The 62,575-nt window shown below is 38.0% G+C and overlaps 1 protein-coding gene across 2 annotated transcripts; it reads left to right on the forward strand.

The window, feature by feature from the left end:
* The first annotated feature begins 9,082 nt into the window (after positions 1–9,082).
* Tmem168 (transmembrane protein 168) lies at positions 9,083–36,462 on the forward strand. Of its 2 annotated transcripts, none has more exons than XM_050145857.1 (5): positions 9,083–9,487; positions 15,243–16,492; positions 25,067–25,209; positions 27,500–27,774; positions 34,508–36,462. In XM_050145857.1, exons 2-5 carry the CDS (start codon positions 15,365–15,367, stop codon positions 35,053–35,055), a joined length of 2,094 nt encoding a protein of 697 aa, XP_050001814.1. In that variant the 5' UTR covers positions 9,083–9,487; positions 15,243–15,364; the 3' UTR covers positions 35,056–36,462. The 2 variants fall into 2 exon arrangements, with proteins under 2 accessions (XP_050001814.1, XP_050001816.1); XM_050145859.1 differs by lacking the exon at positions 9,083–9,487 and adding an exon at positions 9,595–9,795.
* Positions 36,463–62,575: the final 26,113 nt, after the last annotated feature.

Here is a 62,575-nt window from a genome sequence, read left to right on the forward strand (position 1 = left end):
GTCCCAGACAACAGCCATCTGCACAACCAGGAAGGGAGTCTAGTCTCCGGCGGAGCAGGAAGTGAAGAGAGCGAGCAGAGGAAATAGCCGCTTTTTTAAAGGGAGAGAGACCACGCCCCAATGGGCTGGTATCACAGCAGCTATTGGTTGGAGGGGCGGAAGGACCTCCCGCAACAAAGGTTTGCTAGTTGCTTTGTGTCCTTGTACAGCCTGAATGGCTGGTGACCTTTGTGTATAGTACCTTATAATATCTTTCCCAAAATTATGAGTTTCTGGGACTGCAGGAATGCTAATCTGGGTATTCCATTGCTGCAGCAGGTCATGACCCCCATAAATTCACTGCAATATTAGCTACATATGGCCTGGTTAAATACTAACAAATATTCTTTGTTTGACAAATTTAGAGAAATTAAATAAATTCTATTCACAGAGCAAAGAGCCCAGAGCTTGTGAGCAGGAATCACCAACTGAAAGCTGCACAAATTGCTGCACAGCAGGTAAAGTGGCAGGCAGGGGGATGCATGCACGAGCCTGGAAAATTGCCAAGTCATTGCACAGCAGCTCCAGTGTGGCTGTGGTGTGGTTTGGCAAAAAGCTGCCAATAAGAGGCTGGAACTAATGGGCCAAGCAGTGTTTAAAAGAATACAGTTTCCGTGTAATTATTTTGGGGCATAAGCTAGCCATGTGGGCGGCCCGGTGCTGGGGACACAGCCCCGCCGCTCCTATTACAACAGTAAGGAGAGAGAGACAGACACACAGAGAGAGAGAAAGAGAGAGAGAGAAAGAGAGAGAGAGAGAGAGAGAGAGAGAGAGAGAGAGAGAGAGAGAGAGAGAGAGAAGGACTGAGAGAATTTAAGACCTTTTGAGGAGCACTGATTTATACATATGCCTTTGTAATTCCCAAAAGTAAGAAGAGAAAACACATTCAACAGAAGTAATAGTAGAAAACTTTCCTAGGCTTTGGAAAGATATGGACAATCACACACAGAGGCCCCAAGTAAAAATGAAGACCAGCAAAAAAAAAGTTCACCATAGTGTATTACAGTCAATCTGTCCAAAGTGTGAGACTAATAAAGGACCATATAATCTGCAGGGGTGGGGGTGGGGGAGTAACAAGTTACTGTTAAGGAGATCTCTGTTAAACTAACAATATTTCTCTGCAGAAAATCTACAAGCCAGTGTATGGTTAATATCTATAGTCTCCTTCCCTTACTTTGCTGAGTTCTAGGTATTACAGTGCTGATCTGAAAAGTATGGGAAGGGAAAGATGGATGGAAGTTAAAGCTGCTCAGTTGGTCTCTATAGAACACAAATATGAGAGGCTGGAGTAGTAGCCATTGGTAAGCATGCATAAAAGTCCTGGGTTTGATGCCCTGCCCTGCAGAAACTCTCTAAGGTGCAACTTGCCTGTAATCCTGGTATTCAGGGTGGAGGCCAAAGGCTCAGAAAATCAAGGTCATTCTTAGCTAGTACAGAGTTTGAGGAAAGCCTGGTGTACATTAGACCCTATCTCAAAGACCAAACAAACCAACAAAACAACTATAATACCAGACCTTTTCTCAAGCACTTACCCTCATCCCCATCTCTCCTACCTTCTAGTATCCATGCTTAAATGGAAGCATGAAGCCAGTTTTTTACAAACCTCCATGCCTTATTTAATAAAGCCCAACTTTGCTTTATAAAAGAACACAACAACAACAAAAAGTGACAAATGATTGAGAACTCTCAGGCACTGTTCTGGAGTCCTCACATCCATCGCTTCATTTTATCCTCACAACTCTGTGAGTAAATAGTATTTTCACTCTACAGACATCATAAGTGTTAGGAAATGCCCTTTTTAGTACCCAGAGAACAATGAGATAAAATTAATAATTTTAAGTGATATGAATCGTATACATCTGAATTTAATCCTTAAATCCAGGATCTATCCTCAGAAGCTCTTGGGTCAGTAGATCTGAGGTTAGTGGATGGTACTTTCTGTTTCTAACTGATTCTGAGATGGGCTGCTGCAGCTCTTTTGGGGTCCATGCTTGAACCACCACTGCACTGATAAAGGTAAAGGTCCCAAGGTCTCAGGGATTTCGAGACTGTGCTTACTAGGATAACATCAGAATATCTAGGACTTACTACAAAGTAGACCCAGCGTGGGTATGTAGGCTCTTCCAGATGGTTCTAAGATGTTTCCAAGAGTAGCACCACAGTCCTTTTTCCTATTTACTGTGAACACCATTGATAAGATTGTTCCCCAGTGGGGATCCAAAACTGAAACCATAGAATAGATTGAAGTTCCTGCTCTGTGATGGTTAATTATAAAGGACCTGAACCCATGTAGTTTCATCAGATCTGGAGTACGTTATATTTGTAAGCCAGTGAAACTATTTATAGCATTGGAATTTTATAAAGTTTATTTAATACAGACGGAAGTACTTTGCAACTAAAATCATACATTGCAACCATCCCATGAGAAACCAGATGTTAGCCTCAGGTCCACACTGAAGAATTAAAAGGAAGGAAAACAACAGAGGCTGTAGAGGAGAAATTACACAAGACTCACTGCTGGCTTCTTGCCATACAGGATTGGAATACATGATGGAAAACAGCCATTCTTCCTGTGACCCAGGTACTATTCTCTCTGCCCTTCCTTGCTTTTCTGTTAACATGGTTCTATTTTAACAAATGTTGCTCCTCTGAACTTACTGCTCTGGTGAACCTTTTGGCATGTAGCACATAGACTTGGCCTGCAAAGAAGCTTGCAGTGGAGAACATCTGTTCCAGGGGTTAGGACCATAAGACTATCATCAATAACCATAACCTGAAATGTCATGACTGTAATTTGATTCCTAGGTGACTGTCTTATGTCCAGATGTTTGGTTGTGGAAGTGCCAGGTGTCAGGGATTGGGTACTGTCATGTGTTTAGAGGTCAGAGGAAAACTTGCAGGGCTCAGTCCTCTCCTTCTACTATGTGGGTTTGGGGTGCAGAACTGTCATCAGGCTTGGAGGCAGACACCTTTACTAGCTGAAGCATCTCATTGCCCTCCCAACTTAAGAAAAAAGGAGACAGACAGACAGACAGAAAGACAGAGAATGAATAAATAAATTTGGTCCTTCACAATTTTAGATCCTTTTGATAACTTTCCTAAGATTAATATAGGTGAGCTTCAAGAGAAGAAGATTAGGAAGACAATACGTCAAACACTAGAGTCATATGCTAACTTAGAAAAAGGAAAGATTAAAATATCAATGGACAGGGTCACCTCCCTCACTACTATGTGGTACCCTATAACGAAAGCAAGCCTCAGACAGAAAGCTATTACTCAATTAGTATCATCAGGGAGACATGTAACAGTGCTCAAACAGGACTTTGTGGAGGTACTAAGAATAGATGTATGCATTCATTCTGAAAGTTTTCATGCAGCTAGCAGATTAAAATTTTGTTTAAATCAATTCACTTTAAGTGTCTAGTTCTGTTTTTTAATTAATTTTTTCATTCAATATATTTTAATCATGTTTCCCCTCCCCCAACTCATCCCAGATTCTCCCTACCCATGCAACCCCATGTTGGTTCTCTCTCTCTCTCTCTCTCTCTCTCTCTCTCTCTCTCTCTCCCCATCTCAACAGAAGAACAGCAACAGGAACAACAACAAAAATCCAAGAAACCCCACCCTCCAAAAAAAAAAAAAAGGAAAGAAAAAGAAAGGAAAGCCACATAACAAAAATCAAAACAAACAGCCCAAAATGCCAAAACAAAAGGAAAGGAAATAGCCCTTCGGTTTTGTGTTGGGGCTTACCCTGGAGTGTGGTTATATATCCAGTGACACTCCACTGGAGAACACTCACCTTCCCTTTGCCAGCAGGTATCAAATGCAAATAGTGTCTTTGTTAGGGGTGGGACTTTGTATCCACTTCCCCATCTCAGTTCTGAGACTCTGCCTGTCTGGTACCTGTGCAGGTCTTCTGTGTGCTGACACAATCTCTGAGTTCATCAGTGCATCAGTAATTCCGGGTCTGGAAGACACTGTTTCTTTGGGATCATCTATCACCTCTTCCTCATAGGTACCCAACACTTGAATGAGGGGGTTGATTCTCGGGAAAGAAAAATCGACTGAGTGATATATTATAGCCAGGCACTTACCGTGAGCACTTCCCATTTCCACAAGAAAAAAAATCCGTTCTAACCCTTCATGCTAATTAATATAAGTGCAGTCTGTTGGGGGATATTATTTTCAGGTGTGTCACTTTTATTTACGCTGTATTTATCTCTGAGAAGCTGTGTTACTGTGCGTGTGTAAAAATACCTGATGGTCCTAATAAAGAGATGAGAGGGCAATAGCAAGGCAGGAGCTAGGTGGGGCTGGCAGGCAGAGAGTTTAAATAGAAGGAGAAATCTGGGAGGAGAAAGAGGACCAAGGGATCAAGGAGAGGAAAATATCAGGGGCCAGCCACTCAGCCACACACCCAACCATGGAGTAAGAAGGAAAGTAAGGGGGCTGAAGAGATGGCTCAGAAATTAAGAGCTATGGTTGCTCTTCCAGAAGTCCTGAATTCAATTCCCACTACCCACATGGTGGCTCACAACCATCTGTAATGGAATCTGATTCCTTCTTCTGGTGTGCAGGCATACATGAAGGCAGAATGTTGTATACATATTAATAAATAAATTCTTCTTAAAAAAAGAAGAAAATTAAGATATACAGAACTGAGAAAGATAAAAGCCCAGAGGCAAAAGGTAGTCAGGATAATTTAAGATAAGAAAAGCTGGCAAGGAACAATCCAAGCTAAGGCCAGGCATTCATAACTAAGAATAGCCTTCTGTGTGCGATTTATTTGGAAGCTGGGGGGTGGACCCCTCCAAAATTCAAAAGAGTAAAAGATCATACAACAGTAATCAGATTTTGTATAGTGGCAAGGAAAGAGTACTTGCACATCCAACCATGCAAATTAACAACCCTGGATTGTACAGATTAAAGATTTATCTACTTTCAAACACAAAATATTCTAAAGTATACAAAAATGATAATTAACATCAAGAATAGCTTCAAGGTCACAAGGCCAAAGGTCATCTCTGAGGAAGAAGAAGAAGTTCTGTTTTAGAGAGAGTCTTAGTATTGAGCAGCACAAAACAGCTAGTGCTCTTTAACTAGAAATACCTGATTGAAGTAGGAAATAAACCTACAGGATATTTGGTAGCTCAAAGGGCTCCTGAGGATCTAGGTCTGGAAATCCATGGATAGAAACTACAAATGGATAATTAGTACATGAGGTCTATAATTGGCCATGAAACTATTCACAAATGATTTAATAGCCCATAAAATTGATTGAAAGCAAGTACCAGGGTTTTACTTGTCAAGGATGGGCATCTTGCATTGTGACATAACTAATAATGAATGCCAGCTGCCATAACAGTCAACTTGCCCACTGCTGTCCACTCCACCGCTGCAGCTGAAACTTTTCTAAGTCATCGGCCTCCAGTTGGTGGTACTCATGATTGGATGAACAATTTCGTGGGGGACAAAGTCCTGAGTGAATGTGTATTTGTTAAAATGGGCATGATCATGTCAAGAATCCCAGTGCTTCAGACCCATGGGAAAGGATGGACATTCAGCAAATCAGGCTCAGAGGAATGACCAAGTCTTTCTCCAGTTCAAGTACAGATGACTAAGAACTATTGACCTTTAACTAAAACAAATGTATACAAAAATTACCAGCCACAGCTTCCTCTTCTTGGATGACTATAACATGAAACTTTTCATCTACAGACACCACCTACCTAGATTAGTTAACTCCTCCATTGTTTGTAAGGAGGCCACTTGTTTGTTTCCTGGCTGCCCAGACTCTGGAAATAATCACTCAGAAACTGTATTAATTAAATCACTGCATGGCCTATAAGCTCTAGCTTCTTATTAGCTAGCTCTTACATCTTACTTTAGCCAATTTCAATTATTTTATATTTTACCTCAAGGTTCGTGGCCTACCAGCAAGGTTTCAGCATGTTTGTCTCTGGCGGTGGCTCCATGGCTTCTCCTTGACTCTGCTTCCTTTCTCACAGCATTCAGTTTAGTCTTCCCTGCCTATCAACCCTATCAGGCCAAACCAGTTTCTTTATTAACCAATGGTATTCACAGCATACAGAGGGGAATCCCACATCACTCCAGCATACAGTAAGTATACAATAAGTCTACCCCCTTGTTCAGAGGTATAAAAGCCCTGAGTTTCCAGGCTGACATGTGTTTCCATAAGAATGTATGCCCTACCTGATCCCAGCTTTTCTATAAGTGTATCTGTGTGTCTGTCCTTTCTTTACTCTGTGATCACCCACATAGGGTCAAGTCTGAAACCCAGGTTGAAGCACAAGTATTTGTCATTTCAGCTTCTGGTGGGAGTTTCTCGAAAGTGGTTTCAGATGGTGGGTATAAAGCAAATAAATGATAAACATTTGATGCATCCACAAAAGGCATGCAGAATTGGAAGTAAAGAATGTCTCTGAGGAGCAGGGTCAAAAGTTATGGATTTGGTAGTCCAGTTAGGAGGTAGAATTAGAGTCTAAAGGGATTCTAAGTCAATCTTTTTATTTCCATGTGTGAAATATGAATCAGAATGTGGTTCAGCTCTATAGATGTAGTGACTGTCACAAGCTCCTAGACTTATTAAATGAAAACAATGAAATTTACACTTTATTAGTGTTGTTAGACATTTTGGAGGACTTCATGTAGGGTGCCATTTGTTACCAGGGAAATTGGGGTTCCATTTTTGGTTCTTAGTCTTGTCAAGAAAAGGGTGGGAAAGTGGATTCAGGATCTCAAGGACAATTTTGTTAGCATTTGAGAGAAAACAACAGGCAGGCAGTCCGTGCATCTTGGTGGTTACTAGGAGGAAGGGTATGGGCAAGACGAAGAGAGAAAGTCATGTCATTTAAGTTAGGAGGACATGCTCAGGAATGGAGGTCAGCATGCAGCCACGAGTGCAAACAGTTCCATGGCCATAGGAGGATGGCTTCAGAGAAAGAGTGAAAAACCCCAAATGTCAGAGAGAACATGCTTAGGCTTTTGCCAGGATCAAAAAGAAAAGGTAGAAAAAAGAGGAAAACTCTTAACTCAGAAGAGCAGGCAAGCTACGTGGCAGAGGCTGTGCAAGCAGCTGAGATTTCTGGAAGGGAAAAATGCATTATCTCACTAAAAGGATAGTTAGTTATTCCTCCTCTCTCCTTAGCATGGCAGCTTTCCTGAGGGATGGATTTTGGCCAGATAATAATAGACAGGCCTAGCTCTGCTGAATCCAAAGTGAGAAGACGTGGTATGGAATCCTCCAACCTTTGAAGGAGATCAGAATCTTAAGTCTCCAACCAGGGCCAGATGTAGATTTTATTCTTTTGACCAGGAGGAAATAGCGTTCCCTTAATGTGTCTCAACAGAGCCCCAATGTCCTCAATGGTCTCAAGGCGACTATAACTTTAAGAAACAGAGGGAAAAATATACACAGATAACACTAATATAGATTAAGTGGTGAGAACTAGTGAGGGGCAATAGTATTTGATTGATTTGTTTTAAAAACATTACAATGCTAACTCTGTATCAGGAACTAGGCTGATGTAATAGTGAGCAAAACTGGACTTGGCCCTACATTGAGGAGATGAGAGAAAGCAGGCTAGAGTGCAGAGCAGGAGAGTGCGTGGGAGTTTAAGATGACGGTGAAGAGTACACAATTTGTCGGCATTGATTTAACAACCCCCTTTCCTGGCAGTGCTTCCTCCAGGCCAGAACACCAGGCAAGCAAGGCAAGCACTCTACTGCTCAGATAACACCCACATGCCCTATTTAAGGATTTTGAGCTTTATCTGAAAGGCTAAGCCATCTAAAGGTTGTAAGGTATTTTTAAAGCGTACATTCTCCCTAAATCCGTAGCAGAACGTGTAGGCTAGATGTTATCAGTATTTGTTTACCTTTGAGAAGGCTGGGGCTTTGAAATGGTTTGACCTCACTGAGGGATGCAAGCCAGAGGAAATGGAAACAGAAGGCAGGGGGAAAGGAGGAGCTCTTGGAAAGGAAAGGAGGCTTCGTGCTTTTTAGCTTGGCCCGGCTTTATTCGTGCTTCGCTTTATTCGTGCTTCATTCAGAACCTGGTCTTCAGGGCCAACTGTGCATTCCCTTGTAAAATCTAGTTTTTAGCCAAGAATGCTTTGAAGTCAATTTCGCTAGAGCATTCTTTCTCATCTTCCCATCTTCTAGGTAACCCTTGCTCTTTCAGCAAGAATGCTGTTAGACCTTAGTCACTGAGTTGTTCCCTAACGCCGTTTTCTCTTTGGGATTCTCTATCCACCCACCCTTCCTATACTCTGCTTCTCATCTTTAAATTCTCACTTTTACAAGCTGGATTTTGATTAGAAACCATTATCTCCCTTTCCACTTCAAGATGGAGTTATATTGGTCACTGTACTTAATGGCCATTGTTTTAAATAAAGCCCTCCTAACCAGGTGTTCTTACAGATCCTGGATATATTTTTAAAAAACTCCAACGTGGTCTACAAGAGCTAGTTCCAGGACAGGCACCAAAACTACAAAGAAACCTTGTCTCGAAAAACCAAAAAAGAAAAAAGAAAAGAAAGAAAAAAAAAACCTCATTATATGAACACATTGTTTCCCTGAATATTTACAATCTTGCGAGGAAGGTTTTGTTACCATTTTATAGACGGAGAGACCAAAATTGTAAGCAGATTTCAACCCCTAAGATTACTTGTCACCACAGCAACTGTGTGTGAAATGTGGCTCCCAACAGCACGACCATGTGAATTCAAGGACATCAGAGTGCAAATTAAAATCATCAGTGGAGTTTGAAAGTCCTTCAGAGCCTGGGAGAGAGAGGGCTGTAGAACAAAGATGTTCAGGATGTGGATCAACGGGGCGGGCTTAATTTAAAAGGCAGGTTGGTTATCATATGCAAAGCCATAAATTATACCATCTATATGAAAGAGCAGCAACGCCTTCTGTATATATTTGCAGTCACCTTGCAACTGTCCCACCCAAGCTGGTCCACTCTCGGTCTACTCCAGGCGGTAACCTAGCGGCTTTAGGGGCCTGTTCTCTGGTGGTCTTCTAGTTTCCTACTCTTGCTGCTAACCCCCGATGGTAGGTAAAGCAGGACCCAGGCTGGGGCCGCTGGCTTCCGCGTAGCGCTGGGCGCACCTGCCTGGCTGAGGCTCGCGGCGGGGCGTGGAGAGCCGCTGGGAGGCCGGGCCAGGGAAAGGAAGCGCGCGACGCGGCTTGACCCTGGTGGCGATCCGTACCGCCCGGAGTCGTCGGCGGCAACATGGCGGTCGCCCTCGTACTAGAGAAAGTTTCTCCCGAGGCCGTGCAGTGCGAGTGAGGGCGGTCTCGGTCTCTCGTCCCCACCGCTTACCCCCGCCGGGTGCCGATTCGCAGTCAGACCCCTACGCCCTTTTGCTTTGCAAGCTTCGCCGCGGACGGAGCGAGGGTCGGGGCGATCGCCGGTCAGGTAAGTGGCTTCGGAGCGAGGGCTTGGGCGCCGCCCCGGGCCCCGCCGCCCCGGCCAGGCCCCGCCCCGCCGACCTCCGGGCGGGAGCGCTGTGAGCAGGCGGTCGCCAGGGAGGGTGACCCTGGGTGTCCCTCGTCACCCCACCCGGGCCACGCGTTGTGTCGTCTCTCGGAGCCGAGGGGCGAAGAGCCAGCGTCCCGGCCCCATCTCTCCCCGTCTCGCTCGGTCGAGGCCTAAGGAGCCAAGTTACTCTTTCTGCTCCGAAGGGAGAAAGTTAGACTCTGAGTTGCCTTTCTTCTGGTTAAGAGGTCGGTCTAAAGAGTTGTTGGCAGGAACTCAGAAAAGCAAGATCGTAGTTCTCCAACCCTGACTTCTCAGCGTGGTTCTTTCAGGTTTTGATACTTCCTCTTGATGGCACGGAAATAGATTTCCACTGAAAGCTCATGAAAGGGATACAATGTGTCTTGAAGCCCAGTGCCTTAGAGATGGCACCGGGAGGGCACTGTTTTGGAAGAAATGTGAATTAAGTGAAGGCAGGAGTAAAGCTGAAACCAGTAGTGGCGTATTAGTAAACTTGATTTTATCCGCATTAGTTAAGTAGTGATTTCTGTATTAGTCCTTTTTATTTATATATACAAATGGAATGAATGTAACTTGATTACAGACTTGTAATCACTGAGCGTGCATTGTGGAAGTCGAATCTCACCGGACACCTTGTGACCTAGTGAGGAATGCAGACATTAAACAAAATTTTTTTTTCTATTTCAGAGGACATGCAGGAACCATCTGACTAGTGAGAGGTGATTCTTCTAAGAAAATTATTTAAGCCCAGACCTGAAGAGTTTGACAGATGAAGGCAGTTAGTACTAGGAGGAGGAAAAAGAATTGTGTCCAGAGAGGGCATGGGTATTTATTTCGTTCATAATCGAAATATCATTTGTTTGGAATACAAAGTAAGAGGAAGAGCAGTAACAGAGGGTGTGGGAACATTATTCTTACCCTATGTAGAGTACTTTTCAAAGTCACTGAAGGAGTCTAGGCTACAGTACTATGAGGGATGAAAAGCCATTGGAGAATTTTACATAGCGTAGTAACATGGTAAAATTTAGTTCTAAAAACACGCTTTCCAGCTGGGTCATGGAAGTGAATGCCTATGATCCCAGTAGGAATCTGGGGTTCTCTGTAAGTTCAAGGCCAGCCTGGTCTACAAATTGAGTTCCAGGACAGCCTGGGCTGTTACACAGAGAAACCCTTTCTCGTAAAACCAAAACCCAAGTCAAACAAAAAATACACTTTCTATAAGAAGGGCAAGAGTAGATTGAAAACCAAAGAAGGAAGACATTCAAGCATGAGAGCATGGTGGCCAAAATTGAGGTGGTGATTTTGGGGATAAGAAGTAAAAGAAGCGTGAGAGAGATGCTAAGGAGAAAGAAGAATCAAGAGCCCCTGAAGATTAAATAGTGGGTGAGGGAGTGTGAAATAAGGTGAAAGTAGTATACAAGATTGAAGGTTGGGGTTCAAACCCAGGCCTCCCAATTACTAAGCCTGCTTCCTGAGCTGTATCCCGAGCTTGAGAATTCTTAAAAATGAACTTTAGCAGTGACTTACTAATTGACTCCATTGTGTTTTGTTTTTATTTGCTTCTGGAATATTCCGTGAAATCAATTGGAAAGGCAGCTCAACTGAAAAGAATTATGTTGTTGTTGTTTTAATTTCTAGTTCCGGCTATCATTTAAAGAAAGTCAGAAAGGGCAAAGACTTTTAAAAATAAGTGCCATAAGAATGTGATTACATAATATTCTGTGATGCAGCCGTATTTTATTTAATTATATAATTAAGATATGGAAGTAATTGAGATTGCTCAAAGCCTAGGGTTGGGATTTGAGTATCCAAAAGATGGGTTGAAAATGAAGAACTTAGATGACAACCAAGGAGAAACCACTGACTTAGGAAGAAAATTTGGATCCTTGGACTTTAGAAGCCAAGGAAAGGAGGTTTTCAGATGATAGTACTCAACACTGTCAAGGTTTTAAACTTGCAAAGGTTCTATTGTATTCAGGAATTTGCTAATCATTCCAGAAGTTGGCAGAGCAGTTACACTGAGAAAATTATACTGTTCAGCGTTATGAAATGAGTGTATTAAACATCCAAACGTAACTGTTAAGAAGGAAGAAAATTGAATATGGCAGAAGAGATGGGGAGAACAAAGATTATTTTTTCCTCTTTACCCCCTTGTGTAGTAGTTTTTAAAAAGCTGACCTACAAATGCTTTAGTACTAATGAATAAAGGATAAGCGAGAGTTTGGAGAAAATGAAATTCTGTGGCAGGAAAGATACACAAAGGAGAGGTTCTCGTTTTGACTGGCATTCAGATATACAGATAGAGGTGGATTTATTTGAAACTTAAGTTCTCATTTGATGACCCTGTAAGAAGCAGTCGTGTAGTAAAAATCCAGTGAGATGTTGTTGTACGAGGCTGCTTGGGCGCTTGTTCATTTCCCAGCCACTCAGACTCCTGAAATATCCACACAGAAACTGTATTAATTAAATCACTGCTTGGCGCATTAGCTCCGTCTAGCTTCTTACTGGCTAACTTTTACATCTTAATTTAACCCATTTCTATTAATCTGTGTATCCCCATGAGGCTGTGGCTTACCAGGTAAAGCTCGGGGTATCTGTCTCCTGTGATGCTACATGGCTTCTCTCTAACTCCACCTTCTTTCTTCCAGCATTCAGTTTGGTTTTCTCTGCCTACCTTTATTCTCCTTTGTGCAAGCCCAAGACAGTTTTTTTATTAACCAATGGTAGTCACAGCATACAGAGGAGAATCTCACATCACCTCCCCTTTTGTTTAAGTAAAAAGGAAGGTTTTAACTTTTAACATAGTAAAATTGCATGTAACAAGGAAGATATCAAGCAAGAATTACAATTATAATATTTATAACTACTTTATCATTTAGCATAACTAAGGAAAACTATAATTATAACTATGTATTCTTCAACTCCATCAAAGACTCTAGAAGGATATATTACCTAAGTAAACAAAAAGTGCATTGTAAGCAACTTCCAACACTCAGAGTCCATCTTACACCTGTAAGAATGGCCAGTATCAAAAACAGTGATGACAACTTATGCTGGAGAGGTTGTGGGGTAAAGGAACACTCCTGCATTGCTGATGGGAATGCAAACTGGTACACCTCTTGAATATCAGTGTGGTGATTTCTCAGAAAATTAGGAAACAACCTTTTTCAAGACCCAGTAATACCACTTTTGGGTATATATTCAAAGGATGCTCAACCGTACCACAAGGACATGTGCTCAACTATGTTCATAGCAGCATTGTTTGTCATAGCCAGAAACTGGAAACAACTTAAATGCTCCTCAACCAAAGAATGGATAAGGAAAGTATGGAGTACCCTGTTCTCTGTTCCATTTACACAATAGTGTACTGCACAGCAGAAAAAAAGGACATCTTGAAATTTGTTGTGGGAGGCTGCTTGGCCTCTTGTTTGTTTCCCAGCTGCTCAGACTCCTGAAATAACCACACAGAAACTGTATTAATTAATTCATTGCTTGTCCCATTAGCTCTAGCTTCTTATTGGCTAACTTTTACATCTTAATTTAACCCATTTCTGTTAATCTATGTATCACCATGAGGCTATGGCTTACCAGGTAAAGTTTGGGCATCTGTCTCTGGTGGGGCTACATGGCTTCTCTCTAATGTCACCTTCTTTCTCCCAGTATTCAGTTTAGTTTTCCTTATGTACCTCTATTCTGCTCTGCGCAGGCCCAAGACAGGTTCTTTATTAACCAATGGTAGTCACAGCATATAGAGGGCAATCTCATTTCAAGATGTAGGTCTCGAGAGTTGAGAACAAAGGTTTGAATAGTCACAGAGTGAGAAAGATTATTGACCAGGGCTGGAGAGATGACTCCATCGTTAAAGCTAGGCTGACAACCAAAAATAGAAGAGTATTGACTAGGAAACACAGAAGAGGTGTCTCATGATTGTAGAGTGGTACCTTTTTAGCACAGTGTGTGAAGTTTTCTCTCTCTAGTAGTGCTTATACTTACCCCATATTATACCATAAATATTTTGAGTCTTTCTCTCCCTACCTCCTCTTCCCCTTCCCCTTCCTCTCCCCCATGTGTGTAGTATAGTATATAAGAGTAATATTTTATAAAACTTTTTTACAGTCTAGATTTTATCAGTTCCTTAATAATTTAAAAATCCACAATATACAAAAAACATTTTCATTAATTTTACATAGTAAGAAGTGTTTACATGAATATGTTATAGAGGAAAGTTGGTTTGAATACCTAATAATTAGATTTTGAAATAAAAATATGTTTTTGAACCTAAAAAAGGTAGAAAAAATAACGGCATTTGAAATATGCTAGTGGTCCTAAGATTGTTCCAGAAACATTTTTCTCTGGCCAAATGCTTTTTGGGGGTTAATTCTAAGTTATCTCATGGTTCTGTTTGAGTGTATCTTTTAGTGTACCCCCTCTTAGGATGCGTGTGTGCTTGTTGCTGTGATTCAAGCCTAATGCCTTGTACATTTTAGGAAAGCCCCATAGTACTGATACCCACCCCAGACCGTGAACTATTTGTTTTCTGAATAGTTTGAGTATTGTATGACCATAAGCTATTGCAATAGTGCAGTTCTTACAGTACATTGGAAAACATTGAAAAGCTACCTAGTGGATAGTTCAGTAGTAATTCTTTTTTATATGTATTTGTGTGTGTGTGTGTGTGTGTGTGTGTGTGGTCAACATGTGTACACGTATCAGAGGATAACTTGTAGGAGTTGGTTCTCTCGGCATTATGACTCTCAGAAACTGAACTCATGTAAATCTTCACAACTGACCTTATCTCAATCTGGATTTGAAGTGTAGTGTAGTGACTTTTTGAAAAAGTAGACTTGAAGTTCTCTATTTTCTTTACCATGACTTGGTAAGTATTCCAGTATATGGGTTTTGAGTAATAAGTTTAGGAATTGATTTACTACATAGATAGTATTTAGATTTGAATAATAAGTGATAATCCAAGTCATTTATTTTTATTTTGGTAGGAGCAAAAGTACTAGAATAAGGGCACAGCTTTAGGGACTGAGTAACCTTAGTAGAGTTAAATTTTACTTTTAGCTAAGTTTATTAGCTGAACCATACAAAGACTGAAATTTTATAATATTTTTAGAGCTGTCTTGTAAAGAGATGTAGGAGATAAGACAGCAGTAGTGGTTGATATCTCTGTGTACTAGTGTTTTCAGATTAGAAGGACCAGTGAAGCCCTTCACTCCATTGAAAAGCTGAATGGCATTTTGTGTCATAGCCAAGTGCTATGATATAAGCCAAATTGAATATGTATATAGGAAAAGTTTAGGCAAATTCAACATTAACATTGACAGAAAGACTCCTCTGATACTTAGTGATAATAGTCTTAACAATATGAGTAGAAATCATGGGCATTTTCCTTGTGTAACTTTCAGAATTTGTAAGCCATAAAACATTATTGTTAAGATATGTGCAATAAGGCTTTGAACTGGATTTCAGAAAAACCTCTATTTTTTTTCTATTTGTTTATGTAGTATGGCCCAGCAGTGGTAGTACATGCCTTTAATGCCTGTCACCACTAGGGAGGCAGAGGCAGGCAGATCTCAGAAAAACCAAAATGGGGGTCATTTATCTAATATAAAGAAGATGACACAAAATAATGTATAAAATTAACTGAAATATTTTTTCTTTTCCTTAGGTCACTATAAAGCAAACCAGAGAAAATGTTGGCATAGGAGCTACCGCCACATGTGATTTGTTGAATGAAGTACAAGAAGTGAATTTTGTGACGTGTAGGAAACCCCTGCATTGCCAGATTACATGTGTAAATCACTGCGTTACTGCTTCAGTCATTGTCTCTATCTAGCAATGACAAGGCTGGAAGAAGCAAACAGAGAAGTGAACATGCATTCCTCCGTGCGATATCTTGGCTATTTAGCCAGGATCAACTTACTGGTGGCTATCTGTTTAGGTCTTTATGTTAGATGGGAAAAAACAGCCAATTCTTTAATTTTGGTGATTTTTATTCTTGGCCTCTTTGTTCTCGGGATTGCTAGCATACTCTACTATTACTTTTCAATGGAAGCGGCAAGTTTAAGTCTCTCCAATCTCTGGTTTGGATTTTTGCTTGGCCTTCTATGTTTTCTTGATAATTCATCCTTTAAAAATGATGTGAAAGAAGAGTCCACCAAATACCTGCTGCTGACGTCTATAGTATTAAGGATATTGTGTGCTTTGGTGGAGAGAATTTCTGGCTATGTCCGCCATCGACCCACTTTACTAACCACAGTAGAGTTTCTGGAACTTGTTGGGTTTGCCATCGCCAGCACAACTATGCTGGTGGAGAAATCTCTGAGTGTTATTTTGCTTGTTGTGGCTTTGGCCATGCTCATTATAGATCTGAGAATGAAGTCTTTTCTAGCTATTCCAAACTTAATACTTTTTTCAGTATTGCTATTTTTCTCTTCATTGGAAACTCCCCAGAATCCAATTGCTTTTGCATGCTTTTTTATTTGCTTAATAACTGATCCTTTCCTTGACATTTATTTTAGTGGACTTTCAGTAACTGAAAGGTGGAAACCTTTTCTGTACCGTGGAAGAATTTGCAGGAGACTTTCGGTGGTCTTCATTGGAATGATTGAGCTTACGTTCTTCATTCTTTCAGCATTTAAACTCAGAGACACTCATCTCTGGTATTTTGTGATACCAGGCTTTTCCATTTTTGGAATTTTTTGGATGATTTGCCATATTATTTTTCTTTTAACTCTTTGGGGATTTCATACCAAATTAAATGACTGCCATAAAGTATATTTCAATCACAGGGCAGATAACAATAGCCTTGATAGAATCATGGCATCCAAAGGGATGCGTCATTTTTGCTTAATTTCAGAGCAGTTAGTTTTTTTTAGTCTTCTTGCAACAGCAATTTTGGGAGCAGTCTCCTGGCAGGTAAGATCTTGTGTTTTGTTGTTGTTCTTTGTTTATTTTCTTGTGTTCATGCCAATAGGAGATTATTCTTAAAGACATTCTTAGATTATACTTAAAGACATACTGAAGATTATACTTTAAAGAGATAGTCAGAGTTACTGGTACTAGCCTAAACCCGTACCTGCCTTCTGTGGCTTATGTATAGCATATTTATGGCATAGGTTTTTTTCTTAAGATTTTATTTGAAAAGAAATTAAATGTGTAGTACCATTGATATGATTGATATGATAAATCTTCTGAAATAAAGATTAGAGAACCTGAATTCTAGACAAGAGAAAAATAGATTTTATGGTGTATTTGTTGTCAAAAAATGTTTTATAAAAATATGCTTATGGACATTCAAACTATGCATTTAAGAGTTTGCGGTTTGTGTTTGTAGTAATTTTTAAAGTTATATCTGTGTGATTTATGTGTGTGTGTCTATGCACATGCATGTGTGTGCCTATGTGCATGCATGTGGTCATATGTTTGCTCAGTCACTTTCACCTTTTCTTTTTCCTTCTCCTTTTCTCCCCCTCCTCCTCCTCTTTTTTTTTTTTTTTTTGAGAAAGGGTCTTTCACTGATCTGGCTATTCTAGCTGGCCAATAATTCCAGGGATCCTCCTGTCTCTATCTTCCCAGTACTAGGGTTGTAGACATGTGCCACCACACCTGACTTTTTCCACGGGTTCTGGGGATCCAGATCCCCATCTCCTCAGCTCTTTTGTCTGCATTAGTCATGAGTCTGTAGACACGGTGCTAATGCTGTAGAGCTCGAGGCACCTTTGCCATTAAAAATGGAGGGAGAGCCTAGCATGAAAAAGAGTTGATTATAAACTGTTCATGATGTGACAAACTGTATAATTTCTACCTCAGGCTGGGAGGTGGGCATACAAGAGCAACTCTTCTTGGTTCAGTTGCTTTGCATCAGTTTGGTGTGAGTGTAAAAGGGCTTTAGATATAAGTGCTTGCCTGGGCATGGTGCTTCTATTCAATGTGGGCTTCCAGGAGCCTGTGAGGGAGTCAATAAGTAGTGAAAACATCTTGGATGTTTTCTTAGGGTAGCTTGCCCACTTGCCAGAGTGAGGGACTTTCAGAAGTATAATGATGTCAGAACTCTAGCAAGAATTTTCCTTTCTCTTCCCTTCCTCGCTCTGTTGGCCACTTTCCCAGTCTTAACTACTTTTTTATTGCCAAGTCAGCCTCATTCATTCATGATGCCTTTCGAGGTCATGCAGTTCTGTTAACCAGATACTTTCTTGGTCACTAGTAAAGTGTGCACACCATTGGGAGAACACAAAAACTTTCTTAGGAATCTTTCAGCAAAGGTAATGTTAGGAGAATCAGTCTCCAGGTTTAACTTTCGATGGCAGTGTTTCCTAAGGTTGACCTGCATGACAAAATCACTCAAGTTAGCCTGCAAATAGTATCTCATCTGAGCTGTAAATTTACAGATCCCCAATGAAGATCTATTTCATTTAATGGGTATATTTAAATAAATCACATTTTACACCCAGTTTTGAGTTGGGTTATTTGTTTTAAGTTTAAGAGGTCTTTGTGTATTTGGTACAAGTCTTTTATTAAAAGAGTAAGGATTTAGAAATGTTCTTTTCACTCTGGCTTATGTTTTAACTTTCTTATTGATACTTTTTGATGAATAAACACTTTTATCTTTATAAAATCAGGTTATCAATTCTTATGGACTGTGTATTTAGTATTTTATTCAAGAATCTGCTCAATTTTAGGTCTTTGAAGTTTTTTCTCCTTTATTTTATTCCAGAGGCTTTACCAATTTAGCCTTCACATTTTGATCTATGCTTCTTTTTAATTTCTTGTTTATAGTATAAAGACCTTAATTTTGTTTAGTTTACGAATATCCAATTGCTTCCTGAAGACTGGAGACTGACATTTACCCAACTGAATTGCCTTTGCATATATGCCTAAATGTAAATATGAGATTTCCCACATGACCTATTTTTTTTTTGTTTTGATCTATGTCTATCTTTCAGATAGAGTTATACTGTCTTTCAAGGTATTTTCTATTTTTTTTTGTAATTTTTTCTTTGACCTGTGAGTTATTTATATTTTTATTGTTTAAAATCCTAATATTTGTGAATTTCCCAACATTAGTCTTTTTTTTTATTTATGATTTCTCTTTATGGTTAGAGGACACAATTTTATGATTTTAGTGTTGAGATGAAGACCTGTTTATGACCTGGAGTGTTTTAGTCTGTCTTCATTTGAAAATAATCTGAAAAAGATTCCAGTACTGTTGAGCTAAGGCGAGCTGGGTAGTGATTTTGTTCTTGTATCAATATCATTGATGATTTTCTGTCTAATTCTATCAATATTAAGATATATTAAAATGTGTATTTTCTCCAAGAGCAGTAAGCACTCTTAACTGCAGCCCCTTAGTGGTTTCTTCTTATTTGTTTATTTTTTGGCTTTGTGTATTCAAGACCTGTTTCTAAATGTAGGAATAGATTTTAGAACTCCTGGTCTTTGATTTTTGTCATCATAGATGACATAGTTCAGTAGTTTCAATAAAAATCCTATTACCTGCTTCCGAAGCTTAAAATATTAACTATAGAAAAAGCTTGCCAAGCCTTGTTCCTAACATCTATGTATCTGAGTCTTGTGGAATTTGTTAAATAAAGTTCTGGAGACTGGAATTCAGTAATTTAAGGAAGAGCCTAAAATAATGCTTTGCTAAAGTCTTGAGGCAGTCCTGGTCAGCGATATACCTGTTAAGTGGTTTATTAATTTAGCTGTTCAAAACTAATGTAAATCCACCTGAATGTATTTATATTTATATGCTACTTGATAACTGTTGTCAATGATGTTGGAACTGTTCCTTGTGGGAAATTAGACTTTTCAGCTTAATTTTCATTTAATTGGCATAGAAAGCTTTCAAAATCTGTATTCTACCCAGTGTTCTGTGAAATGTAAATGAGTATACTCAGAGGGAAAAAATTAAAGAGCAGCTTTTCTGTACTCATCTGTCTATGAAATAGTTTTCTCTAATCCTCATTGATCCTGTTACCCCCCTCCCCAGCTCATACACCCTTGACATCTGTGTGTGATCTCTCTTTGGACTTTTGCAGAAAAGCAAATGTAACATTCATATGAAATATAATTTGGGAGGCTTTTACTGGATCTATCCAATTTCCAGTGATTTCAAGTGATTTAGAATCAGAAAATTATATAGTAAAATGGAAACAGTAGACGTCTTTGTTGGTTGAGACTATATTGGAGAGAATGACATTACCAGTCCAAGTTCATTCTCAGCTATCTCAAATTCTTTAAATTATATTTTAATATATTTCTAAATAGAAATGTTTTTACCTAAAATTTCTAAATACTGTTCCTAATTCTCTTTCTCTTTCTCTCTCTCTCTCTCTCTCTCTCTCTCTCTCTCTCTCTCTCTCTCACACACACACACACACACACACACCCCACATTTCTATAAGAATGATACCGAATGTTAAACTTCTTTTTTGTGTCTCATTAACTTTTCCTTGAGCTAATTTCAACTGGAAAGCTTTCCTATTCATTGATTGGGTATAGACCTAACATGACAAGGAAAGACAAGAAATTACAGAAACTTAAACAGTCCAGTTTGTCAGTCATAGTCAGGACAGATGAAAATAGATATGGCATAGCCCATGATTATTTTCCTTTATGAATTTTTATGTCATAGTTAAGAAATCTTCACAAAAGTGAAGTTTTTAAGTAGCTTTACTTCTTGTTAGTTCTTCTGCTGTAATATTGTCAGAATGAATCAATAGTTCCATTCACAGTTACTTTCATTAAAGAGCTGGAATTTCATGTTAACTTCTGTTGTGGCTTACTCATAATCTCATTCTGCCTTTAAAGTGCACCACTACAGCCGTTCTTTCCCATAGACTATATTATATTCACTGCTTGCCATTTGCCTCGGTCTTTTAAACTTTTCCTTTAAATAAGTCAACTAGAAAGGCACAGCATCATAGTACAGCTTGTGTTACTTTGAAGGGAATTGGCAATTCAACAGAAGGCTAAAGAGAGACTGCATCCCACTTAGAAGCATACCTCATGGCATTTTTTTTTTAATAGTTAGACATTCTCTCTGAAATCTTTCACTCTTATGTGCTCTTCCTTGCTAATCATTGTAATTTGAAGATTCCATGGAGATTTGGTGCCGCTTTTGTAGAAGCCCTTTTAAGGCAAACCAGAAAAGCCATTATACAGGTAATTTCACTGTATGTGAAAGAGGGACAATCCCTGGTATGATAGAAGTTTTAATGTCAGCCTCACATTCAAAGAAGAGATGAGCTATATTAATATAGCATGAGTTCACTTCTAGCAAGATGGAAGGACCAGCCTTTCCTTCATTTGGCACAGGCACCAGGGGGCTTTGCAGACTGCTGCTGAATTACAAATGCACAGTATTCACATTTTTTGTTTTGTTTTGTTTCATTTGTTTGCCCCAGTTTAGAGCCATTTAGTCTAGGTTACAAAGGGGAGCATTATTTTAGCTTGAAGCAAAAATGTTATCACTTTTCCCAGAACACTATAAAATGTGATGGCCTGGTACATTGTGTGTTGCTGTGACAGTAACATGGAGCAAGTAATTTATAAAGAAATGACATTCATGTTTTCATAGTATGAAGGTTGGGAAGCTCAATTTCAATAGTGAAAGTTGAGATAGATGGATACATAGATAACGAGATGGACAGACAGATGGAAAAATGGATGGTGGATGAATGTAGGTAAAGGGCATGTTTCACTGCTTTGGATCCTTATAGAATAATCATTATTTCATTTGTGAAGGTCATTTCAGTTTTGTGTCCTTATGCCCAATAAACTTCCCATTAGACGCCTTTTCCTAAGATTGTTATATTGAGAGTTAAATTTCCAGAGCATTCTTTGGGGAAACATTGAAATCCTTCAGAGAAGTAGATGCTCTTTTCCCACGAAAACACCAAAAACAATGGTCTGAAGAGTATTTTCTTCTGAAGTATGGATGTGGTACATTTTCTAACAGACAAATCCTGAGCAGTGCATCATGAACGCCATAGCGTATACTTTCAGAAATCTAGATTATATTTCAATCACTCCATCTGGGCTGTGGATGCAGTCAGCAGGCACAGAATGTGGGCCTGTTGCTGGGTAAACTTTGCAGCATACTTTTTAATATGGAGGGAATACAGGTAGTAAATATGTGAGCCACTAATAGTCAATTATTATTGATTATATGCCTGACAGTGCAGACTTGGTTACATGTTGCACACAATGCATCAGTGTATCACACAATGTTACTAGACAGTAGGACATTTTCAGTTCCTTTACGATTTTATGGGACTGTGAATGGATAAGTTGTTCACATGCACACAAATGGTGCATATGGTCCATAGTTGAAAGAAATATTGTTACATTGTGCATAACTGTCTTTTCTTCTTCATCTGGATTTCCAGCCTTTAAATGAGGACCATGTGGTGGTGCATGCTGTTAGTTCTCAAACTCGGGAGGCAGAGGCAGGTGGATCTCTGAGAGTTCAATACCAGCTTACCCAAATAATAAGTTAAAGTCAAGCTAAAACTACATCTAGAGACCCTGTTTCAAAAAACAAAGACAAAAATTAAAAAAAAAAAAACCACTAAGCAATAAGAAAAAACTATGAGCTTATCCTTTACATTTTAACAAGACCTAGCATTTCCAAACTGTTCCGTGTGTGTCAGCTCCATTCTGTACTGTGCATGTATAAATATATTGAGTCCTCACAATATATTTCTCTTATTGCTGTTCTTCTTTGCAGGTCAGACATGCTCTTGAGAGATTAGGATACTTGGCTTCCACGAAGCCTCCACTCACAGCCTGCACTCTGTAATTGACCGTTGTACAGTTTCATATGCTTTTAGACTTGGCAGGACATAGAATTTACTTACTCCCACCTCTTTTGTTGATTATAGCAAAGCATAAGTTAGTAGATTTGCCTGAGTTCATTTTTATAACTGTTTTTACACTTATAAGGGTTGTGACTTTAATTTTTTTGTGGTTTTTGTCTTTTTTGAAAGTACACAGTGGCAGTATAGATTTCTAACACTTCTTTCTCTCTTTTAGAAAAGATTTATTTATTTATTATGTATATAGTGTTCTGTCTGCATGTATGCCGACAGGCCAGAAGAGGGCACCAGATCTCATTATGGATAGTTTTGAGCCTCCATGTGGTTTCTGGGAATTGAACTCTGGACCTCTGGAGAAGCAACTAGTGTTCTTAACCACTGAGCCATCTCTACAGCTCCAAGATTTTAATACTTCTATTAAGACTTTGATGACTATATATCAGTGTAGCATGATTACTAAAAACCCAAAGACTGAAATTGGGGTTCAATCTGAAGGTTAGAAAAGCAAAGCAGTCACTGGCTCTTACCTCTTCCTCTGTTCAAAATGGCGATCCTGCCTCCAGGAATCTCAGAATGATAGACTGTGTGAGAGCTGTTTCTTCCTGTCTTATATTTCTCTCTATTCCTGGGATTAAAGGCATGCACCACTACTGTCCAGTTTCTATGGCAAACTAGTGAGACTGCTGGGATTAAAGGTGTGTGTCACCACTGCCTGGTCTGGAAGGCTGACCAGTGGGGCTGTTTTACTCTCTGACCTTCAGACAAGTTTTATTTATTAAAATACAAATGAAATATCACTATACATCATGATCTCTTAAGTAATATTTAAACACTTAGATTTTTTAAAAGTTCTCTAGATTTCTATTCTTTTACTTCTGATGACTTATTGTGTTTTGTTGGAGGCTAGAGAGATATGACGTAGCTATTAAAAATGGTTACTATGCAACCATGACTCTGGTCCCAACATCCACATAAGAAATACAATGTCTCACAAACTCTAGTTCCCCTTCTAACTCTGGCTTCTAGGGATCTGACTCATTCTTCTTGCCTTTTACATACAGTATATGTAATTGCACACACAAGTTCACATATACACACACAGATACAGGTACACATAAACTAAAAAATGTAAAAAGTTGAATCTTCCATTTAGTTGTTTTTAATTCAACAAGCATAAACGTTTCAATAAACACAAACATAAGGTCTTTTGAAATTAAGTGGCAAGCATTACATAAGAAATACCTATAAGTTATATATCACTTATGTAAGGTGTAGCATATTTACACTGAAAGGGTTTTAGATACCATTAAGCTGGCAAATGGGAATGTAAATTATGTACAAACTACTGGCCTTACAGAAATGTTATATATCACATCTTTTAGTAAAGAATAGACCTATGTATACACACAAATACATATTCATGATGAAAAAACATTTTTAAAGTTTTATTTATGTTTTGTCTGCTTGCATGTTTGTGTACCACATGTGTGTCTGGTACCCGCAGAAGACAGATGAAGGCATCAGATCCCCTGAAACTGGAGTTATAGACTATTGTGAGCTGCAGAATGGGTGCTGGGAATCGAAATAGGTTCCTCTACAAGAATAAGTGCTCTTAACTGTTAAACCATCTGTCTAACCCCAATATTTGTGACTTTAGATATATGTGTGTATGTGTACACATACATATATATAATACGAAATGTTGCAATATTAAAAAAGACTACTTGAAGTGATTTTAATCACTTATACATATTTTTCAATATTCATAAATAATTATAACTTGCTATATTTTATATAATTGAGAGTGTACCAAATTGGGCAGTATATCTGTTCTTTCATTATGGGTAAATTTTCTACTTTTGACCAGATGAACCACTCCTTAATGTTGACATTTGCTCCTGTATATAGGCCATTACTTATGCAGCAGCAATGCAAGAATCTGATATAGTGCTAATATTAAAAAGCAACAGTGTGGGATTAATTACCATCTTTATATTTTATTTCAATTTAAATGAGCACTTGTTTTTCCTGCTTTTTAGTTTCCGTTAATATTTAAACATGGCTTTTTAAAAATTTTCTGTCTTTTATGTGCTGCTTTAAAGGTATTTAAATGTTCATAATTTTTTTCCATTGTGATCTTCAATTTAGACAACTTGAGTTTGGGGTTTGTAAAAGGTAAACTATTATGTAAAAATAAAATTCATCTTTTAGTCTTGGTATTGATTTTCCTTTAGGTTTTATTCTCATAGTTTCTGGATTCTATGGGCTCCACATGGAATGGGGATAGTGAGTCCTTTCTCAAGCATACTCTTTGATAGAGTAGTAGTAGTATTTGGAAAAACGATGCATATGTTGCTTGAACATGGTTTTTGTTTTGTACTCTTTCACATCAGAGTTGTTATATTTTTGTTTTAGTTTTGAATGGAATGTTATTTTAAAAATTTTTAAAAATATGTGCCGTGTTTTGCTACAACTTCCAAAAGACTTAGAGATCTGTTTAAGATTCATTTCTCCAGTAATTTATCCGGGTCTACAAATGTGTACATTTTCTTATTGTTTTCAGATTACTAGTTATTTGTGTCTTTGAATGTAGTGGTAAAAACTGAATCAATACATATGTACATAAATATACACAAACTATATAAACATTGTTTTGTTTTACCTTTTTTAGCCCACAAATGGAATCTTCTTGAGCATGTTTCTTATTGTTTTGCCCCTGGAGTCCCTGGCTCATGGGCTCTTCCATGAACTTGGTAACTGTTTAGGAGGAACCTCTGTTGGCTATGCGATTGTGATCCCTACCAACTTTTGCAGGTACGGTGGCATGCTGGATTTTAGTAACAACTTGCCTGTTAAAGTTCTCTTAGATTATTTTTCCCCACCTTTACTTCCAAAACGTAGTGCTCTTGCACTTCATCCTTGTGTATAAAACTTAAGTGATAGTGTCATTTTCAGGATTAAATATATTTTGATAGATATGTTTAGCTGTTTTTTAGCTAGGATCAGGAAATCTGGATGAGCTTTTAAAAGAAAGGCCCTTCCTTAAAAAAAGGATCTTTTGATGACAGCTTCTGTTTCCTTGCAGGTTATAGGTTTATTTAAATTGTTCACCTGGTCTTCATTTAATTTTGGTATATGGTATCTATCCAGAAAATTGTCAATTTCTTTTACAGTTCCAATTTTGTGGAGTACAGATTTTTGAGTATGATGTAATGATTCTCTGGATTTCCTCAGTGTTATATTCCCATTCATTTCTGATTTTGCTAATTTTGATGTTCTCTCTCTGCCTTTTGATTACTTTGGATAAGTGTTTGTGCATCTTTTTGATTTTCTCAAAGAACCAGCTCTTTGACTCATTGATTCTTTGTATTGTTTTCTTTGTTTCTATTTTATTGATTTCAGCCCTCAATTTGATTATTTCCTGTCTTCTACTCCCCCTGGGTGAGTCTGCGTCTTTTTGTTCTAGAGCTTTCAGGTGTGCTGTTAAGCCACTAGTGTGAGCTTTCTCCACTTCCTTTATGTCGTTTCCTCTTAGCACTGCTTTCACAGTGTCCCATAGGTTTGGGTACATTGTGCCTTGATTTTCGTTGAATTTTAGGATGTTTTTAATGTCTTTATTTCTTCCTTGACCCAGGGATGGTTCAGTAGTTCACGGTTCAATTTCCATGAGTTTGTAGGCTTTTTGCAATTAGTGTTGTTGTTAAATTCTAACTTTAAACCATGGTGATCCTATAAGATACAGGGGATTACTCCAATTTTTTTGCATCTGTGGAGGTTTGCTTTGTTACCGAGTATGGAGTCAATTTTAGAGAAGGTTCCATAAGGTGCTGAGAAGAAGATATATTCTTTTGTGTTTGGGTGGACTATTCTATAGATGCCTGTTAAGTCCATTTGAGTCGTGATATCTGTTCTTTTATTTCGCTGTTAAGTTTCTGATTTCTGTCTGTTGTCGAGAGTGTAGTGTTGAAGTCTCCTACTATTAGTGTGTGGGTTTGATGTATGATTTAAGCTTTAGTAATGTTATATATTTTGAAGATCAATCCTTTGTCTGATGTGAGGTTGGTGATGATCTTTTCCATTCAGTAAGCTGCCTTTTTGTCTTATTGACTGTGTCCTTTGCTTATCAGTTTCAGGAGGTCCCATTTATTTATTGTTGCTCTCATTGTCTGTTCTACTGGGGTTATTGTTTGGTAATAGTGGTTGTGTGTTTCCCTTCTTTGGGTTTTGTTGGTGTAAGGTTATCTGTTGCCTATGTTTTTGTGCATACAGTTGGGTTCCTTGGGTTGGTGTTTTCCTTCTAGTACTTTCTGTAGGTCTGGGTTGTGGATATGTATTGTTTAAAGCTGGTTTTGTCATGGAATATCTTATTTTCTTCATTGATGGTGATTGACAGCTTTGCTGGGTGTTGTAGTCTCGGCTTGCATCCATGGTCTCTTAGTGTCTGCAGCACATCTGCCAGAATTATAAACATAGTTTAGTGTGTTCCCCAGGGTAATGTTTGTTCCAGAATCAGGTCAAAGTCTTCAGTCAGTGTTAAGTCTTAATAACTACTTTAAAGTCATATTTGTTAACAGATGATTTCTTCTGTTTTTAAACTGTACCATAAATTAGTAGATTTTGAACACATTACAAAGATCCTGTTTTTCACCACAGAAATTAAATATATAATCACATTCTTGCTTCCCATGTTTTACATGTGAATTTAATTTTCTCAACAATACAGTGTTCTTTCCTTTAATTCCTACTTGGGTGTTCTTGAAATATTTAGTACAATCTTGCTTTTAAATGTTCTTATTCAATATTGGTTACTTATAAGAAAATAAGGATAGGGACAAAGAATAGTGCTATATATTTCATGAGATACTATTTCAGCCTTTACTGTTTTACTGAGAAGAAATACAAGGTTTAGAAACTGGGTTTTGGGTTTTCTAAACTTAATTGTTAGCTTGAAAGGAGCTATAGAAGAGACACTTGCCATTTAGTTAGCCTGCCTGATTATGGTTTTTAGGTAATCAATTATAGATGGCAAATGAGAATATAACATAGAATAATTAATACTTTCTAAAACCAGAATAATCAGGATAATTTCCCCCTCCTTTTGCAGTCCTGATGGTCAGCCAACACTGCTCCCACCAGAGCATGTGCAAGAGTTAAACTTGAGGTCTACTGGCATGCTCAATGCCATCCAAAGATTTTTTGCATATCATATGATTGAGACCTATGGATGTGACTATTCCACAAGTGGACTGTCTTTTGATACTCTACATTCCAAACTGAAAGCCTTCCTTGAACTTCGGACAGTGGATGGACCTAGACACGATACATATGTTTTGTATTACAGCGGGCACACCCATGGCTCAGGAGAGTGGGCACTAGCAGGTAAGTTCACCTTTGTCAGTTTCACTGTTGTACAATCACACAGAGGCAATAAAGTTCTCAGATCACTGCTTCACAGATGACCAAGGCTATATGATTACTTTTGATTTCTTTGAGATTACCTATTTCATTTTAGTAAACTGTAACAAGGATTTGAAAATCTTATAATATTTAGAGAGGAAAATATGTGTTTGATTTGAGACTTATGATCAGTCTCCTTTTAAAGTGTTTTCAGAATCATTCCATACCAAGTGTCTTTTAGAAGCTGATGAACTTAACTTTAAGTCTTTAAGTGTTGTAAACACGTCCATAAAATAAAGGAAAGTAGGGAATGAGCAGTTTCATTGTAAGCCTTAAACTCTTTAGTGTTAGTTTAGATTGTTGATGCATTTATACTTTAGAGTCCTGAAAGGGAAAAGCTTAAGTTTACTTGGATATAGGAAAAGAAAACAGTTTTTTTCCCCAAGAGAAGTTCCAGGGAAGTGAGCTCTTATAGTAGTATGTGGATTTGTAAGTTTTCCTAACTGTAGTAAAGATTTTATTAGTTTCAGGCGTTATTTTGTGGATTAATATGTGCCCAGGACATAAAAGAACTTGGAACCTGGTAGGAGAAGCCTTAAGTAATGCTTACGTTAAAGAAAATCATGGAATATATTATGAAAAAGTAAGGTAATTTTCCTATTTTAGCTTGAAAATAATCCATATAATGATTTAATTATATCCGGCCTAGTTTTAAATTCAGATGAAGACAGTAATGGAGTTGTCATAAAATTTAAGTGTAAATGTTGTGAAGCTCGATATCTATTGCCAATTGTTTTGATTTAGTGGTAACCCGGAGACTAGTAAAGTTGACTTCTGGGTATGCTCGATGGCAGTTCCAGATAGAATTATTCCTGGAACTGGGGAGAACTTCCCTGAATATAGGTGTGTAATGCAATGGTCTGCAGGGCTGAGTGAAGTAAATGTGGGAGAGAGAAAGCCATCTGTCCCAGGTTACCCCACCCCACCCCGCTTCTCCACTACCATGTATGAGATGCTCTGCACTGCCACACCCCTGCATGAGCACTGATGCCTCTAGACCTGTGAGCCGAATAAGCCCTACTGTCTTTAAGTTGTTTTTGTCAGAAGCCTTGTTTCATAGATGAAAAGTCAGTCATACCTACACTCCGGTCAGAGAAACTAAGCCTGGTATTGACAGAGCTGCAGTTAAGAACTCCAGAAGCTAACAGCCTCACATAGCAGATGGTTTTGAGCCAGCTTGAACCCACCAATTTCATGCCTGACTTGTAACTGAGGTTTTATCAGAAATAAAAGCAGCTTTTTTAAAACTTCATTTTTTTTTTGCAATTTAATATGAAATAATAGAATGTTTGTTTTGGGAATAAAGCAAATATTGGGCATATTTTAAATATCAGTTACTATGCTTAGTATTTGGTAAACAATATTAGATTTGATTTTCATATGAAGCCCTCTGATCGCCTCTGTGCCTTCCAGAGGATACAGTAGAAGCTGGAGGCAGCATGTAACTTCCTGTGATCAGCCTCAGGTCTGCCAGACCCCTGAGACATTTTCCCACTGTTCCACGTTCCCACCATCAGCAGGCATCTGACTCCAGACGAGCGTGCTCTGGTTAAACAGAGTTGTTAGTGTGGATCACACATTTTCAAGAAGAGCAGGATATATAAAAGGGAATACAAGAAACTCCTTGAACATAACTTATAAATTCATTTCCCTAACCTACAGCTCTTGAATAACAATCCAGAAAAGAGTCTTCATGACTACCTCGATTCTAGGGAAGGAATAGGCGTCTATGTATTTTAACTCAGAGCACCTATAGAAAAATTCTAGTCCATTGGAAACACTTTATAGAATAAAACCTCAGACTAAAGGAAGGACTGATTTTTGTAAATATTTATAAACTTTGCAAGCCCTTTGTGGAAGGGGGCATAATTTTATTAGATATTCACATATCCCTGTAATTTAAAAATACTACAAGACAGTATTAGGAATGGGATTTTTCTGTGTTGCTCAGGCTTGTCTTTAACACCAGACTCAAGCACTCCAAGTCCTTACTGCCTCCTGAGTAGAGCCTGGGACTGCACTCAGCTAGTTCAGAAAATAATTTTTGGCTTAACTCTTGTATGTATACTTCCATTAAGGAATTATACCTAATATAAATGTTTTTCAGAATCTTTATATTTTCTTCTTAAATATTTTGAAATTTATATCAAGCCTTTTTAAAAAGTAAATCCTACTCATTCAGCTTACTAATACTTATATCACCTTTCTCTTTTTTGGAAAAAAAAGATAATAATAGATAGTATCTAAATTTGGTATTAAGTTTCATGAAGACTTAGGAACAATTTATGTAAACTTAATTTTAAGATAGAATTATAATTTTTATAAATATCTAGATGTAACATTCTAGAGTAATATCTTTATAGTGTTTGAAATATACTATCAGTAAATTGGCCATTATGAAATTTCTTTGTTAGCCAAAAAGTTTTGTGGTTTTGTAATGGTTGTAGAGTTTATTATACAAATAAGAAAGTAAATTACAAAGGAGAATGGATAGTGGGTATCTCATCGTATAGTATGACACTACCCTGTCTTATAGTTCATGGGTACAAACTGCCATGGGGCCCTGGCTTGGGCAGCCTGCCTCATTTGAAAGTAGTCAGGTTGAGCTGGGGCCATGAACGCTCTTCAGACCTGCCTGACTCAAACCTTGCATCACTGATTTTGCCTTGAAATTGAGTAGAACACGCCTGCCCTGTGGAAAATGCTCTAATTTGTTCCAAATCAAATGACAAGGAGCTTTAAACTCTAATACCTATCTCCTCAGCAGCCTTGAAGTATGACCCATTAACACTAGATTTTACTTGGGTTAACAAATTAACATCAAGTTTATGACAATGCTACTTTGGGAAAGAGAATTTCAGTATGCCTTTGTTCCTTACGTTAACACACAATACTTAGAATATGCAGTCTTTGTAGATTTTTGGAGTTTTAGTATTAAAACAGATAATTTTGTCTCCTTGCTTTAGGACAGTGGTTCTCAGTCTTCCTAATGTTGCCACCCTTTAATACAGTTCCTCCTGTTGTGGTTATCCCCCCACCATAAGATTATCTTTGTTGCTACTTCATAAATTAATTTTGTTGTTATTATGAATTGTGATATTTAACAATGATCAAGTTAAAGTGTAGTGGGACTTTTCTGTCCTAATTGCCAGCTCCCAAATAACCACATGGAAACTTCTTATTAATTAAGAAATTTCAGCTAATAGCTGTAGGCTTATTTTTAGCTACTTATTATAACTTAAATTTTAGAAAAAATAACCCATTCCTATTCATGTGTGTGCTGCCTGAGGCTCATTTACCTCACCTGCATACTGCCCATCCTGCACCTTTCTGCATCTCATGGCATCTCCTCATACCTCTGCCCTTCTTCCCAGCATTCTCTCTGCCTCCCAAATCCTGCCCAGCCATCAGCCGGTCAGCTCTTTCTCAACCAGTGAGAGTAATATATATTTGCAGTGTAAATCTAGGGAAAATGCCTGAAGTAAAAATCCCCATGGAGTCTGGATTTGGCCTGCTCCTAAAATAACATGGAAGTCAATTAGGCTGTTGGAAAGTTCAAATAATATCACTCACAGGGATGAGTTTTATGGTCTAGAAATAATGTTCCAGGTTTTAGGGGGAAAGGGACTGTAGAAAGTAAAACATAAATTCTAGAAGATCTGGGCAGAGCCTGGGTTCTTAGGCAGCCAAAGATCACCAGGTTGTAAACTTCATCCATTCTCAGCACTCCAGGACACATTAAACATCTCCTTTCCTTGAAGAATGCTGTGAGTTTAGCTTTCCAGGCCTCTCCAGTGTCATCTGTGTCCACAGCCCTTTTGTCATCTACAGTTGCTCTACCTAAAAATTTTGGAAAATAGAAAAAAGTATTTTTCTGCTTGGAAAGGAAACAGATTTCTAAATACCCAGTAATCCCTACTACAATAATTTCTGTAGCTAAGTTTCTATGTTGTGCTTGTCTTCATGATCTAAACATTCCCTCATAAAATTGTTGTAAGTTTTTTTTTTTGTTTGTTTTGTTTTGGCTTTTCGTGACAGGGTTTCTCTGTTTCTGTCAAATTGTTGTAAGTTTTATTTTTTATAAAATATTCTGATTATTCTGTAGTTTATTTCTGTTCCCCTGTTTCAGATTTTGTATTAGCCTAGACTTTGGTGGTAAGAAATATTTATAAGTTTCCCTCTACTCTTACTGTTTTCTTGGGGTAGATTCCTAGAATTAACATGATTGTAACCTTTGGTCATTGAGACAGAGCCAGGAGTGGATTGAGTTTAGGACAGTTGCCTCGGGCGCAAAACTGAAGAAGGAAGTGTACAGTACCTTCATTTTCTGTATTTAGAAAAAAAGACTGCCACAAGACTCATAGAGCTGACAAAAATTTAAAATAATGGCAGGATACAAGCATACAAAATTTCGGTTTTGTATATCAGCAGTGAATTCAATCAAAAAAGCATTCCCACTCGTAATAGACTCAAAGAAAAAAAAGAAAATGAAAATCTGGGAATATTCCTATTGAAGAAGACAAAGACCACTATAGTGAAAATTATAAAACACCTAAGAAAGCAATTGAAGAAAGCAAAAGAAGATGGAAAAATTCTCCCATGGTCATATTGTGGGACAAGAATATTGTTAAACTGCCATATTGCAAGAAAATCTACAGATGTTAATGCAATCCCTCTTAAATACTAATGAAATTCTTTACAAATAAGAGAAACATCCTGAAGTCTGCAAGCGAGCGCTCTGTGGATGAAGCCACAGAAGGCTTTTGTGAGTAAAAATAAAGGTTTGTTGAGGCACTCAGCCTGCCAGGCTCTTGAGGGTGGGCAGAGACACAGCAAATGGCAGGAAGCCTTGCGAGTTTTGTGCAGAGCAGGTAGTGAATGGTGCTTGTGAGTCAGAACAGTCTGGGATTTTGAGTAGCTACAAGTGATCTGGGTGGGAGCTAGCACAACCTGGGAGCTAGCTGGGCATTTGATCTATTACAGTCTTATTTGAGTTAATCAGGAACTACATGCCCTTGTTTGAGGGAGTCGCCTAGGGGGTTGGGGCAATAAAGGATGAGGAAAGTAATGACTTTTCCTGGCAAACAGAAACCTACTTTGCAAGATTTCTGATGAATGCTGAGTTTAGGTTTTGTTTGTCTGGTAGCAATTTTTCTGTTTGCCTGATCAAAGTCCAGCCTGAGATGTCCAGACTGTCATTCAGGATATTGTCAGCAGCACTTTTGTTTTGGGGGCCTGCTTTGGACCTAACAAAATTCATGTGAAGACATGAAGGCTTTGAATAACTAAGCAGGCTAAGCAAAAAGTGCAGTGCTTCTAGTATAGTGTAGGTGCTGGAAATGTACACTAGCTCTGTATGTAGAGTAGTGACTGCTTTTCCAGTGCTTTTTATAGTGTTACTTTCCATGGCGCTTTCCTTCTAGGGATGGAGCCCGGACACAGCAGTAAACAGAACTTACTGTTTTCTCTTTAGCAGCCCATGTGTCTCTTCCTCACCTCTCTTCTTCCCTCCCCATCTTTTCTTCCTTTATTTCTTTCATTATCACATTCTTTTCTCTTAGTGGAGTATTCTGGATGAGTCTGTACTTTTTATTCAGATGACTTCAGAATCTGGAAGAACTATTCTGTTACTGTTTGAGCTGTAGGACCCCTGTAACCACAGTAGCTGAAAAAGTGTGGATTTGTTCGCATTAAGTGTTATTTGTGTAAATAATTATCGAGAGTTATTAATTAATTAGCGATATTAATAATTTAATAAAATTGAATTTTCTATTAATTTAAAGTTTCACAGTCTTCCTTTGACTTTCTACTATGTAAAAACATAATATGAATGATCATCATACAAGGCAAGTGGCAGTTTTCATGAGGATTATGAGCTGTCTTTTACTAGGCAACTGTACAATGTTCGCTTTTCTGTGTAATTTTACTTTTACTAAATTTATCTATAGTCTCTAACTTATAGTCGTTCAACTTCATAATTTTACAGTAGTGTGAAAAGTAGATGCAGTCACTGCAAGCATATTTTTGTTTATATACTTTACCATACCAGCAATGTGGTAATCCCTGAATGCTAGGCAGTGTCAGCCAGCCACAGTCACAGTGGTGGACAGCTAATGCTTGAACGTAGTGCGTTAGTAGGCTTTGGTGTTTGTGTTTAGAAGGTGCCGTATATTGAATACTGTTTCAACTTATATTGTTTTCATTTTAGAATGATTTTCATCTGTATGTAACCCTATTGTAAATCAAGGAAAATAGGTATAGAAATCAATTTCCTCTAGTTACGATAGCATATTTTTATGTAAGTTATACATCTAAATGTATGTTTTTAAAAGTATCTTCTGGGTGCTGGTGAGATGGCTTAGAGGATAAGAGCGCTGGCTGCTCTTCCAGAGGTCCTGAGTTCAATTCCCAGCAACCACATGGTAGCTCATAACCATCTCTAATGAGATCTGGTGCCCTCTTCTGGCCCACAGGGATACATGAAGGGAGAATATTGTATGTATAATAAATAAATATTAAAAAAATAAAAGTATCTTCTGAAAAGACACTTTGAAAGTATCTTTTATTTTTTGTTATTGTTGTTTAATATTCTAAAAATTTAAAGGAACAAGAGACTTCAGAAATCACCGCTGAACTGGATTTTTCTTGTTCACAGGTGGAGACATACTTCGCCTTGATACGCTTTTAGAATGGTGGAGAGAAAAGAACGGTTCCTTCTGCTCCCGGCTTATTATCATCTTAGACAGTGAGAACTCAACCCCGTGGGTGAAAGAAGTGAGAAAGATTAATGACCAGTATATTGCAGTTCAGGGAGCTGAGCTGGCAAAGACAGTAGATATCGAAGAAGCCGACCCCCCACAGCTGGGTGACTTCACAAAAGACTGGGTAGAGTACAACTGCAACCCCAGCAACAACATCTGCTGGACTGAGAAGGGCCGCACAGTAAGAGCCGTGTATGGCGTGTCCAAGCGCTGGAGTGACTACACGCTGCACCTGCCAACAGGAAGTGATGTAGCCAAGCACTGGATGTTACATTTCCCTCGGATTACATATCCGTTAGTGCATTTGGCAAACTGGTTATGTGGTCTGAACCTTTTTTGGATCTGCAAAACTTGTTTTAGGTGCTTGAAAAGATTGAAAATGAGTTGGTTTCTTCCCACAGTGCTGGACACAGGACAAGGCTTTAAGCTTGTCAAATCTTAGTTTGGACACCAAGGAAAGATACTATTGAGTGTTCGTGTTACCATTCATCACTAACTTGCCATTTTTTGTATACTGTATTTTTATTTGTGGAAAATATCTTGCTACTTTTGTAGCCGCTCTCACTGTCTCTTCTTAAGTAATTATGGAATATGTAACATATTGGGGGTAAGCATGATTTTGTACTAAAAGTACAGAGGGCCATAAAAATGCTGAATGTAAATGTGTAAGAGATGTTAAAAATAGCAGTGCACTTTCAAATATGTTTTCATTTCTCTCCAATGAAAAGAAAAACAGTTGTCTGTTCTCTGCACTGGCCAATGAAGAATTCTTAATGCCTTATTTTCTAGGCATACATTAGAGAACATAGACTAATGTGTTTACTATTTTAAGAAAACTACCAATTTACTTAATAGATGATTCCTTCATGTGTGTGACTCATAGGTTTGACCCCAAGACTGTTTGCAAAAGAATAAACTCTTGGGGCAGGAAGAGACCTGCTCATAATGACTGCTACGTGCCCTTCCTCCATCATACCCAAATGTCTTGGCTATGACCTTTACCAGTACATCAGAGAAGGCCAAAATGCCTTTGAGATGAAAACATTGTTGATGTAGGTAATAATAAGAGTTTAGAGCATACAAACTGTTTCTTCATATGTTAGTAAGGGACTCTGAAAATACTGGTATTTTAAAGAGTCTTTCTCAGGGTAACTTATGTTTTCTTAATGAGTAGTATTTCCAATACAATTCCTTCCAAGTAAATTGCCATTCTTTTTACAAAGTACTATCATAGAATAAATGTAGCAATTTCTCATTGACCAGTTCATTCTGTTTTAAGTATCTCTGTGGAGTTAGTGCTCTGCCATGAAAATTATTTTTCAGATCCTATTGTAAACTTTTCTGCTGAAGGTCAAAGGATGGGAACAGATCATTTTTCTTTGTATTCCTGTATTGTATTATGTAAAAAAGTATTCATGTTGGCAACTTTAGGTAAGCATAATGGTGTGGTTGTAATTTTTAAACTTTAATTCAGTGTTTTGTTGAAGTAAAGTAGGCACTGATCAGGATATCACCTTAAGAGGTAGTTTACTTCTTGTTCCCTTCCAATAATACTTACATTCTAAATTTTCATCTTTGAAGGAGGGAATTATAAATAAATTGGGAGATTAGTTTTGTTAAAGTGATGTGACTTCTCGCCATTGAAGCCATTTTCCATCCCCAGAAAGAGGAGCTAATGAAGCTACCATTTTCTACCAACTTGAAAACTGAAGTTCTATAGGAAGAAGTCAGAGCACCAGGGAACTTATATACCAGTATCTATGCAGCATTGCTACAGCCTGACTATTTCTATGTTTGGAATATTATATTCCTAATACTTTGAATAAAATTTTGTTAAAGATTAAATTTTCATTTAATGTGAAATTAAGAGTGCCTGAATATTTTACTATATTAAAGGTGGAAGTTGTGCAAAATGCCTGTTTCATGTTTGGTGGCAGGTTGATGTGAAAGCATATAGTGTTGTGTTGTTTACATTTGTATAAACGCACTAGTGTGAGGTGTCATCATTGTTCTGTTGACTAATGATGTAGAAAAGCTATGAGCTGAATTTCTTTAGTACTTGGCTTCTTAAAACAGTTAACACTAAGCAGAATTTCCTTCTCATATTTCTCATCCAACAACAAGCAAGTTAGTTTTAAGTAAAGCATAGTTTTTACTGAGAAAGCCAAATGTAAAAGTATATTCTTCATTTCCTATAAAGTAGTAGTATTTAAATGGCACTAGAGTTACATTCAAAAGATGGCAGCTATTTTAAACCATAAGCCGTGTGTGTGTGTGTGTGTGTGTGTGTGTGTGTGTGTGTGTGTGTGTGTGTGTGTGGGGTGTAAGAGCAACAAAAAGAAATCTTTGGAATACAAATGTGACTTAATAAAAATTTATAGTCTGCCCACTTAGGTTGATATTTCTGCCCCCCAAATAAAAACAACTTAAATAATTCTGGGATAAAATTCTAAATGAAAGCTACTGAATCTAAATCAGTGATCCACAGTGCAAAGAAGAAACTTTTTAAGAAGGATAAAATATTTGCTTACTATGATCTAAAATTTTGAAAGAATAGATCGACAATAGAGCCACAGGATTGCCATTTTCCATGTGATGATATGAAGTTGTTATTTGGAATGAAAAGACAATCACACAAACCAGTGATAATATGGGGATAGTTTTCAACACAATTTGTCATATTTGAGTACCTGCTGAAATCACAAAAGTGCTTCCCCTTTAAAACATTTTTAAGCTAGACCAATCATTAGTTGGCCACTTCCACAGTTTCTGTGCCACTTTTACCCCAGCACATCTTGTAGACAGGACAAAAGGGCTTGTGTCTGGGTTGGTGTCCTAATCCCTCCACTGGAAGTCTTCCTGGTTACCGGAGAAGGCTGGTTTAGGCTTCCTATATCCCATTGCTAGGAGTTTTAGCTAGAATCATTCCATTGCACTAGGTTTCTAGCTCGGCCTAGATGTGCTTCCAGATTCCAGCTGTCTCCCAGTGTTCTCTGCCTTCGTCCTCCCCGCCCTCCTGTTCCCATGCTTGCCCTTTTGAAACCCTACCACCACCTATGATATCTATTCTATTTCCCCTTCATAGTGAGATTCATGCATCCTCCTCCTTGAGCCCTCCTTGTTACTTAGCTTTTTGGGGTCTGTAGGTTGCAGCATAGTTGTCCTTTACTTGGTGGCTAATATCCACTTATAAGTACATACTATGTTTGTCTATACATACCCTGAGAATAAGCTCACCCTGACACTGCCTGGAGGACCAGGACCCAGAGGTAGGATCATCTAGAGACCTAGGATAGAACCAAACAGGACCTGAAAAAACAATCAATGAAATGATTCCTAATAATATTCTGTTATAGATTTGTGCTTCACCCAGTAACTGATGGATACAGATGCAGAGACCCACAGCCAAACATTAGGCAGAGTTTTCTGAGAAACCTGTGAAATAGGAAGGAAGGATTGTAGGAGTCAGAGGGGTCAAGGAAACTACAAGAAACCCCACAGAATCAATTAACCTGGGCTCATAGGGGCTCACAGAGACTGTATTGACAACCAGGGAGCCTGCATGGGACTGACCTAGGCTCTCTGCATATATGGGCCAGTTTTGTAGGAATGAAAAATGGTTTTACAAATAGTAAGAAAGTATTGATAAGACTTAAGAGTCTAATATGTTATGAGAATAAGGAAGTATGAAAATCAAGGATAAAGCTTTGAGTAATTAGAAGAGTAGTGCCATCCATATGTATCAGTCAAGGGAATAAAGCAATGTGGAGGGTAAAGAGTATTCTGACTGGCGCATGAGGAATTTAAGTGGTCTATGAAAGGCAGTGCTCAGTACACAAATGCTAAATACATGTGCTGAGAGCTACATGTATTTGTAGCACATTGCTGAGACAACAGACGAAGGGAGACACTTGAGAATAATCAGTGGGTTACAGCTGAACTCTCACATGTGGCTAAGGCTTCTGAACAGAGCTGATAGAACACGCAGTGAAATCTTCAGATTAATATACTAAGTATGCAGAGAAAGGTTGGAAAATATACCAGCATACCAAGGATCATCCTGAGAGGTAGTAAGAAATTGTTGTGGGATATTTGTATATTGTGTGAAGATATATTGCTGTGATTTATTTAATAGCTGAACAGCCAGTAGCTAGGCAGGGGGCATAAGTGGGACTTCTGGGCAGAGAAAGAGGAAGTAGGAGATGAACTGAGGTTTGACAGAGATGCTAGGAGACATGGAAGAAGCAGGATTGGCTGTACATGACAGAATGTAGATGCAAAATATTGGTTAATTTAAGTTATAAAAGCTAGTTTAAAACAAGCTTAAGCAAAAAACAAGCTTTCAAAATTAATAATAAGACTTTGTGTCATGATTAGGGAGCTGGCTGGCAGTACAGAAAATGGCTTGTTACAGAAAATTAATAGTATTATAGAAACCAACCATAAGGAGGGGACATAGTTAATAAATGCTGTGGAGATCAATGAAATAATATCTACTCACCTGACAATAGGGAGAGGATTGGTGAGTTCCAAGAGATATTGTCAGCAAAGGGCTGTGGGACTCAGGATGCCATGAGTATAAAAAATATATAGTGAAAGTTGGAAAATTGGAGAAAAAACTGACATTCTTTATATAAGCAATAGTATATACATTGCTGTTACTCTTAAGACACTGATTCTCAACATATGAGTTGTGATCCCTTTGTGGGGTTGGTGACAGAGTGGGTCGAATAACCCTTTCACAGGGATTGTCTAAGGCTGTCAGAAAACATAGACATTTACATTATAATTCATAACAGTAGAATAATTATAGTTATGAAGTAGCAACAAATATTTTTATGATTGATGGTCACCATAACTAAAGAACTATATTAAAAAATTACAACATTAGGAAAGTTGAGAACCTCTGCTCTTAAGATAACCAGACCAGGTTTATCAGTGGACAGTTTCTGGCCTCTAGCCATTCCTCATTTTTATCAAGAACTATTTGCAAATCTTCAGAAAATTCATGCAATTAAAAACATTTCCATGCTATGGACATTTGTCACAGTTACCACAGTAGCTACCTTGTCAGAGCAGACAGAGAGTTCTTTTGACTTAAATCTGGTATAAGATAGGTTTCCCATACTCTGTATGAATCACAGTTATGAATTCAGATTGCAAAGGTTGTCAGAATAGATGACAGGTGCTGTGACAATGGTCTGTACCCTGTCACTTAATTTTAAATAAATGCTGATTGGTCAGTAGCCAGGCAGGAAGTAAAGGTGGGGCAACAAGAATTCTGGGAAGGGGGAAGTTGTAGTCCGTAGTTGTTACCCAGATGCAAAGGATGCAAGATGTGACAGTCTTGCCAAAAAAAGGTACCAAGCCACATGGCTAACACAGACAAGAATAATGGGTTAACATAAGATGTAAGAATTAATTAATAAGAAGACTGAGCAGCTACACCAATCAGTTTATAATTGTTAATGTAGGTCTCTGTATATTTCTTTGGGACTGAATGACTGCAGGACTGGGTAGGACAGAAACTTCAGTCAACAGATAGGCATGAACAGAAGTTATTGAGGATAGCAGTTTGAAAGATAAATGTAGGACCATTAGTACCCATGGCATGTTGGAGATGGAACGATCATAACTGGGGAAGGGAAGGCCTTAGATCTTCCGGAGAACTAGGTCTAGATTTAAACTTGGTCTACAATGCTATTCCTCACCACAAGTTCCATTTTACTAGAGACAAGAACATATTCCACCTGAACTTTATTGAAACATTTGGTAATATCTGTTATTCAGATTGTAGAAAGCAGGATAATAACCACCAAGACCATGGATGAAATAGCTTACTTGAAAAACTTTGCGTGAAGATTTTTCTTTGGCATCTGGACACAGCTATATTTAGCAAAGAATGAGGCAGAAAGAGATGGCCAGCATCTGGAAGGTATGAAATAATTCTCACATGGCCACGTACATGCAAGGTGAGACTCATCAGTTCATAAAACCAGAGATTCAGGGTATGTGCAAGTTAAGTGGGATTCTTTCCAACTCAATGTTATCTAGTAACTAGATCTCAAACTCCAGAGTAGAAGATCTATTCCTTTTTCTCACACTAGACCCTATAAGAAATGTATCACAGGCCAAAAACATACAATGTAGTCAAGAAATAACCCAACTCCAGAACGAAGGGAATCCTGCCACAGCATGACCTTCTAATGGCACTAGCAGTTTATTCTGAGCATATTTGTAGTTCAAGTCTGCCAGGAGCCTGAAAAATTCAGAGATGCCTGCATGTTTTTCGAGAAGACTTCACACTGAAGCCATGACTTGCCTTCTTCTACCCTGTGGATTTGATGCCTAATATATCTACAGCTTTGTTTTCCCACTGTCTTCCTAAATTTTTTTGATAGGCCTAATTTATCCTGGGTGGCAAGATGAAAATTTCAGTAATTGTAACATGAGGGCCTGCTGTTGGGGTTTCTGTCCTGCCCAGTTCCCACAGCCCCAAAGAATCACACAGAAGTCTACAGCAGATTATAAATTGATTGGCCCATTAGCTCAAGCTTCTTATTAGCTCTTGTAGCTTATATTAACACCCACATGGCTCAGTACCTTTTCAGTGGGGTAGGTCACATTCTGCTTCTTTTGTGGTCTGGGCAGGACTGCGAGGAATGGGCTTCCTTCTTCCCAGAATTCTCCTGTTCTCAGGCCTCTACTTGCTGTCTGGTTGACCCACCTATACTTCCTGCCTGGCCAATCAGAATTTCTTTAAAACGTGATTGACAGAATACAGACAAGTATCCTGCACCAAGTAATTGCATGTGTTATTTGTTGATTTTTCTAGGTGTAATTTAAAAATACAGTTTCAGTATAGTCATGAAATAATGATCAAAGATTCCAGCCTCATCAAAATTCTAGTTAGACCTACCTTCTTTAGTTGGGTGAGAAAATAATATGAATGTTTTCATAATCTATTTTTTATCAACTTCAATTTTCAACTTTGAAGGGTGTTGGGTTTTTACCCTAGATCTCTGGGATATTTAGTTAGTCTCTGGTTCTTGGTTACCCAAGAAGTATTGTGTGTGTTGGTTACAAAGCAGTTCCCTTTCCTGAGGTGGGCCTTAAGTCAAATCAGACAGTGGTTGGTTACTCCCACAAGCTTTGTGCCACTACTGTCCTATCATATTTTGCAGGCAGGATAGCACTGTAGACCAAAGGTTTTGTGGCTGGGATGGGTTTACATTTCTCTTCTGGTATCCTGAAGAATGTTTCCATGCCAAAGACACCAGGAAGTAGAGATGAAGGATCTGAGCAGGCATCAGCTTGACCTCTCTGTGAATAATGAGTTGTGTGAGTATTGTGTCTTCAGCAATGGGGCCTTGCTTTCAGTTTGTGGAGAGCAACCTATTGGCTTGGCAACATCTTAGATTGTTCTGGATTTCTATATGACCCCTTTGCCAGCAATTCAGTTGGTTATAACTAGTCCTGTTACTAGAAGCTTTGTTTGGTAACAAGAGATGGCCAGTTGGGACTCTGCCTCCCTCGTTATTTGAAGACTCCATTAGGATCACCTTCATATAATTTGAAGACATTTCCACTACACTAGTTTTCCAAACCACCCTTCGAATGCACCTCATTTCTAGCTGTCTCTTCCCACATTCCTTCCCTCAATCACATCTTCCCTCTCCACCTTCACCTGATAATGTACCACGTTTTCATTTTCCATGTATCAGTTGATGGATATCTAGACTGTTTAAAATCTCTGTCTATTATAAATAGAGCAGCAACAAATCTGGAGAATTTGTTAATTAATTGAAAACATTTTGTTTTATTTTATTTCTATTTAATTAACATCTTTAAAAATTTATTTTACATACCTACCACAGATTCCCACCCTCCCTTCCTCCTGTTCTCTTCTTCCCCACTCCCATCTGCCTCCCCTCCCCATCCACTCCTCCTCCATCTCTATTCAGAAAGGGGCAGGCCTTCCATGTATTTGAACAAAACATGGTTCATTTAGTTGAGGTAGGGCCAAGCTCCCTCCTCACCACACATAAAGACAAGGCAAGATAATCCAGCATGGGGAATAGGTTTCCAAATGCCAGCTAAGTGCCAGAGACAGGTCCTGATCTCACTTCTAGGTTCCTTTCATATAGCCCAAACTACCCAACTGTCACATACATGTAAAAAGTCTAGGTTGGTCCCATGCAGGCTCCCTAACTGTTGGTCAAGTGTCCATGTTCTCCCATTAGCTCAGGTCAACTGTCTCTGTGAGTTCCTCCATCACAAACTCATCCCCCTGGCTCCTACAATCCCTCCTTTCTTTCTTCAGGAGGACTCCTGGAAGTTGGCCCAGTGCTTGGCTTCAGATTTCTGTATCTGCCTCCATCAGTTACTGGATAAAGGCTTGCTGATGACAATTAGGGTAGTCACCAATCTGATTACTGTAGAAGGCCAGTTCAGGTACACTCTGTATTAATGCTGTGATTCTTAGTTGAGCTCATACTTTTGGATTCTTGGGGGTTTCCCTGGTGCTAAGTTTCTCCCTTAACCCCAAATGTCCCTTCATCAGGATGTTTCTTTTATTATATTCCCCCTCTGTCAAACCCTCAAACTGCCTCCCATGCTCAGCCTACCCAACCCACTCCCTCAAGTTCCCATCCCCCCATTCCTCCACCACCACCCCCAGTTTACCCAGGAGATCTCTTCTATTTCCCCTTCCCAAGGAAATCCATCCATCCTTATTTGGGCCCTCATTGTTACCTAGCCTCTCTGGGGCTATGGACTATAGGTAGGTTATCCTATACTTTATTTCTAATAGCCACTTACAAGTAAGTACATACCATGTTTGTAAAAACATGTTTTAAATAATAATGCTTAAATTGATGCCAGGATGCTGTTCTTCAGCTGATAACTGCCACTGATGTCTCTTGACCTAACAGGACTGTTGCCTACAGAGTTGCAACATAGCTTGTTCTGATATTCCAACCTTAGATATGAATTACAGCTTTGCCTTGACTAGAACAAATGGCTTCATACAAAACTTCATCAAAATCCATGATTGCCTCTGAGTACAATAAAGTACTTGTAGTCCTCATTCAATTCTTTGTATCTGGTCCATGCAAACTGGTGCTTGGATTCTTAAACAGGAACCCGTATGAAAATAGCAGACATTCAATTACCTCTAACCCTAAGATCATAGTTTCTTACTCTTCTGTTTATCATACCTGCCTTGAAGGACTAAAAACAATCTTTTCTTAGCTCTAGCAGGTTTTGGATAGTCAAAGAACAGGTTTGCTAAATCATCTAGTTGAAGTCCTTGAATCCTGGATGAGTTTTTATTTTTACTTACACCTGCAGGAATGGAAAATTAAAGCAAGTACCAAGTACCTTTTATTATTTAGGAGATATAAAATAAAGAACTTGGTGTTTTTATATTCCATAAGTACTGAAATTTGTTTTTTTTTGGTGTGTATGCATAACCAGTATGTAGGCATAACCAGTGTTAAAGCCATAGTGTGACCATTTCTTATGCTTTTGTTTTTGTTGTTTTGTGTATAAATACAATGTTAACAACTAGGAATGAACTTCTAAATTCACTTATGTGTCCAAAGAGATAACAGACAGTGGCAAGGATTACGTTTATATATATATATATGTATATATACATATATATATATACATATTTATGCATATATATCAGTTAGGAAAGAATAACAACAACAAAGACTCATAAGTAGGTACATCTAAATAAACATTGAGTTTCTAAAATTATATATATATATAATATATATGAATCTATAAAATCTTTACTTCTAGGAAGAATACACACACACAAGCTTAAGGTAAGGTGAAACTAGAAAAGACAAAGGCCTAAAGTAACCACAATTTTTTTTTTAACTCAGAAGAGTTTGTCTTCAAAGAGGTAAAATGTACCTTGACAGCCTGTCTTATTTATAACAACAACAAAAAGAACTACAGACAACAGAATAACAGAATAGAAACCAATGTGTTGTAAGCAAATAATTAGCAAAAGAAAACTCTTTACCATGAAAAATGCCCCTCAGCGATAATAGTAAATAAAGACAGTCACTCGAAAGTTGAAAAAATTTCGACCAACAGACATTCTGAAAGGAAATAAGCATGCTCTTTGGGCAAAAGGAAAATAGTATCAGACTGGAGAGCAGCTTTGCTGTTAGGAAAGAAGGACAACAATGACTCATAAGTAAGGGGTCCATCAAAATGTGCATTGAATCTCTGAAACAATATTTAAAAACTTCAGTTTCAAATAGGTAGAATGTTAGTGTGTTAACAATAGTATGTTAATTATCTCTTCCTGTGCTAGTGTTAAAGTACTAATTTGTCATTTCTAGAATAAAATAGACAAATTTCAGACCATCAGAGGGGAAACGAATGAAATGAAAGTATCTAGTATGCAAAAAAGCAGGAAAAGAGAGTACAGTCAAAAAGGCAGGATACTCAGAAAGCATTGCAAGAAAGTAGATACAAGCCCACTAACGCAAGGTCACAGAGAGGAATGAGGCAATTCACTTTGTTTTGACTTAAGGAGTTCTTTACAGTAAGTTTTCCTGAACAGCATTTCAAAGGAGGCTACTTTGCACACACTTTAGTTACTAAGAGCCTGGAAGAAAATTCTGCATTCATAATGTCCTTTGGTGCTCACAGGAACTTTCATGGTAGATTTTGAGGCCCCCATTTAGAAGTAAGGTTTGCCTAATACTGTTCTGAGAGTAAGTGAAAAAAAAATGCATTCAAACCAGATCTATATCACCCAAAAACACAACACATCCCACTGGAGCAATTGTGCATTCAATACCGTTCAGTTTAGTCATGCCCAAATATATCCTAAGTTCTTAATTATCCAGAGGAAACAGATGGACAAACCTTTTGCCACAAAATTATTTTATTTTAAATGCAAAAATTGAGATTTCTCAAGTTATAAAAATAGATCTTCAAAATGAACACACTAAACTTAACCTATATCCTGGATATGTCCCCTCATTCTCATATTAGGTATTCATGGCCAGGCTGTGCATCCTATTTTCTCATCTGTACTCCACACTGTGTATGCATTTCAGGTTCTTAGTTCTCCATTTAATTCTGCTAAAATCAGGCTTTCATTTCTTGATTAAAAAGTAGAGTTTTCATTTCTAAAATGATTTATAATAGAAGACAATGCAATTACATTAGGGGACATTCTAATTTACAACTTCATTTCCAGCTAGAATTTGTGCAAAATAAAATCTAATTTATTCTAAAGAATATCAAACCTGCTAATCAATTCCCTTTTAATGAATTCTCACGAAGAAACTAGTGTTGGCTATGATTCCTCACAGAGCATAGTTATCTTCCAACCATATTGCTTTTTAAAAGTATTCAATCTATTTTTAATGTTCTTTCAGGAGTGAGAATTGCATTATCTAGTTACCACAAAATGAGAACCCTGGAGTCTAAACTAGAAAAAGGGAGAATGATGGTTGTTTCCTTTTGGTCATTTATATTCAGGTGTATCCATGTATACTCCCTTTACATTAAATTTTATTTCTTTGTTTTCGTGCTCAGGTCCTAATAGTTTCTAGTTTCTACTAATAATGATTGCTAGCTTATTGGCATCTTAATATGCAATTTAATGGCGATGTGACCTTAGATTCTCTGAAGACCATTAAAAAAGAACACGTTGAAGAAAGAAAAGTTATCACAAGAAAAACATAAATGAGGACAGAATGATCTGAATCCCTGATTCTGGTGAAAATCCCATACAAGAGATGAAGAGTTACCAGAAAGCATGAATCAACTTGTTAACTTTATGCATAGATTTCATCAATAGTTGATTTTTAATGCTTGGACTCATTATTTATGAGCCTCCTAGGTCTTCATATACATTTTAAATGAAGCCTAATAACATGAACTAGTTACATCATGATGCTCACTACATCATCTATTTAAAGCATCTCTCAAAGAACAATCCACAGAGGAGAAGCAGAAAGCTGATGAGCCAGTGTTGTTTTGTGATGCAAATTACTAATTATTAAATATCAAATGTGCCAGCTAAAATTGCCACTTTATTTGATGTGACCTAAAAACCGGCGGCATACTACAAAGCATACTTCTGGAAAAGCAAGTTTGCATTGCTTTCCTTTATTGTAGTCCCATGTTACTCTTCAGCGTGGGTTCCTAGCAATACACAGATATGCCTTCTGAATCACAACAGATTTATTACAGACAGAAAGACACGTATTTGAGAGTTGCTGCATGTCAAAACAAAGCAGATCAGAATGAGCCAAATACACTAGTTTTCAAAGGGGATTCTAGAAATGACAATTCTGTGGCATGGGAAACAACTCAATGAATTTTGTAGAATTATTGAGAATAATTAATCCTTTCTAGTAGGAAGCAATTTTTAAAAGCACCATATGTACAAAAAGTTAAAACATATTTAGTTTATTGTGTGTATGTGTGCATGTATGTGCGTGTGTGTAGATGTACATCTGTCATGTGATGGCACAAGTGATGGCCAGAGGACAATTTGCAGGAGCTAGTTTTCTCCTTGGGAACTGAACTTGGGTCTCTAGTCTTCACAGCAGACACCTTTAACTGCTGAACCATCCTTCTCACCCCCCAAAAAGTAAGCTTTTTTTAAAAAAAATGTTTATTTCATTATTTATTTACTTATTGTAACAGGAGGTCAACTCGGTGGATACTAAATGCTGAATTTCTTTTCTGAGTCTTGAGTTCACTTGTGTTTATTTTTCCATACACTTTTATATCCCAATACAATAGGGGGAAGAAGACAAAAGACTGCTTTAACATGCTACAAATGACAAACAGAACAGTTGCTTGCTTCAATTCTTTGAGACATCAAACTGTTATTTCTGGAGAAAAGCATTCTGTTGTTTAGGCAGTGAACCCAACCTAGCCCAAGTATCCTGAAGGCACCACTCCCTATGTCAAAACTCCTATTTAAAAAGAAGGGGCAGAAGTATGCTTGAATTCTCTGACCTTTGGTCAGGGTGGAAGGGATCTACCTCGATGGACCACCTTAATGTTAAAAAGACCCAGTAAGCACACCCTAGGTCAGGGTGTGCAGCCCCAATTGTTGTCAACAACCTTGAGCAAGCTCAAACTCTCTAACCTTCAGACAAGATGGAATAGGACACATTTTGTGGCCTCCATAGTCTGATAAGTCTGCTCATCATCCATAAGTAAATTGTATTAGAGCTCTTAGCTTTGTTGTTTCTGGAGCCAAGTAAAACACATAGGTTGACCTCACTGATGTTCATATTATTTTAGCTTTTGAGATACAGTCTTCTTATGTAACACAGGCTGGCCCGGAGCTCATTATTTACAACAGGTTGACTTTTTAAAAATTTTCACTTTTCTTTCATTTTTGAGGTAAATATAAATGATCTTCCAAATTTATCGTCCTTAGTGCTGGGATTACCAGCATGCATTGGCCAGTCATCCTATCACTAAACACTTAGAATAGGTTACTGCAATCCTTTCAACAAGACTATGAAAAGAGGTACTATTATTATTACTACTATTATTATTAATAAACTTTGTAGATGAGAAATGAGACAGAGAGGTAAAATGAGGTAATAAATCAGCAAAAGCCACTTGGTAGGAAAGGTTAGGCCTATGTGGCCTAGTAATGAGTCAAGTTTCCAGCCCCATGCTAAGATGTCTCTCTACAATTGAGTTTCCATTGTGTGTAAGTGCTCTCATTGAGTAATATGCTTTCTTACATTCAAAGCTCAGGAGAATATCTGGAAGAATCCTAGTGTGTGTAGGAAACTTTAGCCACTTTAAAATAGACCTAATCATTAGTTTGTGTCTTGTGGAGGTTTTTGTCAACTTGACACAAGGCTACAGTTATTTTGGGAGAAGAACCTCAATTGAGGAAATGATTTCATTGTTGTGGCATTGGAATACAAGGGAAAGACCAATAATTTAGACTAAATTAGATTTCAATTAATTTAGTTGTAATTTAGATTATATGAATTCATTCTCACTGCTAATAGAAGGATGACAGTCTTAAAGCTAAACAGTATGCCTGGCTGAAGGGTACTAAGGAAGGGTTTAAAAAGGTGAACATACAATTATGTATGGAAACCCACAGCTGGGCAAGAACATTGATTTGGTTGTTTTTTCCTGTTGTATAGTAATAAAAAACCCACTTCATCCCAGTCCCACAGCGATAAGCAAGTTTACAAACGCAGAAACCAGAAACACCATTATCTTAATTTTTATTTTTCTTCTTCTCTCATATATTACATCGAGACCCCAGTTTCTCCTCCCTACATTCTTCCCAGTTTTCTCTGCCACCTACTCTCTCCCCTAGATCCATTTTTCCTCTATTTCCCTTCAAAAAAAAAAAAAAAAAAAAAAGCAGGCCTCCCAGGGATATCAACCAAACATGGTTTAACAAATTACAATAAAACTTTATATGACAAACATATAAGGCAGACAGATAAGAGGACAGATTGTATGTAGAAGATTTTTTTTCTGACTGGGTTGATTACTCAACTTTGAGGTTTCTTTACATTTAACTTGTTGTTGGCTATGGGCTTGCTGAAACTCTTTAGCATGTTCATGTATGTCCCTTGTATCCCTAATATTTCCAAGAATTTTTTATCACGAAGGGGTACTGGACTTTGTCAAAGACCTTTTCAGCATCTAATGACATGATCATGTGTTTTTTTACTTCTTTCAGTTTGTTTATGTGAGGATTTTATTGATTGATTTTCATATGTTGAACCCTCCCTGCCTGCGTCTCTGGCTGAAGCCTATTTGATTATGGTGGGATGATATTTCTGATGTGTTCTCAGATTTGGTTTGTCAGCATTTTATTGAGTATTTTTGCATCAGTGTAAATGAGAGTTTGGGCTGTAATTTTTTTTCTTTTTCGAGTCTTTGTGTGATTTGGGTATCAGGGTGATTGTGGCCTCATTAAAAAGATTTGACAATTTTCCTTCTCTTTTTATTTTTGAGAATAATTTGAGGAGTATTGGTATGAGGTATTTCTGAAACTCTTTTAGAGTTCTGTGCTAAAATGGTCTGACACTGGTCTATGTTGGTTGGGAGACTTTTAATGACTGCTTCTATTTCCTTAGGGGCCATAGGTCTATTTAAATTATCTGATCTTAATTTAACTTTGGTAAGTGGTATCTCTAGAGAAAATTGTCCATTTCTTTTAGATTTTATAGTTTTGAAGAGTACATGTTTTTGAAATATGACTTAATAATTCATTGGATTTCCTTAGTGTCTGTTGTTATGTCCCCTTTTCATTTCTGATTTTGATAGTTTGAATATAATCTCTCTCTGACTTTTTGATTGGATAGGGATTCTTCTACATTATTGATTTTCTCAAAGAACCAACTCTTTGTTTCATTGAGTCATTGTGTTGCTCTCTTCAGTTCTATTTTATTGATTTCAGCCCTCAGTCTGATTATTTCCTACTGTCTACTCTTCTTGAGTGATCTCGGTTCTTTTTGTTCTAGAGCTTTTGTGTGTGCTGTTAAGTTGCTAGTATTTGATGTCTCCATTTTCTTTCTTTTTTTTGTATTTTGTTTATTGGTACAAATTTATTTTTTTATTTTACATCTTGACTGTATGTTCCCCTCCTTCCTCTTCTCCTCTTCTCAAATGCTCCCTCTGTTTCCATTCCCAAGTCATTCCTCCTCCATTCCAGTCTGAGGTATAAGGTCCCAAAAGCTACTAAAAGACTCAAGAGACACTCATAGCTACCACTGTTAGGAGTTGCAGAAGAGGACCAATCTACACAACTGTAGCATATGTAGAGTACCTAGGTCAGTCCCATGCAGGCTCCCTGGTTGTCAGTTTAGTGTCTAGGAACCTCTGGAGCCCACGCTAGCTGACTCCATGGATTTTACTGTGGTGTCCTTGACTCCACTGGCTCCTACTATCTTTTCTCCTCCTCTTCTGCAGGATTTTCCAACCTCTAACTAATGTTTGTGAATTTTTGCAGCTGTTTCAATCTGTTTCAGGATGAAGGCTCTTTGATGACAATTTTTGATGACTAGGCACCAAACATGTTTCTCTTCCTGGGTTTGAGTTACCTCACACAGGATAATTTTTTTCTAGTTCCATCCATTTTACCTGTAAATTTCATGATGTTATTGTTTTTAAAAGCTGAGTAATACTTCATTGTATAAATGTACCCCATTTAAAAAAATCTATTCTTTGGTCTAGGGACAGCTAGGTAGTTTCTAGGTTCTGATTATCACAAAAAAGCTGCTATGAACATAGTTAAGCAAGTGTGCTTGTGATGTAATTGTACATCCTTAGGGTATGTGTACATCCTCTGGTTAATGTGGTTGATTGATTCAAGTTTCCTGGGAAGCCACTTGAGTTTTGTTCAGGGCAGTAGATAAAGTTCTATTTGTATTCTACTACATGCCAACATCCGGTTATACCATCACCATTTGTTGAGCATGCTTTCTTATATCCACTCTATAATTCTGTCTTCTTTGTCAAAAATCAGGTGATTATGCATTGTGGATTTATGTGTAGGTCTTTGATTTGATTTAATTGATCTACATGTCTGTTTTTATTCCATACCTTGTGGTTTTTATTAATATAGTTCTGTAGTAGAGCTTGAAATTAGGGATGGTGATACCTCCAGAACTTCTTTTATTGTACAGGATTGCTTTAGCTTGTTTCTCCATATGAAGTTGAATATAGATCTTGCAAGATCTGTAAGAATTGTGTCAGGTTTTTAATAAAGATTACATTGAATCTGTAGATTAATTTTGGTGAAATGTCCTTTATGTTAATTCTACCAAATTGTGAGCATAGGAGATAATTTTATCTTCTGATATCTTCTCTATTTTTTTCTTCAAAGACTTGAAGTTCTTGACATACAAGTATTTTCACTTGCATAGTTAGAGTTACACCCAGATATTTTATGGTATATTTGTAGCTATTGTAAAGGGTGTTGACCCCTGACTTCTATCTCCTTTATTTTTTTTTGTTTATTATTTGTAGATAGGCAGGCTACTGATACTTTTTAAGTTTATCTTGTATCCAGCCACTTGACTAAAGGTATTTTTGACCTGTAGGAGTTCATTGATATAATTTTTGGCATTGCTCATGTATGCTATGATATTATCTTATAATAGTAATACTTTCACTTCTTCCTTTTAGACTGGATTCCCATTAATTTCCTTTAGTTGTCTTATTGCTCTAGCTAAAACTTCAAGAGCTATCAAATAGGTACCGAGAGAATGGACAGCCTTTTCTTTTTTCTCATTTTAGTAGAATTGCCTTGGTTTCTCCATATATAATTATGGTGACTGTCAGCTTGTTTTATATTCCTTTTATTTTGTTTAGGTATGTTCTTAGTATTGGATTTTGTCAAAGGCATTTACAGCACCTAAAGATGATCATATCATTTTTTTCTTTCAATTTTTTATATGATGTATTATATACACTGATTTTCAAGTGTTGAACCATCCGTGTATTTCCAGTATAAAGTCTACATGATCACTGTGGATGATATTTTTGATGTGTTCTTGGATTTGACTTGCCAGCATTTTTGCATCAATGTTCATGGGAGAAATTGGTCTGTAATTCTCTGTTGAGTCTTGGTGTGATTTGGGTATCAGAGTAACTATGACATCATAAAAAGAATTTGGCAATTTTCCTTCTGGTTGAATTTATTTATTTATTTATTAAAGATATCTGTCTCTTCCCCACAGCCGCCTCCCCTTTCCCTCCCCCTCCCCCAATCAAGTCCCCCTCCCTCATCAGCCCAAAGAACAATCAGGGTTCTCTGCCCTGTGGGAAGTCCAAGGACCACCCACCTCCATCCAGGTCTAGTAAGGTGAGCATCCACGAAACTGCCTAGTCTCCGACAAAAACCAATAGGTACAGTAGGATCAAAAACCCATTGCCATTGTTCTTGAGGTCTCAGTAGTCCTCATTGTCCACTATGTTCAGCGAGACCGGTTTTAACCCAGGCTTTTTCAGACCCAGACCCGCTGGCCTTGGTGAGTTCCCAATAGACCATCCCCATTGTCTCATTGTATGGGTGCACCCCTCGCGGTCCTGAGTTCCTTGCTTGTGCTCTCTCTCCTTCTGCTCCTGATTTGGACCTTGAGATTTCAGTCCGGTGCTCCAATGTGGGTCTCTGTCTCTGTCTCCTTTCATCGCCTGATGAAGTTTAATATTCAGGAGGATGCCTATATGATTTTCTTTGGGTTCTCCTTCTTATTTAGCTTCTCTAAGAACCCGAATTATAGGTTCAATGTCCTTTATTTATGGCTAGAAACCAAATATGAGTGAGAACATCCCATGTTCCTCTTTTTGGGTCTGGCTTACCTCACTCAGGATGGTGTTTTCTATTTCCATCCATTTGCCTGCAAACTTCAAGAAGTCCTTGTTTTTTACTGCTGAGTAGTACTCTAATATGTATATATTCCATACTTTCTTCATCCATTCTTCAATTGAAGGGCATCTAGGTTGTTTCCAGGTTCTGGCTATTACAAACAATGCTGCTATAAACATAGTAGAGCATATACTTTTGTTGTGTGATAAGGCCTCTCTTGGGTATATTCCCAAGAGTGGTATTGCTGGGTCCATGGGTAGGTTGATCCCAAATTTCCTGAGAAACCTCCACACTGCTTTCCAGAGTGGTTGCACAAGTTTGCATTCCCACCAGCAATGGATGAGTGTACCCCTTTCTCCACAACCTCTCCAGCAAAGGCTATCATTGGTGTTTTTGATTTTCGCCATTCTGACAGGTGTAAGATGGTATCTTAAAGTTGTCTTGATTTGCATTTCCCTGATCGCTAAGGAAGTTGAGCATGACCTTAGGTGTCTTTTGGCCATTTGAACTTCTTCTGTTGAGAGATCTCTGTTCAACTCAGTGCCCCATTTTATAATTGGGTTGATTAGCCTTTTACGGTCTAGTTTCTTGAGTTCTTTATATATTTTGGAGATCAGACCTTTGTCAGTTGTGGGGTTGGTGAAGATCTTCTCCCAGTCAGTGGGTTGCCTTTCTGTCTTAGCAACAGTGTCCTTTGCTTTACAGAAGCTTCTCAGTCTCAGGAGGTCCCATTTATTCAATGAGGCCCTTACTGTCTGTGCTGCTGGGGTTATACGTAGGAAGTGGTCTCCTGTGCCCACGTGTTGTAGAGTACTTCCCACTTTCTCTTCAATCAGGTTCAGTGTGTTTGGACTGATATTGAGGTCTTTCACCCACTTGGACTTGAGTTTTGTGCATGGTGATAGATATGGGTCTATTTTCATTCTTCTACAGATTGACATCCAGTTTTGCCAGCACAATTTGTTGAAGATGCTCTCTTTTTTCCATTGTATACTTTTAGCTCCTTTATCGAAAATCAGGTGTTCATATGTTTGTGGGTTAAAGTCAGGGTCTTCTATTCGATTCCATTGGTCGACTTCTCTGTTTTTATGCCAATACCAAGCTGTTTTCAATACTGTAGCTCTGTAATAGAGTTTGAAGTCAGGGATGGTAATGCCTCCAGACGTTCCTTTATTGTATAAGATTGTTTTGGCTATCCTGGGTTTTTTGTTTTTCCATATAAAGTTGATTATTGTCTTCTCCAGATCTGTGAAGAATTTTGATGGGATTTTGATGGGGATTGCATTGAATCTATAGATTGCTTTTGGTAGAATTGCCATTTTTACTATGTTGATCCTCCCAATCCAAGAGCAAGGGAGGTCCTTCCATTTTCTGGTGTCCTCCTCTATTTCTTTCTTCAAAGACTTGAAGTTCTTGTCAAATAGATCTTTCACTTCCTTGGTCAGGGTTACCCCAAGATATTTTATGCTCTTTGTGGCTATCGTGAAAGGTGATGCTTCTGTGATTTCCCTCTCTGTTTCCTTATCCTTAGTGTATAGGAAGGCAACTGATTTTTTGGAGTTGATCTTGTATCCAGCCACGCTACTAAAGGTGTTTATCAGCTGTAGGAGTTCTTTGGTAGAATTTTTGGGGTCGCTTATGTATACTATCATGTCATCTGCAAATAACGAAAGCTTAACTTCTTCCTTTCCAATACGAATCCCCTTGATCCCCTTATGTTGTCTTATTGCTATTGCTAGAACTTCAAGCACTATATTGAAGAGGTATGGAGAGAGTGGACATCCTTGTCTTGTTCCTGATTTTAGTGGGATGGCTTTGAGTTTTTCTCCATTTAATTTAATGTTAGCTGTCGGTTTGCTGTAGATAGCTTTTATTATATTTAGGTATGACCCTTGTATCCCTATTCTCTCCAAGACCTTTATCATAAAGGGGTGTTGAATTTTGTCGAATGCTTTTTCCGCATCTAATGAAATGATCATATGGTTTTTTTCTTTCAGTCTATTTATATGGTGGATTACATTGATAGATTTGCGTATGTTGAACCAGCCCTGCATCTCTGGGATGAAGCCTACTTGATCATAATGGATAATTTTTCTGATGTGTTCTTGAATTCGGTTTGCCAGTATTTTATTGAGAATTTTTGCGTCGATATTCATGAGTGAGATAGGCCTGTAATTCTCTTTCTTGGTTGGGTCTTTGTGTGGTTTTGGTATCAGGGTAACTGTAGCTTCATAAAAGGAATTTGGCAATGACTTTTCTGTTTCTATATTGTGAAATACGTTAAGGAGTATAGGTATTAGCTCTTCTTGGAAGTTCTGGTAGAATTCTGCGTTGAACCCATCTGGTCCTGGGCTTTTTTTGGAAGGGAGATTTTTGATAACAGTTTCTAGTTCTTCGCGACTAACAGGTCTATTTAGATCATTCACCTGGTCTTGGTTTAGCTTTGGTATATGGTACTTATCTAAAAAAATGTCCATTTCTTTTGCATTTTCCAGTTTTGTGGCATACAGGCTTTTATAGTAAGATCTAATGATTCTCTGGATTTCCTCTGTGTCTGTGGTTATGTCCCCCCTTTCATTTCTGATTTTATTTATTTGCGTGTTCTCTCTCTGTTGTTTAGTTAGTTTGGATAGGGGTTTGTCGATCTTGTTGATTTTCTCCAAGAACCAACTTTTTGTTTCATTGATTCTTTGGACTGTTTTCTGTGTTTCTATTTTGTTGATTTCTGCCCTCAGTTTGATTATTTCCAGTCTTCTACTCCTTCTGGGCACCTCTGCTTCTTTTTTTTCTAAAGCTTTCAGGTGTGCCATTAAGTCCCCAATGTATGCTTTCTCTGTTTTCTTTAAGTGGGCACTTAGTGCTATGAACTTTCCTCTTAGCACTGCTTTCATCGTGTCCCATAGGTTTGAGTATGTTGTCTCTTTATTTTCATTAAATTCAAGGAAGACTTTAATTTCTTTCTTAATTTCTTCCTTGACCCAGGTGTGGTTCAGTAGTTGACTGTTCAGTTTCCATGAGTTTGTCGGCTTTCTGGGGGTAGCATAGTTGTTGCCATCTAACTTTAATCCGTGGTGATCTGATAAGACACAGGTGGACACTGATATTCTTTTGTATCTGTGGAGGTTTCCTTTGTTTCCGAGTATATGGTCAATTTTTGAGAAGGTTCCATGAGCTGCAGAGAAGAAGGTATATTCTTTCCTATTTGGGTGGAGTGTTCTGTAGATGTCTGTTAAGTCCATTTGCTTCATTACCTCCAATAATTCTCTTAATTCTCTATTAGGTTTCTGTCTGATTGACCTGTCCATTGGAGAGAGAGGTGTGTTGAAGTCTCCTACTATTAGTGTGTGTGGTTTTATGTCTGCCTTGAGTTTTAGAAATATTTCTTTTACATAAGTGGGTGCTTTTATATTAGGGGCATAGATATTCAGGATTGAGATGTCATCCTGATGAATTGTTCCTGTTATGAGTATAAAGTGTCCATCTCGATCTCTTCTGATTGATTTTAGTTTGAAGTCAGTTTTGTTGGAAATTAGTATGGCCACACCTGCTTTTTTGTTAGGACCATTTGCTTGAAAGACCTTTTCCCAACCTTTTACTCTGAGTAGATGCCTGTCTTTGTGGTTGAGATGTGTTTCTTGCAAACAGCAGAATGTTGGATCCTGTTTTCGTATCCAATCCCTTAGCCTGTGCCTTTTTATAGGTGAATTGAGACCATTAATATTAAGTGATATTAGTGACCAGTGGTTGTTTACTCCGGTTATTCTTACTGTTTTCGGTAGTAGAGTTTGTGTGTGTCCCTTCTTTGAGTTGTACTGGTGAAGGTTCGCTAGATTCCTGAGTTATTGTAGTCAGTGTTGGCAATGTTGGATTCCTTGGGTTGCGATTTTCCTTCTATTACTTTCTGTAGCGCTGGATTTGTGGCTACGTATTGTTTAAATTTGTTCTTATCCTGGAATGTCTTGTTTTCTCCATTGATAGTGAATACTAGCTTGGCTGGGTATAGAAGTTTGGGTTTGCATCCATGGTCTCTTAGTTTTTGAAGAACCTCTATCCAGGACCTTCTGGCTTTCATGGTTTCCATAGAGAAGTCAGGTGTAAGTCTGATCGGTTTACCTTTATAAGTTACTTGGCCTTTTTCCTTTGCAGCTCTTAATATTCTTTCTTTAACCTGTATATTTTGTGTTTTGATTATTATATGGCGAGGGGATGCTTTTCTTTGATCCAGTCTGTTTGGTGTTCTGTATGCTTCTTGGATATTCAAAGGAATATCTTTCTTTATGTTGGGAAAGTTTTCTTCCATAATTTTGTTAAATATATTTTCTGGGCCTTTGAGCTGTAATTCTTCCCCTTCTTCTATTCCTATTATTCTCAGGTTTGGTCTTTTTATTGTGTCCCATATTTCCTGAATGTTTTGTGATGAGAATTTGTTGGCTTTGCTGTTTTCTTTGATCAGTGCGTTTATTTTCTCTATGGTGTCTTCAGAATCTGAGATTCTTTCTTCTATTTCTTGTATTCTATTGATTATGCTTGTTTCTGTAGGCTCTGCTCGTTGACCTAGATTTTCCGTATCCAGCTGGTCCCCAGTTTGTGCTTTCTTCCTTGCTTCCATTTCAGTTTTCAATTCTTGAACTGTTTCCATTACCTGTTTGTTCGTTTTTTCTTGGTTTCCCAGGGTCTCATGTACGTATTTACTCAATTCTTCAAACTTTTTGTTATACTTCTCATCCATTTCTATAAAGGTGTTTTTTACATATTGTTTAAGGGACTCTATTGCTTTCATAAAGTCGATTTTTTCCACTTCTTCTGTGTTAGGGTGTTCAAGTCCTTCTGTTGTAAGATCATTGGGTTCTGGTGCTTTCATGTTGTTTTTCAGATTATTGGGTGAATTTTTGCCTTGGCGCCTGCCCATCTCCTCCTATTGATGCTCTCTAATTGGTCTTTTAAAACCAGACCAGGTTTCCCTGCTGGCCAGAGGCTCCTCTTGCAAAATGCCCTCGTTCTGTTTCCTGGCTCCTGCCAGGGGCCAAGATCCCTCTCACCCCTCAGACGGGTCTTCAGGAAAAGAACCAGGTTCCCTGTTTGCCAGGGACCTCACCAACCAAAGGCCTATCTCTTTGATTTAATTGTCCTGGGGCGATCTGCTCTAGGTGTTGTGCTGGTCCCTGCCGCCTGTGTTGCCTGCCACTGCGCCAGTACCCGCCAGTCCCAGCTGCTGCTCCAGCTGCCCTTCTGGTTCTATTTTGTAGAATAATTTGAGGAGTATTGTATAGGGCCCCTGGGTCTTCTCCTGCTCCTGGGTTTCATCTTGAGGACAGTTTCTGGTCAGCCAGATAAAACATCCTGTTTGTTCCTGTGCTCCCTCTGCCCTGCTAGGTGACTAGCTGTAGGGCATTGTTTACTCCATCTTGGGTGTGGCAATTTCCCACCTGCCTGAGGGGAATTCCTTGTGCAGCTGCTGGGGTGTAGGATTTTCTCAAGTTTGAATAAAGCACATTTGGCTGAACTCCTTTCGAATGACCCAGGTCTCTTGTGGGTTTTTTCAGTCTCCAGGCCCTTGCCCAGCTTGTGTATAGTACAATGGTGCACAAACTCTACCAAGAGGGTAACACAGATGCAGGTGTTACACTATTGGTATTAGGTCTTTGAAATTCTGGTAGAATTCTGCATTAAAGCCACTCTGACATGAACTTGTTTTTGGTTGGGATCTTTCTATGACTGCTTCTATTTCCTTGGGAAATAGAGCTCTATTTAAATTATTTATCTGGTCTTGATTTAACTTTGGTAAGTTATATATAAAAAATTGAACAAAAAATGTGCATTTCTTATAGATTTTCCAGTTTTGGTGAGTACAGGATTTTGAAGTATGGCCTAATGAATCTCTGAATTTCCTTAGAGTCTGTTGCTACTTTTTCCTTTTTGCTTTTGATTTTGTGAATTTGGGTAATCTTGTTTTTGCTATTAATTTTTTTGGATAAGGGTTTATCTATTTTTGTGATTTTTCTTGAAGAACCAACTCTTTGTTTCATCGAATTTTTTATATATTTCTCTATTTTCTATTTTATTGATTTCAGTCCTCAGTTTGACTACTTCCTCCCATATACTCTTCTTGCATGTGTTCATTTCTTTTTGTCCTAGAACTTTCAGGTGTGCTGTTAAGTTGTTAGTATGAGATCACTCCAAATTCTTCATGAAGGCCATTAGGGTTATGAACATTCCTTTTAGCACAGTTTTCACTGTGCCCTTACATTTGGGTATGTTGTACATTCATTTTCATTGAATTCTAGGAAGTCTTTAATTTCTTTCATTCTTTTTTCTTCCTTTCTTTCTTTTTATTTCTTTATTCCTTTATTTCTTGAGTCAGTAGTAACTCAAAAAAGAGTTTTTCAGTTTCCATGAGCTTGTAGGCATTCTCTTATTTCTGTTGTTGTTGAAATCCAACTTTAATCCACAGTGATCTGATAAAATTCAGGGGTTTATCTCAATTTTTTCAATCTGTTAAGACTCACTTTATGACTGAGTGTTGATGTAGGTGGGTCTTCTGTCTATGTGTTGCTTTCATTGGTTAATTAATAAAGAGACTGCCGTGGCCTTTTAATAAGGCAGAAAATTAGGTGGGCAGAGTAGGCAGAACAGAATGCTGGGAAGAAGGCAATGAGGCAGACGCTATAGCTCTCCTCTCTGAGATGGACGCAGGTTAGAATCTTCCTGGTAAGCCATCACCTTGTGGTGCTACCCACATTAAGAAAAATGGGTTAACTAAGATGTGAGAATTAGCCAGTAAGAGGCTAGATATAATGGGCCAGGCAGTGTTTAAAAGAATACAATTTGTGTGTTGTTATTTCCGGGGCTAAGCTAGCCATGCTGGAGCTGGGCGGGATGAAAAGCAGGCCTGCTTGCCTCATCTCTACAGAGTATATGGTTAGTTTTGGAGAATGTTCCATGAGGTATTGAGAAGAAGGCATATTCTTTTGCAAATATGCCTTTTTTGACTTTTCCAGAATTCCCTTAGTTTGTGTTTTCTTTATTGCTTCTATTTCCATTTTCAGGTCTTGAACAGTTATTTGTTTCCTTCATTATTTTCTTTGCTTTCTTGGTTTCCTTTAAGGAATTTATTGATTTCTTCTTTCAGTTTGTATTTCTCTTGATTTCTTTGACTGTTGTAATCTCCATAAAGTTGATTTAAGGTCATTTTCTTGTGCTTCATCTGTGTTAGAATATTTACTTCTTACTGTAGTAGGCTATCTGCATTCTGGTACTGACATATTACCTTTGCTATTGTTGGTGGCACTTAGGTTTGGGGTGATTATAAGTCTAGATTCTGAGTTTGTCTTTGTTAGATGAGTGTTTTGTTCATTGGTTTCTGTTTCCTGTTTGGTCTTTTGGCCAAGTGGTCTGTGGTAAAATAGAAGATATCCACCTGAGTTGGGTGCAGGAGTTCTGGTGGACTGGTCATGGTCTCTGGTCCAGCAGGGGTTCTGGCATCGGGTTTGGCCACTGGTGGAGCACAGAGCTCCAGCCAGAATTGTGGGTAGGTATAGAGTGATGAGGGGTGTAGGAATAGTTGGGGGTGGAGTGTGAGGGCATTGAGTGCATGGGGGCAGTCTGTGAGGGAGGGGTTTACATGGGGTCCTGGACCCAGCACGACTTCTAATGGAGCAGGGAGCTTCCATTAGAGTTATTATCTTATTTTTCTCTCACCCACAGACTACAAGATCTCACAGATATTTTGGGGAAAATGTCAGTGGCCTTTATAGTGTAGATGAACACTATAAAATAGTCCCACACTAGCTCAGAATTGAGTATAATAAAGGGTTCTTTATTTAGATATAGACTTACAGATCACAGTTCTCTGCATGAATGGGGAACAGGAACTGAATCAAGCAGGAAGGAGAGAGAGAGAGAGCGAGAGAGAGCGAGAGAGAGCAAGAGAGCGAGAGCGAGAGCGAGCGAGAGAGAGAGAGAGAGAGAGAGAGAGAGAGAGAGAGAGAGACCGTATAAGCTTTACTTCAGCATTTATAGTATAAGAGCCCATGGCCAAGTGGGCTGGTAATTTAAAGGCTATTAGCTGAAGGAATTCTCACAGCACTACTCCCCTTTGTCTAAATAAAAGAGTTCTAAGCCTAAAACAAAACTATATGCAATAAAAACAATATTAAGCATAAAAATTAGAATTACAACAAGCATAAACAATATCAAGCAAGAGACAAATGCTAAATGTTTTAATAGTTATCCTAGCCTAAGAAGTCTAAGATTACTTATCTATATGGAATACAATCTCTATGTATCTAAAGAACCTGATTAGTCTAAGTATAATAAATATGAATGACCATTGAATTCAATATGACTATTGAATGATAATTTTTAATACTTATATAATAGCTTAAAGACTAAGACTTCATATCAGAATGATAAACAATCTATAAACAACTGTGCAGCAAATGAGGACAATGACTTCAAAATGTAAACAATGTATAAGTATCTTAATCAGAGGTAGAAATGTATATTGCAATATAATACATGTATCCTAAAATTGCATCAATTTACAAAATGTCTTAAGCAGAGATAGAGGCATGCATGGATACAATATGACAAAATAATTTTGCATATGGGTAAAAATATTGCAAAAAGAAATAGGAGCATATTCAATATAACAAATATAATTTAAATTATAATTGAACAAATATAATTTAATATACAAAAATATATACCAATGTAAATTATCTATAAATAATAGCTCACAAGCATTCACTCTATTACTCACTATCATTATTAGTGTAAGTAAGCTAATACTAAGGTACCTATTATCCCATCCAATTTTCCTTTTTTTCAAAGAGATCTCTGAGCCTATATAATTTCTACCCCAATCTTCAAACTCCATACCACTTGTAATCAACCTCAAGTAGATAAACTTAACCCTGAGAGCAAACTTTGTTGGGAGAGGGGACATTGTCTTCTAAATTATTTCCAGCTGTCATGTGGTGTTGTTCTTTCTATGAGATGCTGTAAAACTAAAATGATATTAAGTTTCAAGATTACTGTCTGGTATACTTGCAAACAGTCTCTGAGTCTTTAGTAGGGTTTTTCTGAAGTTCTTGTTTGATGTTCTGACTATAATGTTGTAAGGAGGTGCACCATTTCACCTAACCAAGTTGAAATCATTTTGAGCAGCTGGAAACCAAAACCAATCTTAAAGAAGTGCTATTGGCATCATTACATCATACCAACCAGGTAGAATCATTGCTGTGGGGCCTCATCTTCTTCCTGGAAACTTCAAAGATTACTGCAAGAAAATTTATTGTTCATTGTGGATAACTTAAACAATATTCATATAAACATAAATTTAATGAAAGGTATGATAGAGACAAAGTATAAGTAAAAGTATAATCTTTCTCAAATTCATTCTTTTTTCTATCCCATGCCAGATGGCTCCTGATATGAGAAAGAAACTCTGAATTTTTCTTTTAAAAACATGTTTGGATCAAAACCCAGTGAACTTGTCCTTGGCTTCTCTCATCAGCCTTCACTGTTCGCCATGTTCAGAGAGTCCGGGTTTATCCCATGCTTTTTCAGTCCCAGTCCAGCTGGCCTTGGTGAGCTCCCA

Source organism: Alexandromys fortis, unplaced genomic scaffold (assembly GCF_014885135.2).
Source record: "Alexandromys fortis isolate MF-2015 unplaced genomic scaffold, M_Fortis_MF-2015_v1.1 scaffold_34, whole genome shotgun sequence".
NCBI classification, from domain to species: Eukaryota; Metazoa; Chordata; class Mammalia; order Rodentia; family Cricetidae; genus Alexandromys; species Alexandromys fortis.

Coding starts and splice junctions, on each gene's coding strand:
- Tmem168 (XM_050145857.1), top strand. CDS start 15,365: ATGTGTAAATCACTGCGTTACTGCTTCAGTCATTGTCTCTATCTAGCA. Junction 25,210..27,499: donor ATCCCTACCAACTTTTGCAG/GTACGGTGGCAT, acceptor CTCCTTTTGCAG/TCCTGATGGTCAGCCAACAC. Junction 27,775..34,507: donor AGGAGAGTGGGCACTAGCAG/GTAAGTTCACCT, acceptor TCTTGTTCACAG/GTGGAGACATACTTCGCCTT.